This window comes from Sapajus apella, unplaced genomic scaffold, assembly GCF_009761245.1.
Source record: "Sapajus apella isolate SASKATOON/1434 unplaced genomic scaffold, GSC_monkey_1.0 scaffold49, whole genome shotgun sequence".
Taxonomy (NCBI): Eukaryota; Metazoa; Chordata; class Mammalia; order Primates; family Cebidae; genus Sapajus; species Sapajus apella.
The window spans coordinates 127,941-193,402 of record NW_022436989.1 but is presented as its reverse complement, the minus strand read 5'-3'; the positions used below and the strand labels follow the sequence as shown (position 1 = coordinate 193,402).

The 65,462-nt window shown below is 46.3% G+C and overlaps 2 protein-coding genes across 10 annotated transcripts in view; one reads left to right on the top strand and one right to left on the bottom strand.

Moving 5' to 3' along the window:
* Positions 1-31,040: 31,040 nt before the first annotated feature.
* SH3BP5L (SH3 binding domain protein 5 like) lies at positions 31,041-46,746 on the bottom strand. Of its 3 annotated transcripts, XM_032242050.1 has the most exons (7): positions 46,299-46,746; positions 45,238-45,850; positions 37,238-37,300; positions 36,952-37,080; positions 34,856-35,017; positions 33,449-33,622; positions 31,041-32,884 (listed from the first exon to the last, which is right to left on the bottom strand). In XM_032242050.1, the coding sequence occupies exons 2-7, from the start codon at positions 45,418-45,420 to the stop codon at positions 32,414-32,416; spliced, it is 1,182 nt and encodes a 393-aa protein (XP_032097941.1). In that variant the 5' UTR covers positions 45,421-45,850; positions 46,299-46,746; the 3' UTR covers positions 31,041-32,413. The 3 variants fall into 3 exon arrangements, with proteins under 3 accessions (XP_032097941.1, XP_032097944.1, XP_032097943.1); XM_032242053.1 differs by lacking the exons at positions 37,238-37,300; positions 45,238-45,850; positions 46,299-46,746 and adding an exon at positions 35,117-35,283 and having other exon boundaries at positions 36,952-37,017; XM_032242052.1 differs by lacking the exons at positions 36,952-37,080; positions 37,238-37,300; positions 45,238-45,850; positions 46,299-46,746 and adding an exon at positions 35,117-35,629.
* Positions 46,747-55,221: 8,475 nt separating this feature from the next.
* Positions 55,222-65,462, top strand: part of ZNF672 (zinc finger protein 672) — a 12,903-nt gene continuing 2,662 nt past the window's right edge. The window contains exons 1-3 of one of the 7 annotated variants that reach the window (XM_032242043.1): positions 55,222-55,271; positions 63,165-63,320; positions 64,236-64,340. The gene's annotated coding sequence lies outside the window, so the exon portion shown is untranslated. Of the gene's footprint in view, positions 55,272-57,905; positions 58,042-60,526; positions 63,321-63,921; positions 64,091-64,235; positions 64,341-65,462 lie in introns of those variants that run through there. The other 6 variants (XM_032242042.1, XM_032242041.1, XM_032242047.1 and 3 more) reach the window with 6 other exon arrangements.

Here is a 65,462-nt window from a genome sequence, read left to right as displayed (position 1 = left end):
CCACACACCACACATGTCATACACACCACACACACACAACACACACAACATACATCACATGACACACATCACATATCACGTCACAAACACCACACACACAGCACACCACACACCACACACATATACCACATACACAAGCACTACACTACACACCACACATACACCATACCACACACACAGCACACACAGCACACATCACATGTCACACATATTACATACATGCTGAACACACACAACACACCTTACATGTCACATACAACACACACATCACACGCCACATACACAAGCTTCACACTACACACCACACACACACCACACACATCACATGTCACACACACATCATCTCAATCACATCGGGGTCACCACCTGCGATGTGGGTCATCACCTACCGAGGTCTGTCCTGCAGACTGCGACTCAACAACGGATGAATAAATGCACTCTCACACCTGGTTCAGTGATTCTCATGGGCTAGGGATGGTCATCGGCTGCTTTCAGAGGGCGAAATGCAGCCAATCAACCAAGACCACCCTGCTCCATCCTCACATTTATTCAGTAAAGATTTCATAACAGAAGTTCTAAGTTAACATGCTTGTGGATAGTTAACATGATTAAAAGAGTGGTTTTATGAATGATAAAAGCTTTAAGTTCAGAGGCCCAGAGTAAACACGGTTAATGGGTGATTCCCCTTTGATCTCCCCCTGAGAGGGACATCCAGCACAAAGTTTACATGAGTAAATAGAGTAGAGACAAAGGGATGAGGGGTAAATAGACTGAACCGGAGGCCTTTTATCATCCCTATCTTTTCCTAACGTAACAGACCGGCTGTCTTCAGCCTGTCCCAATAAAACTTTTTGGCCTTCCAAAAGGTTTGAGACCATAACCTATAACTTTCTGTAATATTTCCCTAATATTTTGCCAGCCACTCCAAGTGAATTCCAACAATTAGGCACAACTAATCAGCATTAACAGTAAAATCAAGATAATAAGAATGACAAAACAGACTCTGTAATAGTAAAATGCCTAGTTATAAACAGGACCTAAAAACATGTTAGGCAAAGGTTAAGTCACATACTCCTACACTTAAAGAGTAAACTATGCTAGGCCGGGCGCGGTGGCTCAAGCCTGTAATCCCAGCACTTTGGGAGGCCGAGGCGGGTGGATCACAAGATCAAGAGATCGAGACCATCCTGGTCAACATGGTGAAACCCCGTCTCTACTAAAAATACAAAAAATTAGCTGGGCATGGTGGTGCGTGCCTGTAATCCCAGCTACTCAGGAGGCTGAGGCAGGAGAATTGCCTGAACCCAGGAGGCAGAGGTTGCGGTGAGCCGAGATCGTGCCATTGCACTCCAGCCTGGGTAATGTTGTATTTGACCGGAGCGTAGAAAGTTATCACAAGACAAAAGTATGCCAGATTGCAGGGTCATTTATTATGCCGGCGACCACAGAGGACTCACGTCTCTCCAACCTGTGGTGGCAAAAGGAGGGTGCCACGATTTTTTATACCCGAAAAACCACCTTGGGAGTGGGGGTGAGGGGCAGGGATGGGGATGAAAAGGCTTCAGACATTCCGAGGGCTAGTGGATTCTGTAAATTACCTCCTGGGCAGAGATGAGGGTGGGGGTCTCCGGACATTCCAAGGGCCAGGGGACTTTTGTCATTCCGTTTGTTACTTAAGTGGTTTACAGAAGTCAAGATAAACATTTGTTTACACATTATCTGGTTAAGGTGGAAATCACAGACCTTAGTTACTTATTACAAGCCACAGGAGCCAGGATGGAACTAGCTTGGGCTGCTTAGTCAGGCAATTGCTGGTAAGCAAAGGCTAGCAATTCTGGCAGTTACTGATAAGAAAAGGTGAGCAGCTTTACATAGTTTTGAAGAACAAACTAGCAGTTCTATTTACAGAGGCCAAGGACAGTAGTTATTGTAAGGAGAATGGGGCAGCCATTTCAACTTATCTAAAAACAGTTTCGCATTTTATAAAATAGTTTTGCTCCGGTTCTGGCTCTAGGCCAGCACAATATCACAGTAACAAGAGCAAAACTCCGTCTCAAAAAAAAAAAAAAAAAAAGAGTAAACTATGCTCTAACTGCCGCAAGATTTTTCTTTTTCTCCAGCACCCAAACAAGAACTGGCCTTGAGATAAGCTGACTGACTCCTAGCCCCTACCCCACCAGCTATAACTACAGCTTTAGTTAGACAAGAGACCAATTTCAGTAACTTTCTCCTTATAAGAGACCACCAACCATGGGCCAGGTCTGACTAGCTTATAGAAAACACACGCTTGCATACCTTTATGTCCTAAAAAAAACCTTTTGACTTATAAGGCCTAAATATAATACATTTAAATGTTAATCCTTTACCTCAAAATAAACATGGCTCACACATGTATGTTTGTTCAATATACACTTGTCAGGACTATCTTCATAAGTTTGTGTTATCTATATATAAGGCTGAGTGTTACCTATATACCAGATTATTCTCACAATATAACGCAAGCTATGCAGGCCTGAGATACTCATATTTCTACTATATATGCTCTCTCAAGACCCTGGGACAGCATGGTTTATTCAACTCCCTAATACATGGAAGACTCTCATATACAATATAATTGTCATTCTGCTCATTGTTTGCTTTTGTTGCTATGGATTTTATTGCTGTTGTACAGTTTGCACGGAAATGTAGGACAAGCTTTCTCAAAAACCACTAGGTCCTTGCACCATAATGCTCCAACAAACCCCTACTATAAGTCCAGGAATTCAAGAATTTTTCTGAGTCCAGATCAACATATTTCGTTCCAATACCACTTTACTGTGCCCTTTCTCAGCGGGAAACAGCCAGATTGACTACATTGCCCACTTTCCATAAAAATGTAATGGAATTTGACATGGGGACTTTTAAATGAGCAGCTTTGAGATATTGGTGAGAAATCACAAGCTTGTTGAGGTTGGCCCTGTAAGAGGAACCATGACAGGCTAATTTTTGTATTTTAGTAGAGATGGTGTTTCCACATATTGGCCAGGATGGTTTCGATCTCCTGGCTTCATGATCTGTCTGCTTCAGCCTCCCAAAGGGCTGAGATTATAGGCAAAAGCCACCATGCCTGGGCAATAATTACTATTTTCCAAAGCTAGTCAATACTTGTGATATGGTTTGGATGTTTCTCTCTGTCTCAATGATTGGCTTTCTGTGTAGTGAGCAGCAGAACCTAGGCAGAATCCCTGGTGTTTCAGTAACAACTTTAGCTCAAAATAATTATCATGGCATATTTGGGGTGGCATGTCATGAACTCCCTCATAATCTTGCATCTTATGATGAACAAACCAACAAGATCACAGCACCTTAAAGAGATGCACGTTTCCCATGTTTGAAACTGCTCAAAGTAGCCTTTTGACTCCTGCAGCAGTGCTTGTCACCCCCCCAACTCACACCCCCTTTCCCAGTGCCCAGGCATTGGAATCTAATGATGGCTCAAACCAGAGGAAGCAGAATTCCTTAGAGGGTAGCTATGTTAGTCCATTTTCACACTGCTATAAAGAATTACCCAAGACTGGGTAATTTATAGAGGTTTAATTGACTCACAGTTCCACATAGCTGGGGAGGCCTCAGGAAATTTACAATTATTGTGGAAGATGAAAGGGAAGTGAGGCACATCTGAAATGGTGGCAGGAGAGAGACAATGAGGGCAAGGTGGAGGGCAAGGTGGAAAGTGCCACACTTTAAAACTATCAGCTCTCAAGAGAATTTATTCACTATCACAAGAACAGTAGGGGGGAAACTGCCTCCATGATTCAATCACCTCCCAGCAAGCCCCTCCTCGAACATATGAGAATTATAATTCGAGATGAGATTTTGGGTGACACAGAGCCAAACCACATCATTCTGCAACTGACCCTCCCAAATTTCATGTTCTTTTCACATTTCAAAACCAATCATGACATTCCAACAGTCCCCAAAGTCTTACCTCATTCCAGCATTAACTCAAAAGTCCAAGTCCAAACTCTTATCTGAGACAAGGCAGCTTCCTTCCACTTATGAGTCTGTAAAATAAAAAACAAGTTAGTTACTTCCAAAAAACAATGGGAATATAGGCATTTGGTAAATGCTCCCATGCCAAATGGGCGAAATTGGCCAAAATAAATGGGCTACAGGCCCCATGGAAGTCAAAAACCCAACAGGGCAATCATTAAATCTTAAAGCTCCAAAATAATATATTTTGACTCCATGTCTCACATCCAGGGCACACTAATGCAAGGGGTGGGCTCCCAAGGCATTGGGCAGCCTCTGTGGCTCCGCAGGGTATGGCTCCTGCTCTAGGTTCTGGAGGATGGTGGCCCTGTCCTCACAGCTCCACTAGGCAGTGCCACAGTAGGAACTCCATGTGGGTTCTCTGACCCCATTCCTTTCCACACTGTCCTAGGAGAGTTTGTCCATGAGGGCTGTGAATTTTCCATGTCTTTATGCTTTGCTTCCCTTTTAAACATAAGTTTCAATTTCAGACCAATCTATTTGTGAATGCATATAAGTATGCACTTTTAGAAAGAGCCAGGTTACATCTTGAATGTTTTGCTACTTAGAAATTTGTTCTGCCAGATACCCTAAATCATCTCCCTCAAATTCAAAGTTTCACAGATCCCTAGGGCAGTGGCAAAATGCCACCAGTCTCTTTGCTGAAGCACAGCAAGGAACTGAGCCTTTACTCCAGTTCCCAAGTTTTACCCATCTCCATATAAAACTTCCTCAGCCTGGACTTCATTGTCCATATCACTTTCAGCATTTTGGTCACAGCCATTCAACAAATTTCTAGGAAGTTCCAAAATTTTTAATATCTTCCTGTTGTCTGAGTTCTCCAAAATGCTTCAGCCTCTGCCCATTATGCAGTTCCAAAGTTGCGTCCACATTTTTAGGTATCTTGACAGCAGTGCCCCACTGTCCTAGTACCAATTTTCTGTTTTAGTCTTTTTTCACACTGCTATAAAGAACTATCTGAGACTGGTTATTTATTTATTTATATTTATTTATGTATTTGAGACACAGTCTTCCTCTGTCGCCCGGGCTGGAGTCAGTGGCGCAATCTCGGCTCACTGCACCCTCTGCCTGCCATGTTCAAGCAATTCTCCTGCCTCAGTCTCCCAAGTAGCTGGACCCACAGGCACACGCCATCATGCCTGGCTAATTTTTTGCACTTTTAGTAGAGATGGGATTTCACCATGCTGGCCAAGCTGGTCTCAAACTCCTGACTTCATGACCCCCCCACCTCAGCCTCCCAAAGTGCTGGGATTACAAATGTAAGCCACCGCTCCCAGCTGAGACTGGTAATTTCTAAAGAAAAGAGGTTTAATTGACTCACAGCTTCACGTGGCTGAGGAGGCCTTAGGAAACTTATAATCATGACAGAAGGCAAAGGGGAAGGAAGGCATGTCCTACATGGTAGCAGCAGAGAGTGAAAAACAAGGGGGAAATCATCAGCTCTCATGAGAACTCACTATCATGAGAACAGCATGGGGGAAACTGCCCTCCATGATCCAGTCAGTTCCCACCAGTCCCCACCTATGACACATGGGGATTATAATGCAAGATGAGATTTGAGTGCGGACAGAGCCAAGGGCCGAACCATATCAGTAGCTGATTCCATGGGTTGAGGCAAGAAAATTCAGGAAGGCTTTAAAATCACCTATGCCCTGGAGAGCAGGAATTTTCAATGCAAATGTCAGGGACAACATAGAAAGGACAAAGGAACCAATCTACAGTGCCCACTGGCCATGATGTGGCAATCTGAACATCAAACATTTTATTTTAGCAAGACTTTGAAAGATAGCATGTTAATAATGAGCTTAAAAGAAAAAAATGTAATATAAACATACTTAAAGCCAACTTGGGCAAGGTGTTAATACAATTAAATAGGCTTTATTTTTATTGATTTTATCAGTTGGGAAATAGGGTAGCCTGGATAATAACCCCCAAATATATCAGTTTCTAATCCCTGGAACTTGTGAATGGTACTTTATATGGCAAAGGCTTCACAGCATGATTACATTAAGAATTTTGTGTTGAGGAGATTATCCTGGATCATGCTGTTGGAACCTAAATGCCATCACATGTATTCCTATAACAAAGAATCAGGCGGGGAGATTTGAGATAGACGATGAGGATAAGTCAGTGTAATCACAGAGACAAAGATTAGAGTGATGTGGCCACAAAGCAAGGAATGCTGGCAGCCACCAGAGGCTGGAAGAGGCAAGGGACGGATTCTCCTGAGAGCATCCAGGTAAAGTGTGGCCCTGATGACACCTGGATTTCAGCCCAGTGAAGCAGATTTAAGACTGCTGACCTCCAGAGCTGTGAGGGAAAAAAATGTATGTTTTTTCAAGCTACCAATAGTTTGTATGGTAATTTATTATAGTAGTCACAGGAAGCTAATTCAAGAAGTATTTATACAAAATAGATGTTTTGTTACTACACCAGTGCCTGTTTATAAAGTATACAACTTTTTCTGTGTAAGTAAAAGGAAGGGAGTACTAATATTAGGAGCTAATGTTAAATGTACCGAATAATAGCTGATAAAACAAGACTGTGAGGCCAGGAAGAGTGGCTATTTTTGTAATCCCAGCCGTTTGGGAGGCCAAGGCAGGAGGATCACTAGAGCCCAGCTGGGCAACATGGCGAGACCTCATCTATACAAAAAATAAAAATAACAATAAAATTAGCTAGGCACGGTGGCATGTGCCTGTAGCCCCAGCTACTCAGGAGGCTGAGGTGGGAAGATTGCTTGAGCCCAGGAAGTCAAGGCTATAGAGAGCCATAATCACACCACTGAATTCCAGCCTGTATGAAAGAGAGAGACCTTGTCTTAAAAAACAAAACAAAACAAAAAACAAAAACACCCAAAAAAAAAAAGTGAACCAAGAGGAGTACAAGGGTTTAGGAGTATGTTCAACAGAGATGAATAAGCCAAGTCCTTAAAGAAGGAGAGCCTACTAACCAGACTCAACAGTCCTGACAAAGATTCTCCCCTTGACCAAACTAACCAGGCTAGTTTGGAGCCCTCTTCTCCACTAGACCTCAACCCTGACCTGTAATGACTTGAACAAAACACTTACATAGTTTCTAAGAGCTCAAGTCTACATCCCTAGGACAACCCCAGCATTCCTTAAAGTTCTGTCTGAAAAAAACTCAAGACTACCAAAAGAATTTGCTGTTTGTTCTAGCTGACACCTGAAAACAGGGCCCCTGTCTCCCAGCCTCTGTGGGAAGCTAGGAGCCTAACTTCAGTAAACACCAGTTAACAAACCCAGCTGGGTTTCACAAGGACCAACTCCTTCTTCTTCTTCTTTTTCTTTTTTTTTTTTTTTTTTTTAGACAGGACTTTTGGTCTTTCTCCCAGGCTAAAATACAGTGGCGTGAACTCAGTTCACTGCAACCTCCACCTTCCTGGTTCAAGCAATTCTCCTGCCTCAGCCTCCCGAGTAGCTGGGATTACAGGTGCCTGCCACCACGCCCAGCTAGTTTTTGTATTTTTTAGTAGAGACGGGGTTTCACTATGTTGGCCAGGCTAGTCTCGAACTCCTGACCTCGTGACCTGCTGGCCTTGGCCCCCCAAAGTGCTGGAATTACAGGCATGAGCCACCACGCCCAGCCCAAATCCTTCTTCGTTTTGTAATTTTTCACTTCTCTACTCTATGGAGCCCCTGCTCACTCCCCTCCCTAGTCCTGTATTATCCCTTTTAAACGGCCAGTCACCTTTGTGCAAAGAGAAGTTATGTTCAGTTCACAATCTACTCTTTCCCTATTGCAATCATATGTTACTAATTAAAATTTGGGCTGACCCTGGCACAGTGGTGCAAGCACATGGTCCCAGCTACTCAGAGGGCTAAGGTGGGAAGATCACTTAAGCCTAGGAGTCCAAGATGGTCCCAGGAAACATAGCAATACACACTTCCCATCCCCATCTCTATATTAAACAAACAAATAAATAAATATTAACTGGTGTCCAGCTTTTTTTTTTTTTTTGAGACGAGTTTTGCTCTTGTTGCCCAGGCTGGAGTGCAATGGTGCAATCTCGCAATCTCAGCTCACTGCAACCTCAGTCTCCTGGGTTCAAATGACTCTCCTGCCTCAGCACACCCAGCTAAGTTTGTGTTTTTAGTAGAGACAGGGTTTGTCCATGTTGGTCAGGCTGGTCTCGAACTCCCGACCTCAGGTGATCCAACCGCCTCAGCCTCCCAAAGTGCTAGGATTACAGGCATGAGCCACTGTGCCCGACCAGCTTTGTTTATCTTTGAAACCCCCACCCCTCCTGGGAATCAGATCTTCCAAGGCCCTTACTGATTATTACAAAATACTCAGGAGAGTTCCAGGGCTTTTAACACTGCTAACAGATCAGGGTGTGAGCTACACCATGCTGACCTAGGGAGATGCCAAATTAGGGAGAAACAATATGTTATAAACGACAAGAAAAAAAACCACTATGAAAAACTAAAACCTCATTGACGTGTCTGGTGGAGATTTTTAAGAAAAGGGAGCAATGGGGTAGCTACAAGTCACCTGGAACCACATACCTATGTCAGGGTCCAACATGAGCTACCTTCTCAGTCGCCCAAACCCCAAGGCCATGGCTGCTGGCAGGGTACTGTTTCTACTTTAAAAGTTCTCATAAGATTTACAGAATTATGAAGAGTAGAAGGAGTAAAATTCCTGAGACCTGACAGAGGCAAGCCCTAAGAAAAAGTGGGGCTAACAGGAAGACGAGAGAAGTGTAAGGTAACGGATGTGCTTTGGTCAAGGACAGGCCGAGATGGAACGCAGAGTGACTCAGTGAGTTTAGAGTGCGGGTGTATAACTCCACTCGTATGACAGCTAGGCAGTCGTAACACAGGAAGGCCATCCCTTGGCTCTCACAGGTGTGATTGCCCTGCTGACACTGTACAAGCTCACTCGCACTCATGCCCCAAGAAAGAGAAAGAGAGTCAGAGTGGTCTGTCTTTGCAGACGGATGGGAGACCCAAAGCCCAGACAGAGAAAGAGTTCAGCTGCTGACCCTGACAGGAGAGCCGGCCCGTAGCTGTGTGTGGGAGCTGCCGGACTGAGCGGCCGAGACAGGGCGAACAGTGAGAGGAAGCTAGTGTGAGTGAGAGAGCTGCTGAATAAAACTACCTTTCACCTGCTGATGGGCCCCCCGAGTGTTCCTTCAGCTGTCTGCTCATCCACCCACTCCCTTCAGACTCAGAGCGAGCTCGAACCTGACCCCAAGCACAACATTTGGCGTAGTCATGAACCTGACAAGAAAGGAAACGATGATCAGTCGGTAGCATTGGAGCTGCTAGAAGTTGTACTTGTGTCCGTAATACCGATAAACTTGGTAGCCCAATAAGATGGGATCTTTCCCTGTTGGGTGTCAGAGTGAATACATGAAACTGCAGTGTCAAGCAGAGCAAGCTTTATCCGATGGCCAAAGAGCAGAGAATCAAAAGCATGGCTTGCAAATTAACTTCTCAAGTAGTGAAGGGTGAGGGGGTTAAAACACAGGGTTTCACTAATGAAGGGGTTAGTCATTAAAAGCAACGGGGGAAACAGTCATGTCTTTTCTGGAAACAGGCAGTGAACTTCTCGGAGCTGTGTGTCCTTTATGGTTTCTTCTGGTCATTGTCATGGCAGTTCTCAAGTATCATGTCTCTGGTGAGCGTGTCATTTAGATTATAAGGAAGCCTGAGATCTTTTTGAGGTTTTTATTTGACTGTCTTGGTTCTAACCAGTCTCAGCTGGTCTGGTTACAAAGGGAAATTTTCACCTCAAGCATCTCATTTCTTAAACATAAGCAGAGTTAGGGAATGGTAGAAATTCAGCTATGGCACGTAGGCATGACACCAGGTAACAACACAGGCTTGGCTTTGGAATCATGTAAAACTGTGTGTGTCTTTTCTGTGTGCAAAGGGAGTTAAAGTATTTAACTAGAAATGAATACATTTGTCTTTGGATTCTAATGAAATATTTAGAGGTGTGTATACATTTGGGGAACTGTAATTTGTTAAATTCATATGCAGATACTTAGAGGATCATTGATGGCTTTCTAAGATTAGTGAAATGGCATGAAATAACATGTGTGGGGTCCCATTAAATACAGAATCATCACCACTGATAAATTCTAGGTGGTATAAGATGTGATACACAACTCTACTTCCTTCTCAGAAAGAGACAGAGGCCAGGTGGAAGGGAGATTCCAGAGCCCTGTGGGGAACAGATGGAAACGGGAGGTGTGTCCATTCTCAGCACCGTGCCAAGCAGTGGTTCTCGTGGCTGCGTGAAGAGGTCTCAGAACCAGAATCAGACTTTCCCTGGGTGGGCAGGAGGAGTGGAACACTTGTTTTATTTCTGTTTCAGGGCAAAGCAAGTGGGGAGAGATTCACAGGCCCCAGGTGCTGTCCCTCCTTCTTGCCACTGACTTCCATCTCCTCTCGGCAACTTCTCAGAGACGTGTTCTTTCCAGGGCGGGAAAAGGAAAAGCACCACATCAGCGTCCACAGGGCAAGCGGTGGAGTGGGGAAGGGCCAGGGGTTCTGGGCAGCACTGAGTGAGCGGGGGGCGGCAATGACACCAGAGAGCCTGCCTAACTCTATGCTTGGTAGCAGTGAGCTCAGCCTCTGACATGCCCCTTTATCGCTCTAGGTTTGGCTGTAATTCCTGGAAGCAGAGGTAATTCCTGGAAGCAGAGGTGATTCCTGCCCACCTGCAGCCCTTTACTAAGGACAATTAGGACAGTCCTGTGCCTCTCTCACAAAGAGGTGGTCTAACCCAACATGTGTATTGTCCACCTTTGGTGTAGGTCCCAGGCGGCGCTGAAGCACTAAAGAAGAGCGCTACTTCTCACCTCTCCCCCACTTTTCCATGTGGGTGTCACCTGCGTACAATGAGTGCCAAGGGCCGGCAGACAAGTAGGTTAATCGTTAGTAGCATTTCTCCGTACATTTATAATGGAGATCCATTGTACAACATGAAGACTATACTGCATAATAATGTACTGCATGTCTGAAAATTGCTAAAAGTAGATTTTCAATGTTCTCACCACAAAGAATGACACATGCGTGTGGCAAAGGATATGTTAATTAGCTTGATTTAGTCTTTTCACAATATCTACATATATCAATCCATTGTACTTGGAGAGACTTTCTCATGTGATGCTTCACCTGTCACTGTGGACTTCCAGCTTGAGGGTTTCCTGGGGGGAGGGGCTCCCTCTTCTACCTCCAGGTAAGACTGATTTGGGCCAGCAGCACTCCATAAGGTGGACACACCAGAGGCACACACGGATGGCCCTGGACCCTGGAAGCAGAGGGTATCAGTTCTCAACCCACGCCCCTGACCACTGTCTGGGACAGACTCCTCACCCTGCCAGGCGACTGCACCTGCAGCTGCATTAGGCCCCATTTCCTGGCAGCTTGTGCAGAGCAAGCAAGAGAAAAAAAAGGCAATCCTCTCTGCATGTATGTGATAGCTGCATTCTTGGAAAATTCAGTCCAAAAGTTATGCTACCAAATGCTTTGCATTCATATGTAAAACTGATTTAGGTTCTAAGCCCCAATAATTACAACTTCTGTCAATGTAGACATTCTACAGTCATGAGAGATTGGGACAATCTTTCGTTGTTCAGGACCATCCCCAATGTTACAAGACGTCCAGCAACCCTATTTCCTGCCCATAAAATGGCATGAACCACCACTGCCACTAAGAATAACTAACCATTCTAAAACACCTCCGTAAGTCACCAAAACACTTCCCAGGGAATTTCACCTCCCTGTTGAGAATGACTAACCGATCATTAAAGGGTTTAGTTAATGAAAAGATCAGTATTGGCAGAAACAAAAGAGAACGCATGCATCAGCTCTTATTGGTGGATGAGAGGGGAGTTAATATCCACAGATCTCCAAAAGACCATGTCGATAATTGTATAATCATGTCTTGGTGTATCTGTCACATGGGTTAGATTATGCTGCAGGAGAAACCTCCACACCCCAAGTTCCAGCGGCCAAACAATTTCTCCCCCACACTCCATGTCTGGTAGGCATTGAAAGAAGCACTCTACTCATCCTCAGCCTGGTAGGAGGAGGATGAGGTGAACCTCCTAGAATAGCTCCTAAAGCTTCCCTTGAAAAGTGTCAAATGTCACTTCTTGCCAAAGCTGGTGTCAAAGTCATTCTGCGACACACAGAGGGTGGGGAAGTGCAATCCAGCATGCATCCAGGAAGGGAAAGAAATAAATGTGTAGTGACTAGCTCTAATGACTGCTCTTATGGATTCAAACTCAGTGCCCATGCACTAACGGCAGCATGAGCATGTTGCTTGGCTTCTGCAAATGTTTCCTCATCAGTAATACTAACAAAAATTATAGAAGACTTTGCTTATTGGTCACTTATTGTGTGTACTAAACATTTGATATTTCACTGGCTTGACAGAAAAGTTACAAGGTAAATGAGGAAAATCATATACTTTAGTGGTAATATTATGAAAACTCGACAAGATAATGTATGCAAACAATAGTTTGTGCTTTAATAATTGCAACTGAGTTCAGCTCTGTGAAAGGTATGGTAAGGGGTGGGGAAGAACAGGCTAGGAGGCTCAAGAGAAGTCAAAGATGTGGACATAACCTCCAGGAAGGACATGGGCATTTGGGAAGGTAAGACACGAGTGTAGAAAAGTGTAAGATATTCTTGCTGTGGCAACTCTGAGGAAGAATAAAAACAGGTTTTGAGGAAGCAGAAAAGGAAGAATGGGGACACCAAGCTAGTGTGAAGAATCAGCTGAGGTATAAAGACAGATTGAGATTCCAGGGTCTAGGGGGAGGGATCCCAAGTCATGTGCTGGTCAGGGCATGGAGAAGAGTTTCCAGTATTCCTCAGTTATGCTCTGCTGTCTTCAGTTATCCTCCTAATGGATCTAGGTTTTCCACATACTTGTAATCAACTCCAGCTGACACCAGCATTAACACTTGTCTAATCTAATCCCCTCTTTTTCAGATAAGAAATCTGAGGCTCAGCAAAAATACAAAATTTGGCTAAAGCTGAATGGCAATAGATCTGGATTTCCTAATTCTCTCTAATGCCTGTTGCCCCCACCCCACCCCCACCAACTGCCACCCCTGGCCACTGTCCCATCTCCTCAGTCCTGGGAAGAATACCCAGGAGTTTGCTCTTGCATCCAAGCAGGATCTGGGAGAATACATTAATATATCCAGAGATTCATTGACCCTTCCTGGGGAAGATTATACTCTCCTGCCTCACTGATGTCAGACTTGGTCAAATGACTTGCTTCAATCAATGCAACGGTGAGCAGAAGCGTTGTGTGTCGCTTTGCAGCAGAAGCTTTAAGGAACAGTGTGTGGTTTGCTATGCTCCCTTTTTACTCCGCATGACCGCTAGTGATTCTTCATACAGAGTCTTCTCTATCCGTTGGGTTCCAGGTTAAGATGACACAGAGCAGAAATGCAGCTTACTAAGATAACATAAACAAGGATTAAATATTTAATGTTTTAGCTTCTGACACCTTGGGGTCACTTGTGACAGCAGCATTACCTAGCCTATCTCAACTGATATATATGACACAGCTATTGTCTCTCACTTGTTCTATGCTAAAGCATGTACCTTACACAAAAGTAAAAGGTATGTTCCTACCCTCTAAATCCTCAAGATATGGGACACAGACCAGGAGTGGAAACAGTTGAAACACAAAGGCAGAATACAACTGAACAGGTACATTCATCGATGTGGGCACGCTCAAATGGCCTCATCCTCTGGGCTGTTCATGGATAATTTTCTTCAGAAGGGCCTTTTGAGAAAGGTTGGAATAGTGAAGTTTTCCCATTCTAAAGAAAATGGCAGGAAGGAAGAGAAGCCTGGCAGGGCCAAAGCTGTTCCTTAATCACTATCGTCCCAGGCGAGGAGTTTTACTGCTACCTACCCTGAGTAACATGTGGATAGACACAGGTCAGAGAGATGAAGAGATGTGAGGGTGTTAAGTCATCCAGTCCCCAGCCTGAGATCACCCACCACTTTCCAAACCCCCCGCAGCCACCCAGGATAACAGGGCCTCTTGGAGAGTCTGAGGGTTCTTGCCATGTTGATGAGGGACAGATGGTGTTTGCATCTCTTTCAAGGACAGACCTGTGTCATGCAAAGGTGAAGGACTACATAAAGACTCTGCAAACATACTCAATCCCCATTTATGACACCCATTTATAGAGCTGGCACCTGACCAATTCATCAAAATTCTGCCCTTCCTGGACATGTAAAATGGGTGCACGATAGCAGGGCAAAGCTCAAGCAGCCAGGAGAGAACCTGGATGGGAGAGAATCAGGCTGAGCAGGGAGTGGTGCCCACGGCAGAGCCCGTCCTAGAGGAAGGTACCAGTTGTGCAGCTCCCCATCACACTTCAGGTTCCTCACGAACCCATCAATATCTGCTATGCTCCTTGTAAGAACTTGTGCGTAAGGGAAGTATGAACGCTTACAATTTTCTTATGCAGATTCTAAAGCCAAAGTGCCTGGGAGCTGCTGCTGCGACGATGCTCCCACCCGTCACTTCCGTGGAGCTTGTAACCAGAAAGCACTGACATGTTAGGGGCAGTCCAAACCTGAGACTTGAAAAATGAGTGAGATTAAGATGGGGCTACAGGCCCCTTGTCTACGGAACTCCCACTTCCAGGAGGCTAGAGGGAAATGGAAGAGGGAGTTGTTGTGTGTGGAGAAGCCACCAGGCCAAGCATGAGGATCTCAAACCTGAGTCCCAGCTTTTTTTGGCTTAGCTCAAGAGATAGGAACTGAACAGCTACAACCTGGAGGACCAGGGATGAGGTCTCATGCTGAGGCCTACATTTGCTTAGCCAGAAATGAGAGTGTCAAAAAATTATAACACATTTAGTTTGAAGATCTCAATTGGCTATTAATTACAATTCTAATTTTATTTTATTTTATTGAGACAGAGTCTCACGCTGTGGCCCAGGATGGGGTGCAGTGGAGCAATTACGGCTCACTGCAGCCTTGAACTCCTTGGGCTCAAGCAATTCTCCCACCCAAGTCTCCTGAGTAGCTGGGACTACAGGAGTGTACCACCACACCTGGTTAATTTTTATTGTTGTTGTTGTACAGACAGGTTCTTGCTATGTTGCCCAGGCTGGTCTCAAACTCCTGGCCTTAAGCAGTTCTCCCCCATGACCTTCCCAAAGTCCTAGAATTATAGGCATGAGCTTCTCTCTGCAACCTATTTGCAATTCTAAAATAGGCAGTACCTCATCCTATAAAATAGAATGAATGTTCCCATGAGCTGCACCAAGGGGACTGGCTTTGTTGATGAAAAGAGCTAAATTCTGTAAAATATCTGCAAAGATTTATTCTGAGCCAAATATGAGGAATATAACCCATGACACAGACCCAGGGGGTCAATGTGTTTGGGCTATAACTTAGTCTTAAATGTTTTAGGAATATATAAGACACCAATCAATACATGTAAGATGTACATTGTTTTAGTCCAGAAAGGTGGAACAACTCGAAGTAGGGTGGGAGCAAGGGCTGGGGGAGAGGCATTTATAGATCATAGATAGATTCAAAGATTTTCTGATTGGAAATTGGTTGAAAGAGTTATTATTTAAAGATCTGAAATCAGTAGGAAGGCATGTCTGGGTTAAGATAAGAGGTTATGAACCAGGTGCAATGGCTCACGCCTGTAATTTCAGCACTTTAGGAGGCTAAGGCAGGCAGATCACAAGGTCAGGAGTTCAAGACCAGCCTGGCCAACAGGGTGAAACCCCATCTCTACTAAGGATACAAAACATTAGTTGGGTGTGGTGGTGGGCGCCTATAATCCCAGCTACTTGGGAAGTTGACGCAGGAGAATCACTTGAACCCGGTAGGTGGAGGTTGCAGTGAGCCAAGATTGCAGCACTGCACTCCAGCCTGGGCAACAGGGCAAGACTCCATCTCAAAAACAAAAATTAAGGAGTTACAAAGACTAAGATTTTTATTATGCAGATGAAATCTCCATGTAGGAGATTCTCGACAGAACGTAGATTTTCCCTACAAAAAATAGCTTTACAGGGCCATTTCAAAATATGCCAAAGAAATATATTTTGGGGTAAAATAATTTTATTTCTTTCAGAGCCTATTATCTGTTATGTTGGTATGTTATTGCTATAAAGAGCTACCTTGTCAGCCTTAAGGTCTCTGTTTTAATGTTAATGCTGGTCAGTTGTGCCTTAATTCCAAAAGGAGTATTTTATGAAGCATGTCCAACCCCTGCTTCCTATAATGGCCTGAACTAGTTTTTTGGGTTAGCTTTGGAATGCCCTTGTCCAAGAGGAGGGGTCCATTCAGTTGGTGGGGGGCTTAGAATTTTATTTTTGGCTTACAGCTTTATAAACAGAAAAGGGCTCAGGAAAGCAGAAGAGAGAACTAAAAGAGCATTGATCATTTCAAAGTTACTTTCCTTGCAAAGGTTAAAGCAAAGGGTATTTTCTTATAATGTTAGCTAAAATTGACCTGTTTGAGGATCTAGCTGTTTTCTCTCTCTCTCTTGATTTCTTGGCAAGTCAGATAAACAGCTTAGTTTGAGTTTGGTATTGTAGATTTTCAGCATAAATTACTCCACTTTGGTTTGGTCTATTGGGCCCAGTGGCAGATTAGTCTAAACCAGTGGCCTCCTATAAATTTTATTTAATGGGAATTAAATAAACTCCAGTATCTCTGTCAACCCCAAGGCCTAGATAGCAGCAGGACCTTACACTGAGCAAGGCCGGAGGTCAATAAAGGGTATTCACACTGGATAGGCTTCTTCTGGTTAAAGAATGGCCCAGGGCAAAGGCTTCCGTTGGGCCCTGAAACGGAAAGAGAGGTATAGATAAAGTTTTCCAAACAACCTGCACTCCCTCTTATCTTATAATAATTAATTTATTGGTGTGATGTGTTTAGAAGGACACAAATGGCTCCAAGACATATCCTTGGTAGGTGATTTACACAGGAGTTATTGGGAATTCATTGTCTGGAGCTATAGCTGTAAGTATCAGCCCTCACTATGAATTAAAATCATCTGTAGATCTTTAAACATATATTCATGTCCAGTTTATCCTCGGAGATTCTGATCTAAGCTGCCAGGAGAGGGGCCTTAGCAACTTTATTTAAGATGGGCCTGGAATGGTGAAGCATCAGTAAAATGGCAGTTGTCTAAGAAGTGCTCAGAAGCATGCCCAGCATTCTGTGGTCCACCAGGGTACCCTGAAGGTGACTCTGCTCTTCCAGGACAGTCGTCATCCTCGCAAGCTGCTGGGAAATGGCTCATCAGGGCAACCAAGATCCATGCCCTGCACCCCACCCAACTCAGAGAGATGGAAACTCTACTCTGGACTGTCACAGCCAAGAACACAGGGCTTCCTCTCCCCGCTGCTCCCAGTGAAAGAACAAACTTCTGTCGACCTACATTAACAGAGAAGGAGACTCTCTAACAAAAATGATGCTTATTTAGGAATAGGTATTGCAATGGGAATATATGTGCCATAGAAAACTATGTGTGTATTCAGAGAGGTAAAGAAAGACATTGGTTTTTAAAGGAAAAATAAGGATTACATAATTAGTTTGAGGTAACTATCCTTGCCTACAAGAATCAAAGAATAAGGGTGGTTCCAGTCTGAGGCTGGACAAGCAGTTGCTGGGCAGAGGTCCTCACAGAATTACATTTTTGTGTAAGGCTGTGATGGCCTTTGTGCGAGGTTGTGGTTTTTGCAGAGCCTTTTGTGATGGTTCTTGCTATCAGGCATCTGTGCATTAGAACCCCCTGTTTATGGCCTTTTCTGACTCTTTTTGTCAGAGCTTTTAACACAAGTGGCTTGTTTTGATTCTGATAACTTTCATACTTTCTGGAGCAGGAAGTCAGCATGTCTCATCCTATTCCCAGCTTCTTTCTACTGAGGATAATAAATTCCCGGTGGGTATGGCTGACAGGTGAAGACTCCCTTCTTCCTCACAGCTCCTAGTCATGGGATAGAGACTGTACCTTGAGATTACTGCACATACCGCAAATAATGAGGCCCCCAATCACCATTGGCCTAGTTCACTGGCAGCAGTTCCATGCCAATAAAGGCCAAACTGAGAAATTCTAGGGCTTCTGCATACCATTCTACTAAGTGCAGAAAGTAGAGGCATCACTCAGGAGAAGCGTGCCATTGTCTCCAGAGCCATGGCTCAGAGATTTTACCCAGGAGCAGAAGCAGGCTATAGAAGAGAGAGCTCCAATTTTCTACTCAAAGAAACAGACTTCATTTATAACTGGATGTGAAGTTCAAGTCTAAGAGTCCTCTCAATATAGGACAGAATAAAGCAGTGGAGGTTGTGGTGAAAGGAAATTGGGAAGCAATCATTAGATTCATTGAAGGCTGCTATGGACTGAATGCTTGTGTTTGCCCAAAATTCATATGTTGAAATTCTAACCCCTAACCTAATGATATTAGGAGATGGGATCTTTGGGCTTTGGGGGGTCATTAGGTCATGAGCATGGAGCTCTCATAAATGGGATTAGTGACCTTATAAAAGGGACCCTAGAGAGCTCTCTCACCTACTTTCTATCATGTGAAGACAGAATAAGAAGTCAATAGTCTGCAACCCAAAGGGGGTCCTCAGCAGACCCTGACCATGCTGGCATCCTGGTCTTGGACTTTCAGTGTCCAGAACTGTGATCAACAAATTTCTTTTGTCTATAAGCCACCTAGTTTATGATCTTTTGTTATAGCACACGAATCTGACTAAGACAGAAATATAGGCTAAACTGAAGGCCAGCTAGTTTGCCAGAGAAAAACAAGAGACAAGACAGCTACAAAGAGCTTCTGGAGTCAGAACATATTTCAATGACTTTGGTAACTGTCCCTTCAAAGGAGCCTGAATTTGATTAGTTAAGTCTATAAGGCAATGTATGCCCAGAGTATTGTTTAAAACAGTTGAGTAATCAGCCTCCAATGAGGGAGCTTAACAGATGAATAAAGTCAGGAATAGACAGTCAAAAAGAAATATACGAAAACCACTATCATCCCACAATGACTGTGGGCATACCAAAGTTTGTGTCCTGTGAGGACCAACATTACAGGCTTTCCACTGCAGGGGGTGGGGAAGAATGAGAGTGGTGGTGGGAGAATAGACTTCATAAAAATAATCCAGCTAACCACTACACAAGTAAGCAGGCAAATAACAATAACAAGCCCACCAGAGGTGGCAGACATGCCCAGAGTTTCTTCAATACGTGATCTAAAATGTCCAGTTTCCAACAAAAGTTATGAAACATGAAAAGAAATAGGAAAATATGGTCCATAACCTAAAGAAAAATCAGGAAACAGAAACTGCCTATATCAATGATGTATTAGTCAGGATTGTCCAGGAAAACAGAATCAACAGCATGTTTACAGATAGAGAGAGAGAGAGAGAAATTTATCTTAAAGGATTTATTCATGCAGTTATGGAGACTTGGCAAGTTCAAATGTGCAGAGTAGGCTGGCAGGGCTGAAAACCCAGGGAAGACTTGTAATCTGAGGCCAAAGACAGTCTTCTGGCAAAATTCTTTCTTCTTCCAAGGTTAGTCTTTTTCTATAAAGGCTTTCAACTGATTTGATGAGGCCCACCCATATCATAATGGGTAATCTGCTATACTCAGTCTACAGATTTAAATATTAATCTCATCTAATATATAACTTCACAGAAATTTCTTTTTTTTTCTTCACTGAAATTTCTAGAATAATATTTGACAAAATATTTGGATACGGTGGCCTACCTAAGTTGACACATAAAACTCACTTTCACAAGTAACCAGATGTCAGATTTAACAAAGTCTTCAAAGTAGTTCAAAGAACTAAAGGAAACTTGATTAAACAACTAAAGGAAGGTATGATGATAATGTCACATCAGATAGAAAATATCAATAGATAGAAATTATTTTTAAGTATAAATTCTGGAGTTGAAAAGTACAATAACTGAAATAAAAAATTTAGCAGAGGAGTTCAACAGCAGACTTGAACTTGCAGGAGAAAGAACAAACTTGAAGATTGATTTACAGAGATTTTACAATCTTAATAACCGGTAGAATAAAGAATAAAAACAGAGCAACGGTGGGGGGGGGAAGTACTAGAAAAAAAAAAAAGAGAGAGAGAGGGAAGAAAAAGAAGCAGCAAAAAATATTCAAAGAAATAATGACTAAAAGTTTCCTAAATTCATTGAGAAACATTACATATGCAGGAAACTCAACAAACTGTCTCTTCCTTGGGTTTCCAGTCTGCTGGTCTACCCTACATATATTGGACTTTGGAACGTGACTTACAAATTTTTAAAAAATCAATAGTTTGGAGCTCTTTGCAGAATGTTTATGATGGGTAGCCAGCAAAACCTTCACCCTAATATTTTCTCTAACCTTAATTGGTAGACGTTAGAAAATGTTACTTAAATACCATGAGAATTTTTCTGCCTCAGCAGACCTGAGACTTCTAAGTTCTTTGTTATGTGACAGCTGCTGTAATGGTTGCTTCAGCTAAAATGAGTAAAGAAACTCTCATTGAGTAGTCCCCTCCTCCTATTGAGTTGGCACTGTGTGAGTTGGTGAGAGGACCTTTCTCACCACCTTTTTCAAGAATTTCTCTGTAAGGTAATGATCAGGTATCTAAGCAGAAGTTTCCCTTGTAAAGCAATGGACCTAGAAGTTGACTACATGTGACTGGCTTTGACTTTGCTCTGAGGGCAGAGAGCTTGCTGGGGAAGATGGGGAAGAAAACAGGATGTGACAAGGAGTCTTCTGTGGGGGTATATGTTAAGTTCTACCTCCTATACCCCAAGAGTAGCCAGTGTATCAGAAGCTGCATTCCCACTACCTATGATTGTGTTTATTTTGCTCTGCATACTTTCCAGCAGTCATTATTATCAGCTATTTGCATCTTGAATATTCTAATAAGTGTGTAGAGGTATCTCACTGCCATTTTAATTTGCAATTCTCTAATTACATATCATGTTGAGCACCTCTTCATATTTTTATTCACCATCTGGATATCTTTTTTGGAGGTGTCTGTTCAAATCTTTTGCCCATTTTTAACTGGGTTGTTTTCTTGTTGAGTTGTAAGAGTTCTTTGTATATTTTAAATACTAGTTCTTTGTATATTTTTATATTATCAGATATCTTTCTTTTCCTTTTTTCTTTTGAGATGGAGTCTCACTCTGTCACCAGGCTGGAGTGCAGTGGCATGATCTCAGCTCACTGCACCTCCACCTCTCAGATTCAAGCCATTCTCCTGTCTCAGCCTTCTGAGTAGCTGTGACTACAGGTACATGCCACCAGAGCCCAGCTAATTTTTGTATTTTTAGTAAAGATGGGGTTTCACCATGTTGGCCAGGATGGTCTCAATCTCTTGACCTTGAGATCCACCTGCCTTGGCCTCCCAAAGTGCTGGGATTACAGGCGTGAGCCATGGCGCCCAGGCTGAGATAAATATTTTTCAATTTTTTCTCACAGTCTGTGGTTTATATTTTCACCCTTTGAATCATGTCTTCAGCAGATCAGAGGTTTTCAATTTTAACAAGTCTAACATTAATTTTTTATTCCATGGATAGTGCTATTGGTATTGTATTGAAAAACACATCATCAAACCCAAACTCATGTAAATTTTCTTCTATTTTTTTTTCAAGAAGCTTTACAGTTTTGCATTTTACATGTATGCCTATTTTAAGTTAACTTTTGTATAAAGTATAATATCTCTGTCTAGGTTCATTTTTTTGCATATAGATGTTCAATTTATCCAGCACTTTTTACTGAAGACTATCTTCTCTTCATTGAATTGTCTTTGCCCCTTCATCAAACTTCAGTTGACTATATTTACGTGGATCTATTTCTCTTCTCTATATTCTATTTCACTGAGCCGCGTGACTATCTTCAATTAATTGTCTTGATTACTGTAGCTGTATAGTAAGATTTGAAATTGGGTAGTGTCAGTCCTCCAAATTTGTCCTTCTTCTTTAACATTGTGTTGGCTTCTGTCTTTTCTTCTTCTTAGATCTTCTGTCTTTTCATATAAAGTTTAGAATTAGTTTGTTGCTATCTACAATAACCTTCTGGGATTTTGATTGGCACTGCATTGAAATAAGTCAGGGAAATTCTGTATTCCATTTTTAAAATTATTTTTAATTGTGGTAAAATAACATTACACGAAATTTACCATCTTAGCTATTTTTAAGTGTTTGGTAAGTGGTGTTAAATATATTTTCATTATCATGCAACCAAGCTACAGAACTTTGTTATTTTGTGAAACTGAAATTTTATACCCACTAAACAAGATTTTCCCATTTCACGTTTTTCCCCTGGTAACCAGCATTCTACTTTCTGCCCTATGAATTTGTCTTCTAGTTATCTCATGTAAGTTGAATCATACATTTGTTTTTTTGTGACTGGCACATTTCACTTAGCACAATTTCTCAGGTTAGTCATTGACTTTTTATGTTAGTCTTGTAACCCATGATCTTGCAAACTTACTTTCATAAGTTGGTTTCTTTTGTTTTGTCAACTCTTTAAGATTTTCTACGTAGACAATTGTATCTTCTGCAAATAGTTTTTTTTTTTTTCCTTTCTAATCTGTAGCTTTTTTCTCTTCCTTGTGTTATTGCACTAGCTAAGATTTCCAATACAGTGTTGAATAGGAATGGTAAGAGAGGACAAACGTACTTTGTTTCCAAGTTCAGAAGGCATGCAGTTTTCATCATTCTGTGTGATGTTAGCTGTAAGTTTTCTGCAGCATTTCTGCATTAAACCAAATAAGTTTTACTAATTCATAATTTGCTGAGAATTTTTATAATAAATGGGTGTTTGATCTGGTCAAACTTTCTTTTCTGAATCGATATAATCATATAGTTCTTCTTCTTTAGTCTGCTGATGTAGTAAATTATATTGCTCAATTTAGAAAGTTGAATCAGTCTTACATACCTGAAATAAATTCCACTTGGTCATGGTGTATAATTTTTACACATAATTTGCTAATATTTTATTGATGATTTTTACATTTAGGCTCATGAAAAATACTGGTCCATTGTTTTCTTTTCTTGTGGTGTATTTATCTGGTTTTGGTGAGGATAATGCTGGCCTCATAGAATATGCTAGGAAGTGTTCTCACTGCTTCTATGTTATGGAAGAAATTGTGGAAAACTAGTATCAGCTATTCCTTTAATGTTTGGTATTCACCAGTGACACCACCTGGAGCTGATGTTTTCTTTTTTGGAAGGTTGATAATTAATGATTTAATTTATTTAGTATGTAGAACTGTCAGGTGATCTATTTCTTCTTTGTGAATTCTGGCAATTTGTATTTTTCAAGGAATCAGTCCTTTCTTAAAATCATCCCATTTGTAAGCATGGATTTACTCATATTATCTTTTTATTATTGTATTATTTACATTGCTATGCAACCAATCTCCAAAACGTTTTTATCTTGCAAAACTGGAAATTTTTACCCATTAAACAACACCCCATTTTCCTCTCCCCAAATTCCCTAGTTACCACTATTCTACTTTCTGCTTTTATAAGTTTGACTATTTTAGATACCTTATATAAGTGTAATCAGACAGTATTTGTTCTTTTGTGACTGGCTTGTTTCACTTAGCAAAATGTCCTCAAGGATAGTCCATGTTGTAGCATATGTCAGAATTTCTTTCCAAGGTTAAATAATATTTAATTGTATATATATACTATATTTTGTTTGTCCATTTATCTGTCAATTGACATTTGGGTTGCTTTTACCTCTTAACTATTGTGAATAGTACTGCTTCAATATGGGTATCCAAATATTTCAAGCACCTGCTTTCAATTTTTTTGTATATTATACCAGTCTGTTCTCACATTGCTATAAAGAAATACCTGAGACTGGGTCATTTACAAAGAAAGAGGTTTAACTGGCCCACAGGTCTGCAAGCTGTACAGGAAGCATAGTGGTTTCTGCTTCTGGGGAGGCCTCAGAAGGTTTCCAATCATGACAGAAGGCAATGGGGGAGCAAGGCCAGGTGACTTGCTTTGGCCAGTGAAAGGTGAGTGAAGTGACAAGCCTTAGGAGCCCTGTTCACTGTTTGCCATATCCCTTCTACCTGCCTGGAAGGCATGGTTCTCAAACTCCAGGGTACACTAGAATCACTCTAAGGGTTTGTTAAACAGATGCTGGGGTCCACTCCCCGAATTTCTAATGCTGTAGTGCTGTGGGCAAAGGAGTGGAGGTAGGGGGCTGAGAATTTGCATTTCTAACAAGTTCCAGGTGATGTTTGTATTGCTGATCTAGAGAACACTTTTTAGGAACTAGAGTCATAGAAGGATCCTCTCGGGGCCAGGGTCTCTGAGTGATACCTCCATATTGAACCATGTTTAAGGCGATGTTTGGGTGGGAAATAAATATTTTTTCTGTCGCCATTTCACTGTAGGATTTTGATGTTTATAGTTGGAAGAACATATCCCACACAGAAACATAAATCTCTCACAACCAACAGGTCCTCAAGAAAGCAACCCTATTTTGATTAGGGTGGCTTTAGTTTTGCCTGGGTTCCAGGCACACATATCCCCATGGAATTAATGGTACAGAGCTGTAGAGAGGCTCTCGGCCATGTCCTAAGGCACATTCTCCTCGGTTCTCTTCCGCCTGGTACATCGGACAACTACTTCGAAAAGAAATTCGATGACTTCCTAGGAAGGCAACTCTTTTCCCTGGGCTTTCCATGAGACCATCCTGAGGCCCATGAGACCACCCTCATCCCCTTTTCTGTTAACAGTCCCTTCCAGTGGGCAGCCACGGTCCCTACTGCTAAATGCAACTGTCTGAATGAAGGGAGAGGACTATGATCTGAGGTTTCTGGAATTCTACCCAAAGTGAAAGAGGGGATCTGGTAAAAGGGGCATAGATCAGCTGAAGGAAGGTCAGATGTGAGTACAGCAGGAAGTGTTATATTCCCACGCTGGGCTGCAGAGACAGGTGGGCTCCTGGCCACTCTCTCTAAGTTGAATGGGAGGTGCAAACCATAGCAACACTGAGGTTAGCACACAAGGGAGGTGACATTCAGCAGCATCCTCTCCTTCTTCCCTAAACCACAGCAGCCCCTGAGAACCTGCACAGCTCCATGAGCCTCCCCCAGCCTTCATTCCTGCCGCAGGCCCCTAGCCCCTGTAAGAATTCCTGCTGGACAAAAGCTGGCCCTGGCACAACTGAGATTCCCTTGTGTTGATGTGAAGAGGACCTGGCCCTACTGCATGTTACTGCAGAAATCAAAAGGAGAGAGGAAACAGGATGGGGTGGCCTAGGAGCATGTCAGCAGCAGCTGAGGAGGGAGGCAGCCCTCCTCTATCCTAGACCACTCTATCCTAAACCAAGAAGTTCCTCTTTTCTAAATGGGGAAGAAACTCATTTTGACACTCCCTTCCTCCTATGTTTGAATAAATCAACTAGTCTATCTGCACTGTGCGGTGAAAGCCGCCTGCCTGCCTGGAGAAAGAGCAGCTACTGCCCAGCACTCTGAGTTCTTCAACCTTAGTGGACGGTCATCATCTCACACCCAAGCAGAAACATCCAACAGCCCTCTGCTGCTTCCGGGCTAGGTCCTAACCAACCCTGGACTTGCTCAGATTTCTCATGCTCCAACCCCAACCCTTTCTGCAAACACATGTGCCATTATTTCACATCATCCATCAAAACTCCTCGCATGGCCCAGCCTCCGCTGCCAGCTGCACAATTTTAGTGCTTTAGATAACCTTAGAGGTTACCTACTGAGTCTGCCAGACTTCCAGCACATTGGAACACTGAGTGAACTGTCCCTGTGCATATAACCCCTTCTGGCAGGGGCAAGCTCAAGGACAACCCTCTCTGGATAGTGTGGTCAATGTTTTTAACACCTAAGCTCTCAAACGAACTAATGGTTACTGAGTACCAAAAATGAGGGTGATCGTATGTCCTAGATCACCCAAGCCAACCCCAGGTTACACCTGCCCCCTTTCACACTCTGCTGTTCCAATTTAGACTATACCTCATGTATGGCGCCTGTACATATGTCTATTGTATTATGTTTTCAGTGAGACGGAGTCCTTCTTCTGAGGACTTTGGACTAACAAGAGACATGTCTACACTGTGTCCATTCTTCAATAAGTCAAGAGAGCCATGAGGAGTTTGGGAGTGACAGGGATTAATTCAGACTGGGCTAGAGAGCTGCCTGGGGGTGAAGCTCAGCTCATGTGGACTTTCCACCACCTGATCTGGTCCTTTGACAGGTTGGGAAGGGAGGAAACTTGTGCCAAGGGTAGCACAAGCAGAAGCAAGCCAGTGGGCAGATGTTTGGTGAAAATTTCCAATTCCAGGTCCTGAGAACACCAAGACAGGTGAGTCACAGGCCCTGGCTGTAGGAGCTCAAGACAGATTTGGGAAGAGTGAGGACTGGGAGACAGAGCCACCTCTCCAGACTGAGACCACAGAGTTGGCTCAGAGCTTCAGAGAGCAGTGCCCAGCTGTAACCTCCCAGATTTCTCCTTGACTGCAGCCCTTATTAGTTTTTTCATTTATTTGCTTATTTTTAGAGATTGGTTCTCCCCTGTCACCTAGGCTGAAATAGTGATGTGATCTTAGCTCATCACAGCCTCAAACTCCTGGGGTCAGGAATCCTCCCATCAGCCTCGGGAGTAGTTAGGACTGCGGGTGTATGCCACTATGCCTGTTTGTTTGTTTTTTTTTCTCTTTTTTTAGAGTCGGGTTCTCACTATGATGCCAAGGCTGGTCTCAAACTTGGGCCTCAAGTGATCTGCCCACCTTGGCCTTCCAAAGTGGTGTGAGCTATAATCATACCACTATTCAGCCTGGATGACAGAGGGAGAACCTATTTTTTAAAATAAGTAAACAGCTGGGCGCAGTGGCTCACACCTGTTATCCCAGCACTTTTGGAGTCCAAAGCGGGGGGATCATGAGGCCAGGGAGACCAGTCTGGCCAACATGATGAAAGCCCATCTCTACTAAAAATATGAAAATTAGTCAGGCATGGTGGCGGTCTCCTGTAACCCCAGCTACTCCAGAGGCTGAGACAGGAGAATCATTTGAAACCAGAGGTTGGAAGGCAGAGGTTGCAGTGAGCTGAGATCACACCACTGCACTCCAGCCTGGGTGAAAGAGCTAAACTCTGTCTCAAAAAATAAAAATTAAAAAAAAGTAGCCAGGCGCAGTGGCTCACACCCGTAATCCCAGCACTTTGGGAGGCCGAGGCAGGCGGATCACGAGGTCAAGAGATCGAGACCATCCTGGCCAACACGGTGAAACCTGTCTCTACTAAAATACAAAAATTAGCTGAGTGTGGTGGCACATGCCTGTAGTCGCAGCTACTCGGGAGACTGAGGCAGGAGAACTGCTGAACCCGGGAGGCAGAGGTTGCAGTGAGCCGAGATTGCACCACTGCACTCCAGCCTGGTGCCTGGCGACACAAGACGGTCTCAAAAAAAAAAAAAAGTAAACAAATTAGTAACAGCTGTGAGCCATCACTCCTGGCCTGGTTATCTGTTTTTCACTGCCCTGCAGCACCTGTGCATACCTGAATTCCTCATCTGGAAGACTCACCCGCAGCACTGGAGTTTGTAGTGTTCCTAACAAGGCTGCCACAGCGTTTGCACACTGAGCAATCCTGGAGAACATTTCTTAGTAAACTACCCACATCCATTTGCGGGAAAAGGCACTAGGGAGGCCAAGGAAGGAGGTGAGCTATGAGAACAGGGCGCCATCTTCAGATATCCAACATCATACCTCAAAAGACCAGCTGCACCGCAGACTTGAGCCAGCTCTCACACATGGCAGCTGATTCCGAGGACACAGAAGTACAGATAGGGCTCCATTCTGACGTATAAACACCCCCACCCTTCTACGTGCAGTTTTCCAGGCCCTTCTGCAAAGTGTCCATGAGGCTGACCACGCAGTGCCCGCAGGGAAACTCAGGCCACAGGCTCTGCCCACTTTCTGGCAGCTGCTGCCCCCTGCTGACGTAGCAAGACCTTGACAGCCCAAGAAGGCCATTTCCCCCGCTTTCCACCAGGCAGTGTAAGAGCATCTGCAGGTGGGATGATTCCACACCCCATAAATACGTACAATTACAATATGTCAATTTAAAAAGATGTTTAAAGACTGGGAGTATAACCAGGCATGGTGGCTCATGCCTGTAATCCCAGCAATTTGGCAGGCTGAGGTAGCTGGATCGTTTACGCCCAGGAGTTCCAGACCACCTGTGGACAACACAGGGAAACCCCATCTCCAAAAGAATACAAAAATTAGTCGGGCATGGTGGGACACACCTGTAGTCCCAGCTACATGGTAGGCTGAGCTGGGAGGATCTCTTGAGCCAGAAAGGCCGAGTTTTCAGTGAGCCGAGATCACGTCACTGCACTCCAGTCTGGGCTAGAGCAAGTGCCACAAAAAAAAAAATAAAGGGGTGGGGGGAGGGGCAAAGAGCAGAGGTTCAAGCCGTAATCCCAGCATTTTAGGAGGTCAAGGTGAGAGGACTGCTTAAGTCCAAGAGTTCTGGACAACATTGCAATACGTCTCTATAGAAAAAAAATGTTAAGTTAAAAATTAGCAGGGTGTGGTGGTATGCATCTGTGGTCCTAGCTACAAGGGAGGGTAAGGCAGAAAGATTGCTTGAGCCCAGGAGTCCCAGGCTGCAATGAGTTATGACTGCACCACTGCACCCCAATCTGGGCAACAGAGTAAAAACCCTGTCTGATAATAAAATGAAAATTTAAAAATATAAATTTTTAAAAGGCAGTGGGGTTGCCATGCTTGTCAAAAATCACATCCAGACAAGTAGGGAAATACAACCCTTTTACAGTCTCCTTTTCTATCACACCATGGGAGGAAGCCTCCGTGGGTTAAGCACCCTGAAGCTGCTGCAAAGACGTGCTAACAAGACTCGCTGTAGCTCAGATGCTCCCATTTTATAGGTGATAAAATTGAAGCGTAATGAAGCTTGAGAATTCCCATAGAGATGTGACCCTGGGATCGTGCATCACCAGGTCCTGACCTCCTACTTTCTAAACTGATAAAGCCACCTGATATAGGTGTGGGCTGAGACGGGGCAAGAAGCAAAAGCACATTTCCTGAGCATCTGTTGGTGCAGGGCGTGTCAGGTGTTGGGTAGACTAAGGCCCCAGCCCCACACTTGAGGAAGATGAAGATCAGAACAATTCATTGCCAACAAGCCAGTGTAACATATTAACACGACTCGGTACAGAAATGGGGGACAAGGCCCTATGTCCCTCACAGCTTGACCATCTTGCTCACCTTAAAATTTCTTGACCCTCTTTGCTGGCAAAGAAAGCTGAGAAACAGTATTCCCACTTCTCAGTTCTTCTTCCCAGCAAAACTGCCTTGGAGATGACTGCCTCCCTTCCTCATCTCCTGTGAGCTCCAGGACACAATAGTGGGAGCTGCCGCCGTTACCTTCTGGAACGCTGAGTGCCCCCACTGTGCCTTATCTTCTCACTGTGGAAAGGAAATCATAGCGTCGCATATGCCATATTTTCTCACTGTGGAAAAGAAATCATAGCATTGTTGTGAAGATCCATTAGGGGTGTTCCTGGCATGTGGAATGCATTGGGTGAGTAAGCTGCTGTGTCTAGGTGGGAGAGATTGAGTGCTGTGGCTTGTTTTATTCTTAGAAGTACCATTGGCTCTAACCCTCCTGGTCTCTCTTCCTGCCTGCCTTATCTTGCAGGTGACTTTGCAAGGAGAAACAGCATGTGCATGGCACGGTCCTTTTCTGGGGCTCTTCTGTACCAGCAGCCTCACAGGTCCTGCCTGCCAGTGACTGGGTAGGGAAGTCCAACACTGTATCATCTCAGAAAGCCCACTCATTAGGACTATAATACTGTATTATAGACTAAAAATTTGCTGAGAGTAGATTTTAGGTGGTGGGGTGGAGGTAACTATGCAAAATGATTGATATGCCAACTTGGTAGCTATTTCATTATGTACATCAAAATAGCATGTTGTATACCTCCTATATATATGTATATAATTAAAAAAATTTAAAGCCCACTCACCCAAAAACATCAGCCATGCATTTTCACAGCAGCTTTTCTAGTAACAAAATATTTTGACACCCATCTGCCAAGTCAGGAGGGCAATCTGAAAATCCTGGACAGCAGCTGTCCAAATGACTGCTTGGTACAAAGTGGCCTAGATGGCCCCTCAGATGGCATCCATAGCCACCAGGGTCACTGCTGTGTGTGTGCCTCCAATTCTTGGCCTTCACCCTGCCCCTTGACCTCCAAGGTTTCCAGTCTTCCTCCCTGCCAGCACCTTCTTCCCTTGGCTGACATCTTCTCAACTCCAAACACAGGCACACCACAAGTGTAGCTCAGGCTAAACAAGGCCTTTGTTCTTCTTCAAAGCTCCTGAAGTTCACATCCCTATCCGATCTCCCAACTGTGAGTCCAAGTGCCCCCAAGCCCCTCCCATCACCCAGCCAGTTAAGCCCCGACTTGGGAATCACCTTTTACCTAGGTTTTACTTTCAGAGATATGATGAATAATTCATAATATATGTCTTAAACTCTGCAGTGGCCAGAAATTTACCTGAAATTTAAGTGGGCACACTGTACTATCTGATAAATCTGGCATCACTACTTTTGTCCCTTCTCTACCTTCATGTTCACATCTAAACACATCTAGGGTCCCACCCCTCTGGGACTCTCATCTCTTAGCTCAGACCTAGAGCCCACTCCACCCTGCAGGCCCCTATGTACCAAACCCTCTCCTGGCACCCATCACCTCACACACTCCTCCCCTGCTTCTCTGCACTTGCCCTATGCATGTCCGCCCCGGCCCTGTGGCCTTGCACACCCCACGAGCATGCACAGCGCGGCTCGCCCCAGCTGGTCCTTCACCTCCCTTCCCTGACCACACCATCTAAAGAGTCTGCCGCCTCACCCTGCTCTTCCCTCCCCCAACCCCTGCCTCATCTTTGCCCTTCTGCTCTTCCACCAGCAGGGACAGCAGATGTTAACTGTTACATAAACTACTTTATTTAAATAAAAGCAGGAAAGATCCTTTCCCCCTTACACACCAGCACATGCACGCTCACACACCCACACCCTCCCTCCCTTCCTGCTCTCTGCCCAGGCCACCTCAAACGCCGAGGTTCTCATTGTGACCAACCACCCTCAACCTGGAGACACCTGTGCAGGGTGCAGATGCCCACTCATCCCCGTCGCTGGCAGAACACGGGCCTAGACGAGGGCTCTCCACTCTCCTGGGGACCAAAGTAAGGACCCATCCTCCCAAGGCACCCAGGCCTGGTGTGGCTTCCCTATAGTCTGGGAGCACTGCCAGGCAGCTGGAGCTGCTCCCTGCCGAGGGCAGGACTTTTCACCCCAGGCCAACTCCTCCTGTAACAAAGGAAGTAAGAGTGTTGGCAGACAAGCTTGAGCATGCCCCAAGGGATCCTGCAGTAGGTATTGTTTAGTCTGGGAAAGAGCAAGGGAGAGCAATTGAGCACCAAATTCCCTAACCCCACCCTGCAGGAGGGTGCTGAGTCAGTTCAGCATCCTCTACCCAGAAAAAGTAAACGCAGCTGTGCAGCGAGTGTGAGGGTGGGAATGACACGGACCTGCACCTTCAGGACCTCACTATGACTTCACCCCAACACCAGGCCTGTGAGGCACCCACTAGCACCTTGACAATGTGAAGAACCCAGCCCAGCTGGGGAAACCCCATACCCACAGGAGTCAGTCTGGAGTTGGTGACGTTCCCTATGTTGACAGTGGGGTTGGGTTTCTCTCCCTGCAGATCTTGTAACTTCTGCTTCGGGGCACACATGGCAAAGTAGTCAGGTCTCGAAAGGGAATGCTGAAGGGAAGGGTGGTGTCTTCCAGAGGCACACAGTACACCTTACAGGTTACACACGGGCCGGCTGGAACAAGACGGGGGTACCGGGTTCAGCAGTGTACCTAGGGTGCCCTCCAGAGTCGCCTTGGGAAGGGGGCAGGGCTGGAAACCAACGGAGGGACACCTGTCCATCCCCTCCGGCCAGGGTATTCAGCCGGCACCCATTTTCTCCTGATGAGCTTCCTAGGCCTTCTAGACCAAGTTCCCTGAGGGAAAAAGCCAGATGGAAGCAGGAGAAGGGAGAGCAAAGGGTCAACGCTCTGCAGACTGTGATGAGCCAGCAGAGCCCGAGAGCAAGCCTTCTGAATGCGTAAGGCCAAGAGAGCTGCCTGCTGTGGGGCAGGGGAGGCTGTGAGAAAGCCACGGCAGACACAGAGGACTCAAACACAGCTGGCCTCTCCCAGGGAAGCACTGGAGAAGGGACCTCGGGGAGATGGCCCCGATTGGCCGATGGCAGCAGATCCAAGCCAGTCACCCTGGCCCCTCGGCTACAGGCTGACGCTGCGCTGGTGCCGACCCCCACGGACCCCGCTGTCGCTGCCCCGACGCCCTCCACTCCGGGTTCCCAGCTCTTGGCCATCCAGGCTGACGTGGTCCGAGAGGCCTCGCAAGTGCTCCACGGAGTCGCACTTCTGCAGATCTGAGGCCACGGTGCGCAGGCTCAGCAGACTCAGGGTGTCGGTGTCGGGGGCGGGCCCAGGCTCCAGGCTGCTGCCTTCCTCCAGCCCTGCACCCTCGGCCCCCTCAATCCCGCTGTCTGCATCCTCTAAGTCCTCAGGTCCTGCTTCAGCCCCCACAGGGGAGGAGCGCCGAGTGCCCAGGGCATGGGAAGGCAGACCCCCGCGGCGCCGAGCATGAATCTGCTCGCTGATCTGCTCCAGGTTGCGGAGGGCCACGGAGTAGCGTGTCTTGGCCTGAGCCACCTGCTGCTCCAGTTCTGTCACCTTGGCCTTGTGCTCCTGCCGAGGGCAGAACAGAGTGAGATGACCTGTGGAGCCCCTCTCCACCCTACTCAGCACGCGGCGCTGAGGCCTCATCTCCAGACAGAGGACCTGCGCAGCTTGCTCAGTACCCACCACAGACCCGCGACACTCTTCCCAGCTCCACTCTCTCCTCAGGCTGTTCTTCCCCAGCAATCCTGCTCCTGACCTGAGCCCCACCTTCTAGAGCCTTCCTCTCGGCCAGTGCCTGCCCTTCATCCTCTCTGCACTACTCCCTTTCCCACGTGCCTGGTTATTCCCCATCCCTGGGCTCCCACCAGTTTTTTTCTTGTTTACCTCCCTTCCTCCAACTACATTCTCTAACATCAGTAGCCCCCCTGTCCCTGCCTCCCACTCCTGCAAGGTCATTTTGAGCATGTGAGCCACCGCCCTTCCCCAGCAGGGCTGGAGGCCTCCTGGCCACTCACCAAGATGGCCCAGAGAGGCCGACCAGCATCCCCTCCAGCTGCCCTCACCTTCCATGCCTGACCCCAGCCTGCACCCCCACCTGCCCGCTTTTCCTCCCCCTCGCCCCTCAGCTACCTCCAGGATCTGGCTGAACTGGGCCTTGAGCTCAAAGTAGGGGCGGCTCTTGCCAATGGCCCTCCGGAGGGTCTTCTGCAGGGCTTGGACCCGAGCCTCCGCCTGCTGGCACAGCCGCGTCACCCGCTGGTGCTCCCGCTCACCACGAAGCCGCTCTTCCTCCGCCTCGTTCACCTGACCCAGGGGACACATCAAGTGGGGACCCATGTTCAGTCTCTGGCATCTGCCCCAGGCCACCTATCTCAACACTGCCCTGGGGGCGACCCAAACAGGAACATCATCTGCAGACCCCTGACTGCGTACAGAGCCCGAGACACGCCGGGGAACAGAGGATCTGTGAGACTCCAGAGAGCTTCCTTCCGTCTCTTCTGGGTCTGCTGCCTGACCGTCGAGGCCAACATCGCAGGCACCAGCCTCTGAGCCACCTCTGTCACCCGTGCCACTGGCCACTCAGCTTTGCTGCCGCCAGGAACGGGATGCTGGCACCCACTCAACCACTGGGGAGCGTCGAGGGAACGTGTGTCAGCACATCACACCTCTGCAGCAGCCATTCTCTTCAGGGAGCCCTCAGTGCCAATGGCTAGGCATCAGGGAATGAGAAAAGCCATGTGGGGAGCCACAGCTGTGCACTGGTTCTCCAGGTTGCCAAACCCCACACACACACAGTCCAGGACAAATGGGCTCCGGTGTGCTTCTGCCCAGGGCGTTGTACAGTCGGTCCATTTGTGCTGGCAGACATGGTGGCTGCGGCCCTCACCTGCTCCCTGCTCAGATGTCGCTCTAGACTGTGCACCATCCCCCACCCTGCCCCCAATGCTGTGTACTTGCATTTGCATAAGCTCTAGAGTACAAGTGAGGTGCCCGTTCTGTGCCAGGGGCAGATGAAGAATCACAAGACACAACCACTCCCTGAGGAGCTGACACTTGCCCTGTGCGAGCTGCAGGTGGCAGACTGGGCCAATGCCAGAGACCCTTCCACTCCCCAGTCCCTTTCAGGAGCTTGGAAATGATACACAAATTACACTTCAAAACTCAAGGTGTATTGTCAGAGCTCAAAAGAAGGAAAGGGAGCATATTCTGAAAACAGACGCAAGGAGTCACACAGCTAAACATAACAAAACATGAACGCTGAATCCAGAGTATCCACCAGACAAGGACTGGGTTACTCCCACACCTGGAGGCAAACGTTCCAGAAGAGCCAAGGACAACATTCTCAGAGGGAAAGGGAATATGGGAAGCATTGGAGGCCAAACAGGACAGAAAGCTAGGAACAGGTTTTACCTGAAACAGAATCGAAGTTGAAAGAAGACAAGAATGGGGGAGAGAGTGAGGAGGTGAGGTGACAAAGGCACAGCAAAGGATGGAGAAGAACCAAGGAAGGGGACCTGCCGGCACTGCCCGGCTCACCTTGCAGGTGGCATGGTTCAGCATCTCCTGCCACGTGGGGTCCAGTCGGTTCTTGTCAGCCATGACGCCCTGCTCAGCCACAAACACCATCTCCCGAGCAGCGTTGTGCATGCTCACGGCCCGCTCGTAGCGCAGCGCCGCCTTCTGTGTCTCCTGCTGAGCCTAGGGGGAGAGGGGCATTAGGATGGGGAACGCTGAGGGACCCCAGCTGCCCGTGGAGACCCATTACGGACGTGAGGACAGAGAAGGAGGAAGGCCTACTAGCAGTGCCGGCTGCACTTCCCAAACTATGCTGAGGATAAATGCCAAGGAGGCAACATTCTGTAAAGAGTATTCCATAAGGATATGGACTAGAAGAAATAAAACCGTTGCCAGTGGAGGGTAGGTGTATGAAATCCAGTACTCCCAAAGGCTGTTAGCCTTTTGCCCTAGGGAAAACAAAAGGAAAATACCAACCATTTTAGTTGTAAGGTGGTTAGCAACATGGACAGGGTCTTATAGAAAATATGACATTGAGACCATCAATTCTATGTCCAGCAGGAAAGCTGAAGGAAACAAACAGACAAGTCCTCAGAGATATTCATCACAGCCATACTAACCAAGTGAAGAATGAAACAAACCTTACTTTTCAGTTATAGAACATTGGCTAAATAAAAGCACATCTAATGTAAGAAGACAAGCTGGGCGCAGTGGCTTCTGCCTTGAGCCCATCTACTTGTGAGGCTGAGGGAGGAGGATTATTTGAGCCTAGGAGTTTGAGGTTGCAGTCAGCTATAATCACACCATTGCACGGCAGCCTGGGCAACAAAGCAAGACCCCATCTCTTAAAAAAACAAAATATTAATTAAGCAGTCCTTTAAAATGACGGCATGGATGTATGTTTATTGACATGGAACTATGTCATAATGCTAAGCAAAATAAAAGAACAAAATAACACATACTGTGTAATCCCATTTTGGCAGAACATATACACACATAAAAAAAATGTGATTAAGACAGCAAACAGAGTTATCTGTGCTGTCTTCATCATATTTTTTATTTTCTATACTTTATGACATTTTGATGTCTTGGGGGACCTTGCTGGCCAAGGAGAAACTGCCCCTTCCAGGGCTAATTCCTAGAGACAGTGAACTCCCCTGTAAATGTGCTTTCCATATGCAAACCAACCAACCAGTCCAAAGCCCGGATTCCCAACTACCTCCTGTACCTACCTCTTACCCACCAAACCAGTATCTCCTTTGCCCTAAGTCCTCCCAGGACCAGGTACTAGATAATTAGAGTCCACCCCTATAGACCAGGGCCTAGCAAAATTTTTCACACTATCCAATCCTAAACTGACTCAAACTTGCCTACCCTGTCTCAGCTACTCCTTTCCACAAAAACCGCAACAGGGTTCTGTGCCATGCTTTCTCCTTCACTTCTTCCACCTCCTGACAGACCCTGGTTGCTTCCCAATATGGCCCTGCATAGCATGGTATGTCCCCTCCTCTTGGGAATAAACTGTTCTTCCAAGGCAGTTATCTCTGTATCTATCACCAAATCCCCAGGAACAAAATGCATGAAATGTGCATGGTAGGATTTGGGGTGATTTTGGTTTTCTTCTTGTTTTATTATGTTTTTCCAATGGTGAACACATATTATCGGTTAAAAATTATTTGTTAAAGAATAAAAAGGTGGGGGATGGGGAAAGTTGTGGGATGCTTACAGTGAGGAGTAAGCAAAGAAAAGATTCAGAAGAGAGACATTAACCAAAGGGAAGAGGAAATGGGGGAAGAGGAAAACAGGGGGATGTTAGAACTGGTATATCTGTGATAGCCTAAAGCCTGGTTCCTTATACTCAGAAGGCACTTAAACATAAGCAGGGCTGAACTGCTGTTCTCCCACACCTACCCTCACCATTTTATACGCCATGAGCCCAGGGCCCACGGTGGTAAAGGAACCTCCTCGGCCCACAGAGCTGGTTCAGACCAGCCAGGTCTCGCCCAGGGCTCTGCCCTCAGGTCTGGTGTTTTGTCTCTCGCTCCACACAGAGACAGAAGAATCCAGGGCCAGGCTCAGCATGTAGCCTTCCTCAAACATGGGTCAGCCAGCCCTACCTCCTTAGCTAGCCGCCGAGCCTCATAGTAGGGTCGCGCTTTCTCGATGCAGCTCCCCAAGTGGGAGCCCTGCGTATTCAGCTTCCTTGCCGACTCCTGCAGGATCCTCCGATAGGTGGTCCTGGCCTCCTGGAAAGGAAGGAAGCAGAGGAAAGCACATGTTTGGGTCCCAGCCCCTCCTGTTTCTCAGACACACCCCTCCCACTGCCACTGCCTCAAGCTAGGAAAGAGACAGATGAAGACACTTCCAAGGACCAGCCCAGAACAGGAGGAAAAGGACACTCACATCCAGCTGTAGCTCCACCTGGTTGATCTCCTCGCTGGCCTGGTTCAGGTGCTCCAGCTCTTCCTGTCACAGAGAGAAGTGGCAAATTAGTGCAGTGCAAGGAAGTAGCCTTGAGTGAACCGTGCAAGGCAGGAGCAAGGGGCAGAAAGAGAAAGCCTCACTCGCCCAGGGAAAGGAGGTGAAACACTCAGGAAAGAAAAGAGAAGATTCGGAGGAGAAGACTGCCAAATGCTTCCTTGTCCATCAGGGACCTGCCATATACAATCCTCACAACCTGACTTTGTGCTGGGTAGTAAACCTCAGTTTTAAGGATGAAGAAATTGAGGTTTGGAGGATGCAACACTAGTACGTGCAAAGTGAAGTTGTGGTGAGCCCTCACTCTCTCCATCACATTGCACCACTTCCTCAAACTAAGGGAGTCTCCTTGGACCTGAGGGCTCTCTCCCTGCGAGAGGATGGCCACCTGGGCCAGGGCAGGGCCACTCAGTCAGCACATGTTTACTACACACTTATCACCTCTCGGGACCATGAGACCTGAGAATTCAGGACACAGAGATGGCAGCTTACAGGCTGGTGACGAAACCCAGCAAGTCAGAATAGGCCCTGGGCAGTATGTGCAGCCCTGTGAGTGGTGGGCGTGGGTGCCCCCTGGGCAGCAAGGTCACCTGCCTGGGCAGCAGAAGGTCAGGGCAGGATGCCTAGAACACTTGCTCCACAGCTGGGAGGACTTCATAGACCCAAAAGTGCCAGTAAATGGCCAGGCACAGTGGCTCATGCCTGTAATCCCAGCATTTTGGGTGGCCGAGGCAGGCAGATCACCTGAGGTCAGGAGTTTGAGACCAGTCTGGGCAAACATGGTGAAACCCTGTCTCTTCTAGAAATACAAAAATTAAGCTGGGCATGGCAGCATGCACCTGTAATCCCAACTACTCGGGAGGCTGAGGGAGGAGAATCCCTTGAACCTGGGAGGTAGAGGCTGCAGTGAGCTGAGACCACACCAGGGTACTCCAGTCTGGGTGACAGAGAGAGACTCTGTCTTAAGAAGAAAAAAAAGTGCCAGTGAAGAAGGAGCCAAGGAACCAACGGTACCCTGGGCAGACAAGTTAGCAGGTGAGAAGGTCAGTAAGGCCTGGTGCTCCCTCCCCAGGAGTACCAGGCCTTTTTACAATGGCAAATGGGACTCTGAGAGCCTGGTGCCAATGTAAGGAAAGCCTAGAGGGGCCAGAGAGATAAAAGTGGAGGGTGGGAGGGGTGCAGTGGCTCACGCCTATAATCCTTGCACTTTGGAAAGCCGAGGTAGATGGACCACTTGAGGCCAGGAATTCAAGATTAGCCTGGCCAACATGGTGAAGCCCTGTCTCTACCAAAAATATAAAAATTAGCTGGGTGTGGAAGCGCATGCCTGTAATACCAGCAACTTGGGAGGCTAAGGCGCGAGACTCACTTGAACCTGGAGGGCAGAAGTTGCAGTGAGCTACGATGGCACCACTGCACTCCAGCAGAGGCGACACAGCGAGACTCAAAAAAAAAAAAAAAAAAAAGGTGGAGGCTGTCTATAGTATTCCTGGTGGCAAAGGAGAGAGCAGACCGCAAGGAAACACAGGACACAGAATCACAGGGGCCTGGTGGGTGACCAAGGTTAAGATCAGGAAAGTGTAGACAGCCCAAGAAGCCTTTTGGCCTCCTTGGGCAATGGGTGACTATGACCCCAGGTCCCTGTACAGCAGCTCCTGTTGGAGAGAGGGAGAGTCCTGGGGAGAAGCTGCCAGACAAGCTGGTTTGAGTGCCTTCCTGGTCCCTGGAAGGACTGCAGAGAAAAGCAATAGAACCATCCTGGGCTTTCTACGAAGTGGCAGAGAGCTGAGAGGGGTGCTGGCCTCAAGCATCCTCCCCTGCCCGAGAAAATACAAGCGTTCCCAGAGACCCTGGTGAGCTAAGGACACTACTGAGGAGCAGTGCTGGTCTGTGCCAAGGGCCTTACGCCAGGAAATATCTGGTGCCTCGCTGTAGGATTTGCCTTCACCAGCCCCTGCTGTCTCCGGAGAGGAAGCTGGACAGGCTGGAGCGACCCAGCCCAGCATCTGCCTGCTGCCCAGATCCATGACTTGCACTTGGCAGCGAAACACAGTCACTTCGCATGGCCATGATGTCGGTTCCCATTCACCTCGTTCAGGCCTCGGCAAGCCAGTGAGGGAGTCAGGCTGAAAAGCATGATCTCCCTTTTAGTCCCTTCCATACTCCTCCCGCCCCCTGCCTTGATCCTGAAAAGATTCGGGTCAGCAAGTAAGAATATAGGAAGCCAGTTAGACATGTTAATTACAGTAAAAGGAAGAACACAAAGGTGGAAACCTGTAAAGGAACGAGGAATGAGGATATGAAAATGTGCACACTTACAACCGCGTAGATCCTGCCTCAAGGAGGCCACAAATCTGGCTCTAAACTAGGGGTGTCCAATCTTCTGGCTTCCCTGGACCACACTGGAAGAACTGTCTTGGGCCACACATAAAACATACTAACTATAGCTGATGAGCAAAATAAAAAAAAAAATTGCAGCCGGGAGCAGTGGCTCATGCCTGTAATCCCAGCACTTTGGGAGGCTGATGCGGGAGGATCACCTGAGGTTAGGAGTACGAGACGCCAGCCTGACCAACAAGGTGAAACCCCATCTCTTCTAAAAATACAAAAATTAGCCAGGCATAGCGACAGGCGCCTGTAAGTCCCATCTACTCAGAAGACAGAGACAGAAGAATTACTTGAACTGAGAGGCAGAGGTTTCAGTGAGCCAAGATTGCGCCACTGCACTCCAGCCTGGGCAATGGAGTGAGACTCCATCTCAAAAAAAATAAAATAAAATTAATAAAAAAAAAATAGCCAGGTGTGGTGGCACACACCTATAGTCTCAGCTACTGAGGAGGCTGAGGCAGGAGACTTGCTTAAACCTGGAAGGTGGAGGTTGCAGTGAGCCGAGATCACGCCACTGCACTGCAGCTTGGGTGAGAGAGCAAAACTCTGTCTCAAAAAAAAAAACTGCAAAAAAATCTCATGTTTTAAGACAGTTTACAAATTTGCATTGGGCCACATTCAAAGCCATCCTGGGCTGCATGTGGCCATAGGCCACAGGTTGAACAAGCCTGCTCTAAACTTTCTTGAAGAGATCTATTCAACAGAAATGTACAGGGGCTGCACATGGAATTTTTAATTCTAAAAGCCACATGTTTTTTAAAGTAAAAAAAAAAAGTGGTTGAAATTATAATCCATTTAACTCAATATATCCAAAATATCATTTCAATATGCAATCAGCATAAAATAATATTATCCATACTTTAACATTTTTAAACTAAGTCTTCAAAATCCATATGCACTTGATTCTTAGGACACATCTCAACCTAGACAGAGGCATGTGGCCCATGTGTTGGATGGCGAAGGTCTAGAAGTTGTTGTATTAGGTAGATGTATCTACAGCGTCACACAACCCAGTGTCCATAAAATAACAAAGCATTCTGGAACTACAGGCAGCCAACACAGGTCAGGACCCCAGAGGAGGCACAGGGTCAGCACCCACACTATCAGACACATAGAACTCCAAGTTTCACAGTGTCTTCCTAACAGGGACATCACCATCAACTGACAGGATCACCCTAACAGACCCTAAAAAGGCAATGTCTGTCAAGGTGAAGGGCAACCTATCTCCCTGTGGCTGAACTTGGCTTACAGGGGCTTTTAGGCTATCTGGGAGGGGAGTGACCAGCTCTTTCCGCACCTCCTGCTGGAATATTCTCTCTCAGCTCCTTTGCATTTGATAGATGAGAAACAACGATGTGGGAAACTAATGACAGACTTGGGTCTGAATGCAGAACCAACCTTTGATTTCACTTTCTTTCCACTGTGCCCACCCTACTGGGATTGAGGACGTCATTGGAAGGACATCTCAGCAAAGAAATAAGCGCTGTAATTTAAGAAAACCATAGCCCAGCTAGGAAAAGGACAGGGCTTGGAAATACAACCAACACTGATTGCAGGGAAAAGAGAAGGGGGTTGACTGGTAAAGGCCACCCTGCAATGTTCACAAAGGCAAACCAAAGGCCAAGACTGAATCCCCGCTGGATTCCATGGCCCAAAATGCTCCAGTCACCAACTTCCAGCCCCTAACAAGATAATCAAAGGGTTGAATGGCTCAACGTAAGTTGTTCCTACTGTAAAATGGACCAGAAGAGATGTAGCTATTGGCAAGTGGCAGGAGGGGGCATTATCTTTCTAAATGGGAACTGGCATCCCAATAGCACCTCCAGCCATTTACAGATAGCCATCTGCTGGTGGGATCTGTCCCCTCAGGGTCACAAAGCTCTCTCTAACAGGACAGGAAGATGCCTGGGGAGCAAAGCAGCCTGGAGAGCAAGGTCAGCACGGGAGGGAGCCGGATAGCCCGCCTGGGGCATACCCAGGGAGAGGCTCAGCGGAAAGCCACTGAGGACCTGGGATGGTTCTGGGCAGTCAGTAACACATTCCATTTGGCCTGCTTCACCAGGAACTCCTGGCGCTGGGCTGAAATGGAATTCGGAGACAACAAAGTCTGAGTCAGCGTGCATCATCCACCAGTGAGCCAGCAGCCAGCAAGGAGGGTGCCCCTCCCGGGGCACAGCAGTCAAATTCCCAGGATGCCAGGACACTGAATCCAAGGCATGGGGACTCAGGCTACAGATGCTCCCACTGCACCTAGTGCAGACCATCAAAAGACTCAAGTAATGGTAACTGAGGCCAGGGTGATGACCGTCCTGTGAAAGCTAAACCCATACTTCCAGATGAGGTCACAGAGGTTGCAAACTCACCCTAGAGAGTTTAGAAAGGAGCAGGTAAACGAGTGCATTCACATCTGAGGAAGAATGTAACCACTAAAAGGAGGCTGGTAAAGTCACAGAATAAATGCAGGTCCATCCTAAATCCACACTCCTTTCCTCTTTCCCTCTACTGGAACCCTCTCAGAAAGCTGAGGATGAGCCTGGAGGACTCAAAAGAACTCCACTAAGATCATGACCCGGAGACACAGCCAGCAGCCTTCCCTGGAGGGACAGCACACTCCAGGCAGGTAGGCACCAGCCGACTTCCTTCCGACTTCCAGAGGAATCAATCCCACCACAAATGGCCATGAGCTGCCTGCCTGCGAAGGAATCCCAGCCCCAGGTCACAGAGGGCCACATCCTAAGGACAGCTATTTCTGGGAGCTTCAGAAAATACCAAAACAGGGGCCCTACCTTTAGGATATACTGGGCTCAATGGATTTGGCCCTGACTGCAACATTAGAATCCCTTCTCACCCCACCCAGACTAAGAGTATCCACAAGTCTGCAAGGCTCAGGTAAGGGTATTTGTGAAACTCCTTGGCGGGTTTTAATGAATCTGTGGATGGAAACCCGGCAAATACACTGAGAATCCAGAGAAACGAACACCCAGTGAAAGCACTGAAACACGTGATCAGAGCAATGTGTTCTGTGCACTGTCAACATGAGAAGGGACCTCGAAAGACAAACACTCCAATGTCCTCCTCATCACAGAAGGGCAAAATGCCACTGGCCTCCTCCATGAAGGGTGCCCCTCAAGCCAGGCAGCCTCTCCCAGAGAGCAAGAAGATATTAACTCCCTGCTGGGGTCAGAGCACTGACCTAGCCACACCTGTGTCATCAAATGAGGGAAGCTATTACTAGACCTTTCCTCCCTATACAACCCACAACATTCTATAACATGCTGTGCAGTTTAGCAAGAGAGGCCAGAGTCTGGTTTACCCTTTTTGCACCAGTAACACTACAAGTTCACTGTAGGCAAAGTAAATCTTACACTACCTCAGTCTATTCCAACTCTTACAGAGCTTGTCTGATAGAAGTGTCCGTGATGACGGAATGTTCTATTTCCACACAGTCAGTATAGCATTGAAAAACTGCTTTTCTTTTTTTTGGAGATGGAGTTTCACTCGTCACCCAGGTTGGAGTGCAGTGGCACGATCTCAGCTCACTGCAACCTCTGCCTCCCGGGTTCAAGCAATTCTCCTGCCTCAGCCTCCCAAGTAGCTGGGACTACAGACACCCACCACCACGCCCAGCTAATTTTTGTATTTTTAGTAGAGATGGGGTTTTACCATGTTGGCCAGGCTGGTCTCAAACTCCTGACCTCAGGTGATCCTCCCGCCTCAGCCTCCCAAAGTGCTGGGATTACAGGTGTGAGCCACCACGTCCGGCCGAGAAACTGCATTTTCACATGTTAATTTTAATTGATTGTGTTTAAGTAGCCACAAGCAGCTAGTCCACCCTATTGGACAGCACAGTGCAAGTATGACTCTTCCTACTACCACCATTTGCCTATGTGGACACTGGAAAAATACACAGGAGCAGGAGAGGCCGAGTAAGGAGACCACAATAGATTCTCCTCTGGAGCAACCTCCTCTGGAACAGGGCAAGGCATGCTGCAGGGAGGCCTGTGATACACATTACACAGCCCTCCTCCGCAGGCAACAGAGAGAGAGCTCTTTCCCAAAGTGCTATCTACAAACTATCACCAAGGAACAAGCAAAAAGAGTTTGTGAAGGAAAAGAACTATAGATATGTGTCAGAGCAGAGCAAGAACAACTTGCGCAAATCACCTAAACCAACTGCTCACTTTACAGATGAAGAAACTGAGGCTCAGAAACGTAAAGAAATTTCCATAAAAATCATAAATCATGGGGTTGGAGGTAGCATGAAACTCAGCCCATGGCTTTTTTCACTACAACTGATTCCCTCAGAGGATGATAAATCTGCAGAATTAGCAAGAGATATTGGCTGTTTTCAATGCAATGTCTGTGAGGCACAGCAGAAATAAATTACTGACTCATGCCAGAAACGAATGGTTCACCGCTGCTCCATTATAAGCATGGACACAGTAGAAGAGGAACCCCCACATACACACACATATCCCAGGAACCCACACGGAGAGAGAAGGAAGAATGCCAGGATTGCCTTTGATTTCTTCCCAACTCACTGGAGTAATCCAATAAAGGTTTGCTGACAGAGAAGCCTAGGAATTTGAGCCCTCCTATGCTCTTGCTCACCTATAGAAGAGTCACATCCTCAACATCAGAGTCTTGGAGATGTGACCAGACCAAATGGCAGACTCAGGCCCCAAACATGCAGAAGCATCCTGGTGGTCACCTGCCCAAGCAGCTTCCTCAGGAAGTCCTTCCCAGTCAATCTCTGAAGCACCGCAACCCAGCTTTGACTGGCCAGGCATCTCTTCCACGTGGTCTTCCTCACTGACTACCCCCAGGTCTCCTACACAAAGATCTGCCTGTCCTACCAACTAGACTGTAGACACTCCAAGGCAATAAACTGCTCTTCCATTCCTTCAGGAGACCCACCATCCTGAAGACTAAGGACTGGCCACAACAAAGGTTACAATTCCTTGAACATATGGGATTTCTTTATAGGTCTAAAGTTCTATGCTACCTTTGTAACACCGGGAAGGTCTCACTGTTTTTACAAGAGTGAAACACATTATCAGAGCAATGTGGTCTGCACATCCCTGGAAGGTACTGCTGACAAGGTGAGAAACGGGAAAAGTTTCCCTCACTCAGTTTAAAACTGTCTCCCAATATCGAAGTCATCTCCTCTCACACAGCATCCCTAAGGTGGCAGCCCCTCTGCTTATCTAGAAATAAGTACCACAGTCCTCCCCTCCACTGACCTAAAGTGTGCCTCCTCCAGCTACTGTCAAGTGACGCTTTGCTCCTTCAGTGAAGCTTTCAGCAGTGCCTCCCAAGCACTCAGGCCGGGCCTTTCTCTGCACTCCATCAGCACATTAGATACACAACTCTTGGAACTTGTCACATTACCTGGCAATGATTTGCTAACAAACTTGTTCTCCTTTCCTGCCCCAGCAGACTGGGGACACAATAAGTCTAAGCCCTCATTCATCCCACACTTTTCAGGAAGGCTGGAATCTGGGCTCTCCTTCTCTCCCCACTCTTCATCTTCTCACCTGTATTCTAGGATCTAGTTCTTCCTCTTCTCTTGGGGACAATTTGGCTTCACCACTGCTGCTTCCACCTCCTCCTGGCTCTTCCATGACTGGGCTCCTAGGGACTTCATCTTCTACAACTTCAGGCCGCAGCTCCCCCTGTGGCGTCTCCCGCCCCCCTGGAACCTGTTTGAGCTCAGCCATGCTGACAGGGAGAGAGCAGAGCCCTATGCACAAGAGAGGACTGACATGCTGGGCCCAGGGCCCCAGCCTGGGGCTTCCTGGGCTCTAGACGGCCAGGAGAAGGGTTTCTCTTCTCAAAAGGCAGAAAAGGTGGGCACGGGAAGAACCTCAAACTAGGTTAGAGGCTGAGATTCCAGTTGTCAGTGGGTTCCTGGAGCTGAAGCCTTGCCTGTGCAAAAGTTCTTCCCTTCCCGCCACAGGGAGTCCACTATGAGAAACCCGGAGCAATAGCTCCAAGGCAGGGGGCAAAGGGGGCTTGGATCCTGGGCCGAGGCCTGCTAGGAGGAGCACCATTCGGAAGGGTGGAGGCAGGCGCCTCCAGGCTGTGGTGGCAGCTGGAGAGAGAAGGCTAGGCCCCAGCTGAGGCTGTGGGATGAGCGTCTCTGGGGAGCTGCAGAGAAACAAAGGCCAAGTATATGGTCACGTTAGCATCAAAACCGCAGCCACCAGCCCCTTCCAACCCTATAGCCTCCCAAAAAGTGCACTCGCACCACGCCCCCACCCATGGATTCCGACCAGCCCCTACCCCAACTTCTTTCCTTAGCCTCCAAGGACTTTAGATTCTTCTCTTCCCCGGTCCCAGCTCCTTCGACCCAGCCCCTCCCCAGTCAGCGCCTTCGAGGCTTTCCTCTGCACGCCTGGCTCTCCTTCACCTCCTGGGGTCTCCCGCTCTGCCCGCACCCCCGCCTGGCTCTGCAATTCACCCTGTAACCCCCAGCCCCACCCCACCTTCTCTCTCCAACCTCTCGTCTCCAACTCCACACTCCTCCGCTGTCCCAAGTACCCTACTCCCGGCCATCCTACACAGCCATGCGCAAAAGCCCCCTTCACAGCCTTACCTCAGTTTACCTTCCCGTCCGCGGAGATTCTAGGCTGCAAACAATCTTCCCCCTCCCTCCCCGCAACAAGCCGATCCAACCAAAAACGACCGGGCAGACCAGAAGCGGAAATACATCACCGGTGAACAACGCCCTCCCTCCCACGCTCTGTCTCCAACCAGGCCTCCTCTGGAGGCCTCCACACGCCCCCGCCCTGCCTTCAGTTTCCGTACAAAATGGTGCCCGGCTTTGCTCAGGCTAGGCGCAAGTTGTCTCCATCCCATCCTCCACCAAGGCTGAATGAAAGAAAAGCATGAGAATTTCGTGCTGAAGAAAATTAGGGTGCGTGATGGAAATCGGGAGTAAATCTGTGAGAAGAGGAACACTAGAAATAAAACGGAGATAACTGACTCAGAGAGAGTAGAGCCATGTTGCTTTACGGAGCTGCGGCAGCGGCGGCCGGAAGCCACTTCCGGCCTGGTTACGCAGGCGGACGCGACGCCGGAAGTGAGTGGTAAACTTCCGGCCGTGGCGGCGGGGACGACTCCGGCCCGGGCGCTGGCCGACTTCTCCCGCGAAGGAAAAGTCGGTTTCCAAAAGTGACTTTCCTCACTCTAGGGAAGTCGGCGGAGCCTTTAGGGACGGCGGACGGCTCCGATGGGCAAATCCCAGTCCTCAAGGCTTCTGTACTTCGCACCTTGAACGACATTTGGTGGGGTCACCAGTTACTCGTGAATACTGTGGACGCGGTTAATTCACTGGTGCGCCCAGGCTCAGATGCCCTCGATGAGCAGGAGTTTGATACTCGGCAGTGTGTGTCGTTACCTAGGTCCGTGAACCAGCGGCCTGGTTGTCACCGGGAGGTGTTGCTTGGTGAGGCAAGGGCCCAGGCCTAAGGGGAAGGGCCTCGGGGTTGGATGTTTCGTTTTTACGAAAGGCATAACTTCCTCAAAGCCAACTCAAAGTTTGCCCTGCCGACGGAAAAGGCAAATGGACTGAATTCCCCTTCCTTTTCGATCCTGTCAAAGATAACCCAGCTAGACATGAAAGCAGTGGAAAAAACTTGTTTCAGTAACTACTTACAGGCAGGGAAAGAACTGACCTCTGTTCCGATGTGTACAGAACTGAGTGGGCATTTCAGAGGGAGAATGGGGGAAGGAAGGTGATCAGGGCTCGGTAGTGTCAGAGAAGTGAAACGTGACAGGTTGATTAGGATAAATGCGATTAGGCCAGATGTGTTTGCTACCTTGAGACGGAGTTTCTCTCTTGCTGCCCAGGCTGGAGTGCAATGGTGCGATCTTGGCTCACAGCAACCTCTGCCCACCCTCCCTCCCCCGCGGTTTGAGCGATTCCCCTGCCTCAGCTTCTCGAGTAGCTGGGATTACAGGCGCGCACCAACACGTCTGGCTAATTTTTGTATTTTTAGTAGAGACGGGGTTTTGCCAGTAGGCCAGGCTGGTCTCAAACTCCTGACCTCAGGTGATCCATCCGTCTAGGCCTCCCAAAATGCTGGGATTACAGGCGTGAGCCACTGCGCATGGCCTAGAGTGTTATTCTTGCGCCGAGATTGGGAGGTAGAGGCTCTGCCCTTCCTGACGATACCATTTCAGAGGAATGGCTCTCAGGTCCTTGAGAAGGACCTCTTGAGTTGTGGGAGACACATAAACACCCTAAAGAGAAGAAGGAAGGATTTGTAATTGTAAGCCCTTAATAAATGCTCTGAGAAAGGGAGGTCAGGAGCCTGTCATCAGGTGTTGGCTAGAACAAACAGTAAATTCTCCTAGTAGCATTGAGCTTTCTCAGGCAGGCATTTTAATGGGGAGCTGAGGTTAATCTAGAGACATGCTCTTATATGCTAGAAGCCATGTAAAGTTTGTCTCTTACTAATTAAGAGGTTTGGATGGAGTCATGTGCCAAGAGTTCTACAGTTCTCAGTCCATTTCTTCTAGCCCTTCACCCCATGAATAACTTTTTTTTTTTAATTGAGCAGAGCAAAATACATTCCTTTAAAAGAGGTGATTGTGATTCAAAACAGATTTTTCCATTAAATTGGAGGGGTTTTTTTTTTAATTACAAAAGTGATTTCTCTAATTTCAGTAAGTCAGGATCTTCAGTAACATTGTCTAAGTGGACGCTCTGATGGATGATACAGCTAGTGCTCGACTTAACGACCACGATTGGTTCTGACAGACCGGTCATAACACGATTTGATCGTAAGTTGAGTAGGCTGTATGCACGCAGAGATGGTAGTGCTGCCGGAAGCTGGTCCGCACCGTCGTACGCCCAGCTGGGTAACGTTTGCGCTGCCAGACACGGAGCAGTCGTAGCTAGCGATTGTGGTCGTAAAATCGAATGGTCGTAAGTTGCATAGGTCGTAAGTCGATCAATACCTGTATGCCTTAGTCTTCTACCACAGTCGTTTTTGTTATTAAGGTGCCATACAAAAACCATAAAATTTAAATATAAGGTGATAAACATGATTTATTTGTTCTCTACCAGTCACGTTAATTTTGTAGAACTATAATTTCACTACAGTAACCTCATTTTACCCAAGATGTCTGTCCACCCTAGCCTGAATTCTCCAGGCTTTCTTATTCAGCAATGCTCCAATACCTGTCATTCTTATGCCCCATCCCATAGCCCCTTTTCTCTGTGTACTGCTTAGCAATCACAAACTGCTGCTACTTGTCACAGATCTTTGATGGGAAAATATTATGAATACTTAAAATGTCCAGACCCCTAGATCACATCGTGAGCTTTAGCAGCCCCTTTAAAGTCTCTATTGGCCTCTTCCAAGGTTAACTCTCCTACTGAGACCAAATGTGATTCTGTCATGTATGGATTGTAATATAATCCTGCAGTAGTTTTTTCTGCTGGGTTTGAATAATGTTTGGGTAGAGATTGGGGAATGCTGTGCATTGATTTAACCTACACTTCTTTATTGAAGCCAGCACAAACATGATGAAATTAAAACTTTTGTCTAGAGCAGCACTGTCCGAAAGACCTTTCTGCAAAGAAGGCAATGTTACTCAGCTCTCACAGCATGGTAGTCTGTAGACACATGTGGCCATTTAGAACCTGAAATGGAGCTAGTGTGATAAAGGAATTGCATTTTTTATTTTATTTTAAATAGTTCTGGCCGGGCGCAGTGGCTCACACCTGTAATCCCAGCACTTTGGGAGGCCGAGGCAGTGGATCACCTGATGTTGGGAGTTTGAGACCAGCCTGGCCAACATGGAGAAACCCCGTTTCTACTAAAAATAAAAAATTAGCCAGGTGTGGTGGCGCATGCCTACAGTCCCAGCTACTCGGGAGACTGAGGTAGGAGAATCACTTGAACCTGAGAGGCAGAGGTTGTGGTGAGCTGAGATCATGTCATTGCACTCCAGCATGGTCAACAAGAGTGAAACTCCAACTCAAAAAAAAAAAAAAAAAAAAAAGCTCTGTGTAGCTAGTGGTTCCTTTCCTGGACAGCACATTTTTAGAACCTGCCTTTTCTATGTAACTTCTGAATACATACTGAACTTTCACATCTTCAATACAAAACAAACAGATGCCTCTTAGTCTCCACTATCATTTATCTTTTCTTCACTTCCCGTCTTCCCATTTACTTCTATAATCTGGCTTCAGGTACTGCCACTTCATAGGAATTACAAAGATAAGGTCATCCATGCTCTCAGTATTGCCACATCACTGACATCTGACACCGGGTTATTTCTCTCTTTTTTTCTTATCCGTTAGTTTCTGAGTAACCCTAGTGCAGGGTTTCCTCTTCTCTTGCTTGTTGATTCATTTCTTTATGCTGTATGTCTTTACTGACTGCCTGTTATGTGCCAGAATTTCAGGCAATGATGAGAAAAAGGGCACTATCCTAGTCCCCATTTAGCTGCTGGTCTATGGTGCTCGATTGATTGATTGATTGATTGATTGTAGAGTCTCACTCTGTTGCCCAGGCTGGAGTGCAATGGTATGATCTCGGTTCATTGTAACCTCCGCCTCCCAGGTTCAAGTGATTCTCCTGCCTCAGCCTACCGAGCAGCTGAGACTACAGGCGCATGCCACCACGCCCAGCTAATTTTTTTGTAATTTTAGTAGGGACAGGGTTTCACCATGTTGGCGAGGCTGGTCTCCCAACTCCTGACCTCAAGTGATCTGCCTGCCTCAGCCTCCCAAAGTGCTGGGATTACAAGTGTGAGCCACCATGCCTGGCCAGTGGTGCTCATTTTATAAACTGGTGAGATTCAAACTAATTGGAAGACAACCCAGATACATGTTTTACCTTGCAACCCAGTACACATATATGTGTCTAAATATATTCATTAAAAAGGTATAGGAAAAGATCTTTACCCGAATTATATATAAAGCACATTAATGTTTGTATACTATTTTTAAATTCTGGTGGAGATATCTTTTGTTGATTTCATGACAAAAGATACTCACAGTTTGAAAACCCTGTCCTAAATGTTACTGTGCTCCAGGCCCTGATGCTAGCCTCTGACCATCTCAAGCTGCCTACTTTCCCTGAGTTCCCTTACCCTAGTGCATGGCTACAGTCCTTACCCATGGCTACTGTTCCTTCCTTGGAGCTCTGTCTCCACAGACTTGCCACAGATCACATTCTGAGATCCATTAGCCTTTGAGATACCACTGGCCTGTCCCAGAGTTGCCTCTCTCTCAGTGGATCCAACTCTGATTTCATCCCCTTTCCCAAATCCTGCTCTTTTGACATTTGATGTTGGTAAATGGTTCTATGGTCCATCTCTTTACGCTAGGGAAAAACCTAAAAGGCACCCCTCCACATTGCTTTTCATCACACTAAGTATCTCAAAGAGATACCTTCTGTTCATCTCCTTGCCATAGCTTCAGCTTAGAGTCTCCTCATTTTCATCATAGATCACATACCTCAAAAGTCTTCTCAATCAGCGCTTAAAGTAGCAATGATGGAAATTACTGTATTTGCACTGTCCAATATGGTAGCTACTAGTCATGTGTAGCTCTTGAACGAGTTTAAATAGTCACATACACATCCTGCCACAAGGATCCCTCCTAGTTCCTGGCCTTAATAAACCACTAACAACCCCTTGGACTGAAGCCATATAAAGATGTTAGCAACACTGTCAATTACTATGTAATATCACGAATCAACTTTACTTCTTAAATATTTTTTTTTTTCTTGGAGACGGAGTTTCGCTCTTGTTACCCAGGCTGGAGTGCAATGGCGCGATCTCGGCTCACCGCAACCTCCGCCTCCTGGGTTCAGGCAATTCTCCTGCCTCAGCCTCCTGAGTAGCTGGGACTACAGGCACGCGCCACCATGCCCAGCTAATTTTTTGTAGTTTTAATAGAGACGGGGTTTCACCATATTGACCAGGATGGTCTCCATCTCTTGACCTCGTGATCCACCCGCCTCGGCCTCCCAAAGTGCTGGGACTACAGGCTTGAGCCACCGCGCCCGGCCTTAAATATTTTTTTCATAAATTTTTACTTGTAACTTTTAATTTTCTCACATAAGTACCCTAAATTCCTGCCATCATTAAAAATTACCTTTTTTAGTTTTTTCTACCAACATAAGCTACCTTTTTATAGTTCTTAACTTTTTTCTACTATCAGTTACGTATTTAATAAATACCATCATTAACTGCTGATTAAACATATTAGTCGACAAAGGTATAGTAACAGAAAACAGATCAGTGGTTGCCTGGTGGGGGAAGTGGTAAAGATTACAAAGTGGCATGAAGCAACTTGTGGGTAATGGATATGTTCCCTATCTCGATTGTAGTGAGACTTTCTTGAGGGCGTATATATGTCAGAACTTCTCAAACCGTACTTTCAGTGTTTAATTTGTGTATCAATTATACCTCCCTAAAACTTTGTTTAAAATCCAGTTGAAAACTTGCTCCCAGAAATATATAAAATCTACTAATAAATGTTAATGAAAGGGGCAGCCTGTATTACATTTATTTGTTTATTTAATTTTTTTAGAGACAGGGTGCTGTTCGGTCACCCAGGCTGGAGTGCAGTGGCCTGATAATAGCCCACTGCAGCCTCAAACTCTGGGGCTCAAGCAATCCTTTTGCCTCAGCCTCCCAAGTAGCTAAGACTACAGGCCTGCACCACCATGCCTGGATAATGTTTTATTTGTGTTTCTGTGAGGATTGGGTCTTACTATGTTGCTCAGGCTGGTTATGAACTCTTGGCCTCAAACAGTCCTCCTGCCTCAGCCTTCCAAACCATTGGGATTACAGACATGAACCCCCATGCTTGACTTAAACCTATATTACTAAAAATGTTTATTTTTACCCTTGTTAAATCTGCTAAGTTTTCCAGAGGTAAATTACTTCCCCAAGTTGCTCAACACATTTCATAATAAAAACAGTAAACGCTTATGCAGTGTTTGCCTTGTGCCAGACACTGTTCTGGTTTACTCATTTGACACAAAAACTGCAATAAATTGTACCTTTGTTTTACAGTTGAGGAAATTGACATACAAGGAGATTAAATAACTTGTCCAAGGTCATACTGCTGCTAAGTGGTGGAACCAGGCTTTAAACACAGACCAAAGTATTTAAGGTTTTTAAAAATAATTTATAGCAACATATAATATCATATGTTAAGTGTAAATGTATCTACTTACATTTTAAATGCTCTAGTTTGTGAAAATAACCAAAATCAAAATACTTTCTAAAGATCCTACAGGTTTGCATGTGATATCATTATTATTTATACTACTGTTCTTAACCTTTAAAGTGGTTTCAGTTATAAAAACTGATTTTATCTTACCTTGCATTTTCTTTGAAACTGATTTTTTCCCTTGAAAGTTCTGCTTTGTGATTTTTAAGCTCATTTTCTGTCTATTTTGTGAACCACTGAGCCTAGATGTGAATTTTGAACATAATTTTTATATAACATAACAAAAAATTGTCATTAAGGACTAGGAATTTGTATTTTAAAGGAAGTTGATCTTCAAATATCCTCTCAACAAATATTCTACTTTTGTGCTATTCCAATTTTATCTAGATTACTGTAGTTCTTCACAATTAGTTTACCTGTACAAATATAAAAATAAGTAGCATTCTCTCCGATGGAATCAATGTTTGTGTCCTTGAAGTTGACCTCAGACTGTAAGTAGCACAAACTCCAATCATTTTCTGTTAAGGTTACTGTTTAACTTAAAAGACATGAAATCCTCTGTGTCAAGCCATTAAGATTAATATGTCTGTTATTGATTCAATTTATATTTTCACTTATTTTCTTGTTTCCTGAAAACCATTTTGATATGGTGTTACAATATGTTTGCAACTTGAAATAAATACAAACCCTTATTCCTTAAACATATATATAAAATCTACATTTCAGGACTTAGTCAGCCCAGTCTTTCCAGTTCTCATTATTCTAAATTGTTAGATTTCACCTTTCTGTACTTGGTTCTTTCCTCTATTTGAAAACTGTGTCAGTTGACATCTGTGGAGTTATTTGGGGAAGAACTGGAAGCTGCCCTGCTCTTGAAGCCAATATTTTTATTGTAACTGAAATTAGAATGTTTGAAGAATAGAAACCATTGTATTTAGCAATATAGGAACAAGATGAATTAAATTGAAACAATTTTCTCGGTGCTTCTACCACTAGCAACACAGTAAGCCTTCAACATCTGATATTTGGCATGATGAATATCCATTGCGCTCACATTTCAGACAGGGATTTGAAATAGTGATCTATACTTTTGCCCTACTTACTTGCCTTTCAGTTGCCCCCAACAGCAATGTAAGCCATGTACTATGTGCCTGCTCTGCATGCCTATAACTTTTACTTCCCTTCCTTTCTGTCTCACTTCATAAACCACTGACAGTGCCCTCTAGCCAAACCCAACTGTCTTGATGCTATTTGACTTACTTCAGCATTGGACACTGTCCACCATTTCCTGACATAGGAATAAAATCTGACCATGTCCTGCTCCTCTTCCTCCCCAAGGCTTTACTGGCTTCTGCTGCAGCTGCCTCCTTTTGGATACTGGTGCTCTAGGGTGCCTTCAGCCCCTACTAATCCACCTATAGCCTCTGACAAATGTCATCCACTTTAGAAATGGCTTCACTTATTCACCTCTAAATTCCTAGTCTTTACAAATCCTGATACACCGTGGCTCCTCCTCTTCTCACTGAGGGAAGCCTACACCCTTGGGTATGGAATAGATTCCATACTGTAAAGGAACATATTTTATTCATCTGTATATTTCTATTACCGAGACAGCTGTAGACTTAGTAGGTCTTCAAAAGCTTGTGGAAAGGAGGGATTCCTTGATTTAGCACAATACTTATTTGTGGTTCCTCTTCCAATACCTCCACCCACTCTACTTTCTTGAATTCCTGTCCCACCCCACTCAGCATCTTCCACAGAGATTCTGAATCTCCTTTACTCATTCTGTCAGGCTGGATTGAGTTCATGCTCACTCCTTTCCTATTCATCCAATCCCTCTGCCTGACCCAGTCCCACTACATTGGCAGAAATCTCTCAGTGTGGGTCTGTTGAGGGGAGGTGAAAATAATGGTCACCTCCATTCACAGACCCCATACAAACTCTTGGTTACAAGCTGAGTCAATGAAGCTTACTGATGACCTATTGCAGAATTACCCTACTCTTCCTGTTCTACCTCTATACCACTTTGTACTTTGCACATGATGGGATGGCAAGGTCTGGGGGCGAGGTGGGTGATAGGGATCTGCCTGCTTTCAGCATGTCCTGAAAGGACTCAGTCTCCATTTTGTCGCCAATACTTAGCCCATTTCTTTGCACATAGCAGGTGTTCAGAAATGTGCACCTAGACACTGACTGACTCTGTCCTTAAGCTTATACTTTAGTAGAAGAAATAAAGTATGCACATTATTCTAAAGTACATGGTGGCCAGGTATGGTGGCTCATTCCTGTAATCCCAGCACTTTTGGAGGCTGAAGCCAACAGATCACTTGAGGCCAGGAGTTCAAGACTAGCCTGGTCAACATGGTGAAACCCCATGTCTACTAAAAATACAAAAATTAGCTGGGCATGGTGGTGTGTGCCTGTAGTCCCAACTACTTGGGAGGCTGACACACGAGAATCACTTGAACCTGGGAAGTGGAGTGAGCCAAGATCACACCACTGCACTCTTGCCTTGAGTGACAGATCAAGACTGTTTTAAATTAAAGTACATGGTAAAGGATGTAAATAGAGAAAGTACCTTACGCATCTTGTGGCTTGCAAAGACAACAGGTTTTAATAAATACTTAAGGAATTGCTGGATGAACAATACTAGTGGTCTTCAGAAGAAGATATGGTTTTCACTTTGAGAGTGGATTGGCATTTGAACAGAAGCCTGAAGGATAAGTAAGTCTTTGGCAGACAAGAAAAAATGGAGGAATAGAAGTGTATGTCAAGCTGAGAGAAATGTAGAAGGTAGATGGGGAGTGATCCAGTTTAATAGAGTTTAAGAGAATAGCCTGGAAAGACAGGCTGGAATAGGTGGAAGAGGGTCTTGACTATTATGCCAGAAGAGTAAACTTCATTTGGTGGTTAATATAAACGTTTGACTGTTGTTGAGCAGGAATGCGCTGCAATCAGAACTTTAGGGAGATTCATCTAGTAGATTCACAGCTGTTATCGCCAACATCTAGAACACTACCTGGCATATAGTAGCTCATAAATATTTTGAATATTTACAGAACCACATTAAGAGTTGTCATTTATTGATATAGATGTGCAGAGAAAACCATTTGCATGTGATATATTTAGTTGACAAATATACACATAACTTCATCCTTGACCTTTCTTTCACTACACTCAGCATTTCTGTTACAATTATCATCCCCCACTGTGATGACTCCCATAGCACAGGAAACCCAAATCCAGCTTCCTGTTCTTTCCCCCCATTGTTCGAGTTTTTCCCTCCAAAGCTACACAAAAGAAAGTCATCTAACCCAGTCCTCATATGAAAGTTTGTTAGAATTTGTGTACGGTCATTATGTACACACAAAAAAGGTTTCTAGGTTAAATATATCCTGCCCCTTCAATTATATGACCATCCTAGTTACCATCCTAAGCCAAGTGTGTCAGTGCCCTTAAAAACATGATATCAATAATGATCAATGAGTCCAGAAATGTCTAAATTAGTCCATTTCTCTGGCTAAAAGACTCTGAAATTATCCTCAACTAGTCACTCTCTACATAATACTACCTTATCTGTGTATGATTCTTTACAATAAAAATATGTGTACCTCAAGCACATTTTCCATGTCTCTCAATTTTATCCCTTCCTGGTTCAGGACCTCATCACTCCAGACCTGCATCCTGTGTCTTGGTTTTCAGCTTTCTTGCCTGCCGCTACCATATCTGTCTTCCTTAGTCTGTGTTGTCATATGCAGGTCAGCAAACACTCATTGATCATCTGTGGTGTGCTGGCCTTGTGCTTATGCTTCAAGGGATCAATCGTTCATGAGTAGGACAAGGCCTGTCCCTTAAGCTAGGGGGGAACAGTGTTCATCTGACTATAACGACAGTAACAACATGCAGGAGGTTGCACTGCCACATGGATGTATCTCCAGGACTGAGGACGGAGAGGGGCATTCTAGCATAGGTTTATGGAGATGGCGTTTGACTAAACTTTTAGAAATTAAAACAGAGAAGAAGGTGAGAGTTTTCCAGGCCAAGCGTGCCAGATCTGAGTGTACACTAATTTAGGGGATCCCCCCAGCAGAGCTCAAGATGTGTAACACGAAGAGTGGTACTAAGTGACCTCGAAAGGAAGATTAGAGCAGTAAAGAAGGGCCTTGAGGGCCATCCCTGGGCGTCTGTTCTGATATAGGCACACTAAAAAAAGGATGGTCAGGCTCTCAAAATGCGTTTCCGTAAAACAACACTAGTAGCACTGCCTAGTAGACATTAGGGGCAACATTTGGACAGGCAGCTCAACCAGGAAAGTCATGGAGAGACAGCTGGCAAGCCGACCAGCAGCAACCCCTATACCTAGCATTGCGACTTTGGGCGCCTCATTAACTTGTGGGGTCCTCACCTAAAATATAGGGAAAATGCCCAGATTTCCCCTGGCAGGGCTGTGGTGAGGATTGAGAGATAATAGTTATCAGTCTGGCCTCACTTATAAGGAGGCGCTAACCTAACTTCGGGGATGGCTGCCGCGGCCCTGTCCGCGCCAGGCACTGGCTACCGCGCCGGCAGCACCCTAGGGTACCCCTGTCCGGGTCCGTCACTCCCGCCGGAAGAGCGCAGCTGACCGCCCGGCTCCCAGGACTCCGTAAGGCGGGGCTGAGGCGCGCGCAGGCTCAGCGCCCTTTCCTCTGATTGGGAGGGACGAGGCGCAGGGGCGGGCCGACAGGCAAAGGGGGAGGCAGGGATTGGTCAAGTCCAGAGGGAGGGCGGGACCTTGGCCCGCGCGGGGGCGGGACTGGAGTCCCTAGGCTTTCTCTCCTAGTCCCGCCTCCTTCCAGGCCTCAGCTGGGGCCGGAGGGGCTCTGTGGCTGCTGTGCAGCTTGCTGGCCTCTCAGTCCTCCCGGCAACCGCTGACACTGCTAGGGCGAGACGGACCACTAGCCGGCGTGGGCGAGAGGGACTGGAGTTTGCGCTCCCTGACGCCCGGTCGCCTTCTCGCTCCCCTCACTCGGAGGCCGCGCGCGCGCAGTCATCCCCTTCGTCGTTCCCTCGCCCAGTCGCGCAGTCCGGAAGGCTGGGGTCGGCCGCCGGCCGAGGGGAACCACGCGGTGTCAGAGGAGCCAGTCGGCGACCGGTGAGGGGACAGAAGGGCAGGGAGGGCGCGGGTGGCGCGGGCCAGCGGTCCTCAGCTGCGGCTCGTGTTCGCCCATCCGCCCCGGGCGACTCGTGTCTGTGGCGGTCGGGAGCGCCTCCCGGGCTAGGAGTGAGGCGGAGACACTGGAGCGACAGACTGGCCGGACAGGTCCGCGGGCAGCCGCGCGGCCTGCTCCTCCCAAGCCTTCCCCGCCGCCTGTCCTCGCTGGGCCCCCCGGGTGACCTTCGGGTTGGCGTCACCACCACCGGCATCGTCAGGCTGAGCCGGCTGAAGGGGGCACCCACCGCCACCGGGTGCTGGCAGCGGTCAACGCTCCCCTCTCCCCGCTCCGTTGTTGGTGTCCGGTCTCGCCCTCCAGGTCGGCTGCGCCACGGGCACGGGCCAGGGTAGGCCCGGGGGTGGGAAGGCGCTAGCCTAAGGAAAGTTTGCCCAGCAACTCGTGACGCGCACTGACTGAGGCGGCCCGGGGTTGGCTGCGCTGCTGTGGGTCACGGAGAGCGACCTGTTAAGGTGCCATGTTCCTCATTCGGCGGACAGCTGTGCTCGGCTCTTAAGTACCAGGCACCGAACCCCAAAATGAATAACTAGCTTCCCTTGTTTAATCTTGGGGGCCACAGGTCGCGCAAGTGGAGCTATGAGAGGCCCATGCGGTGCTGCTCTAATCGTGTGAGGGATTCTTAGGGGTCGAGTGGGGAGGGCTGAAAAGGGCTGCAGACCGTTTAGCATGCCTGGAGTAGACACGGGAGTTAAGCCCCTTCTTACTCAGAGTTCCTCTTAAGAACTGTCCAGGGCTGGGCACAGTGGCTCACACCTGTAATCCTAGGGGAGGCTCTCGAGCTCGGGAGTTCAAGACCAGGCTGGGCAACATGATGAGAACACTCATCTTTACAAAATAATAATAATTAGCCTGGTGTGGTAGCACGAGCCCATAGTCCCAGCTCCTCAGGAGGCTGAGGGTCGCTTGAGTCCAGGAGGTCGAGGCTGCAGTGAGCCAGTGATCAAATCACTGCACTCCAGCCTGGGTGACAGCAAGACTCTGTCTCAAAAAACAAACAACAAAAAAAGACTGTTCTAGGGACAGTAAATCCTAAGTACTGGACAACCGCAGTTCTCAGTCTTAGCAATTTTTTTTTTTGAGATGGATTCTCACTATGTGGCCCAGGCTGGAGTGCAGTGGTGTGATCTTGGCTCACTGCAACCTCCACCTTCTGGGTTCAAGTGATCCTCCCACCTCAGCCTCCCCAGTAGCTGAGACTACAGATGGGCGCCACTACACCTGGCTGATTTTTGTATTTTTAGTAGAGACGGGGTTTCAGTACGTTGGCCAGGCTAGTCTCGAACTCCTGACCTCAAGTGATCCACCTGCCTCAGCCTCTCAAAGTGCTGGGATTATAGGTGCGAGCCACCATGCCCAGCAAGACTTAGCTTTTTTTTTTTTTTTTGGTGGGGGGGGGGGATGGAGTTTCACTCTGCCATCCAGGCTGGAGTGCAGTGGCACAATCTCAGCTCACTGCAACTTCTACCTCCTGGGTTCCAGCAATTCTCCTGTCTCAACCTCCCAAGTAGCCAGGACTACAGGCACACACCATCACGCCCAGCTAATTTTGTGTTTTTAGTAAAGATGGGGTTTCACCGTGTTGGCCAGGCTGATCTCCAGCTCCTGACCTCAGGTGATCTGCCCGCCTTGGCCTCCCAAAGTGCTGGGATTACAGACATGAGCCACCACACTTTCTTTACTAAAGTTTTCCCAGGCAGGAGGATCAGACACTCCAAGTCTACTGTCCAAGATCAGACAGCTAGTAGTGGGAAAAACCAGAATTTGGACTTCTGCCTCTCTTGTTCTACTACACAGGTTGCAGGCTCAACTCGGTAAATCAAAGCAGAGTATTTGCAGTATATGCAGCAGGTAGTGCTATGGCAGATACGATGACTGTAGTCAGGCTCTTTCATCCAGGAACCTAACATTTGGGAAAACTGGATTCCAGACTAATAAGTCAACTTATAAAAAGCGCTGAGTGCCTTCTGTGTGCCCAGGTCCTTGCTAGGCCCAGGAAAGGTGCAAAATACCTTATAATCCCTTCTCCCTGATCTGGGATGCTCTGGCCACTCTAGGCTTCAGTGTTGCCTATGTCTCAAAGGGACAGGACAAACTCTCACTATGTGTCTTCTTTCCCTGTCTACACCCATACCTTCTCTGCGGCTCCCAGATTTCACAGGAAAATCTTTGTGAAATCAAAACTTTCAAAAGAATGTATTTGGGCCGGGCCTGGTGGCTTGCACCTGTAATCCCAGCACTTTGGGAGGCTGAAGCAGGAGGATCACTTGAGGCCCAGAGTTCGAGACCAGCCTGGGTAATATGGCAAAACCCTGCCTCTACTAAAAATATAAAAATTAGCTGTGGTAGCCCAAGCTTGTAATTCCAGCTACTCAGGAGGCTGAGGCACGAGAATCGCTTGAAACTCTGAGGTAGAGGTTGCGGTAAGCTGAGATCGCACTGAGATGGTGCCACTGAACTTTTTCCTGGGCGACAGAGTGAGACTCCATCTCCAAAATAAAAAGAACGTATTGGCTCACCGTCAGACTTGAACACTTGCATGAGAGCGAACTGTCATTCCTATTTCCACCAGCTCCTTAGACATAGACTGAATCTGAAGCTGGAAGGAGCAACATCTTTTGAAGTACTGGATTTTCTTTCTTTATGGGGAGAAGGAAGCAAGGAGTGGCAATTCTGGTGCTCTGAATTCCATACCCTATCAGCACCTCCTAGAACAGGGCTTAAATCTTTCCAGAGTGGATAGTAATCCCTGTTTCCTGTTAAATTCACTGATTAATATATTCTCCTTCCAGCTTCAGAATCAGTCTGACATGTCTAAGGTGCTGGTGGAAACAGGAATAACAGTTCACTCCTACCCCACGTGCTCAAGTCTGATCATGGTCCACATACATTCTTTTGAAAGTTTTGGTTTCACAAAGATTTTCTTGTGAAATCTGGGAAGCCTAGAGAAGGTATGGATGTAGACAGTGAGAGAACATATAGTGAGAGTTTATCCTGTTCCTTTGAGACACAAGCAATGCTGAAGGCCAAAGTGGCCAGAGCATCCCAGATAAAGAAGAATAAAGCTGAGCAATGAGTGTGAGGCAGGTATGGAGGCAGGAGGAGCCTCTCTGGGAAAGGGTTAAGTAGAGAGTCCTGAATGAGAGAGTGAGAGAGCTTTGCTGGTAGAAGGAACTGTAAGTGGCAAGGCCCCAGAGCTGCCTTCTGAAGGCCAGGGAAAATTCTCCATACCCTTTCTAGAGTGGGGAATGGGTAATTTGCTTCTATCTCATCTGGATTTCAGGGCATTCTAGGGGTATCACAGAATCCTAGAGATAGCAGCATCACTCAGATCCTGAGGGGTAAGAATACAAGGAGAAGCCAGCAGAAGAATCATCTCTCCTGATGCAGCTAAAACTCCCACACTCCCACTGCCAGTTCCTGCCCCTCATGTCATGGGGACCGTTCCATTTCTGGACCAGAGCTTCAAGGTTAACACAGCGCACACAGCAATCCCAGGGCCCAAAGTGGTGGTTCTTGGGGTTGGCATTTTACCCTCTTGTTCCCGGGCTGCCTTGTGCTTCTCTGTGAACTTCACAGCCAGGTCTGTCCCTGGTGTTGAGTGAGCTGCTACAAGCCTCCTGCGGCCTCTAGGAAGGGGCGGGGGCTGACCCAGGCAGAGTGAGAGATAGGCTACCTGGCCTGCTGCCTTACTCCTGTCCCCAGACCCAGCTGTGCACTTGTGCTGGATGACTGGACAAGCCTGCATAGGAAGCCCACGTCACATGCGGGTTACTGGTAACAGCCACCCAAAGGACTACTGGGAGGACGAAAGGGAAACATGTATAAACAGGTGATTGTGTGTTACCAGTAACAACTGGTATGCTTTCACCTTCTGAGAGTCGCAGTGAGAGAAGGTTTTTCATAAGTCATAACACCAATTCCCTACCAGGTCTAGATGTCCAGTTTCCAAAACAGCAGGTGGACTTTTCTGTAGAGGGTGGCTAGGAACTAGGGTCTTGGAAAATGAGAGGAACTCTATGCTTACTGAAGCTCTGAAGGTCAGGCAGGGTGGCTGAACTTTTCCCAACTAAAGCCCTCCAAGGACTGAGGTGGGCCAGCCTCCATTTGTATGTTCAAGGATTTGGAAAGGCCATTTGGACAAGCACTATCCAACAGAAATAAAATATAAGCCACTTTTGTAATCTTAAATTTTCCTTAAAAATGGGCAAAATGTATTCTGATATATTTCATTTAACCCAATATATTAAAAAAATATCATTTCAACATATAATCAATACTAAACATTAATGAGGTATTTTGCATTCTTTTTTAATAGTAACTCTTGGAAATGAGGAGAGTATTTGGCTCTTACCACTCATCTCAGTTTGAACCAGTCATGTTTCAAGTGCTCAGTCACCACATGTGGCTCTGGGCTGCTGTAGTAGACAGCACAGCATTGGAGAGTTCCCCTCAGCCCTAATCCTTGCTGCCCAGACCAGGTTTACCAACTCTGACTTCAAGGTGACCACTTGTTTCTTGTGAATCATGACTTTTTGAGGTCTTTTGTCCCACCCCAGAAATACTGGCATGGCAGAACAGATAACCAGGGAAGAAAAATCTTTATTCTGATTGAAGGATGCAACTCAAGAAAAATCTGTCACAGTAGATTGTTAATAAATGTTCTAAATCCTGGTTAAATCTAACACTCTGGATTTGCAATTTGTGATTAATTTAGATATGGTATGAAATACTTGCAATATCTATTAAGAAACACATGACATATAAAACTCAGAAGTTCATCTTGACCATGTTGTAAATATTAGTTTTTCTATTAGCTTATCTTCCTTATTAATACTTGGGTTTTTTTTTTTTAGTTATATATATAGTATTTGTATTAAATGCTTGAAAGGTACTTACATATGTATTCAACAATGAGAATTTTCACCAATTCACATGTAATTTTCCCCTTCCCTCTTTCCAAAAACTCACGTTCAATCAGAAGAGTAGGAATTAGGATGGTCTAGGAGTCATTCTTTTTTTGGCACAGTAATATTTTTTCTTTCAGGTTTCTACTCCAAACACAGACCCCTTTGCCTGTAGGATGAGCTCCAGCATGGGGTGAGATACAGAAGAGAGACTTGAAGAGCCTGCCTTGGCACTCAAGCTCCAAATCCTGCATACTAGCGAGTGTCTTATTCTGCATCCATAATGGAAGGAAATGGTATTATTATTTATATGCCATTTATGTGTGCATGTTGGCATTTGTGCATTTGTCTTCCTTGGGCATGTGCCCTGGGAGGCAGTGGCCTGGGCAAGGGCGGGCTCCCAGAAACATGCTTTGAGAGGTACCATGGTCTCCAGATACCGAAGGAGGAGGCAGAGCACTCAGTGGGGCATGAGCATTACTTTCCTTGGCATTTGGGATCAGCCACTGAGTCTCCAGGGAAGTTTTTATTTTCAGAAGGGCAAACATTCCTCTGAACTGACGTCTAACTAGAATTAGCAGCTCATGTGTCTGGGTTGAAAGTCCCTCTGGAGGAACCAAGGGACTCTCTCTGAAGTCTACTTCAGCCTGGGTGTGATAGCTCACGCCTGTAATCCCAGTGCTTTGGGAGGCCAAAGCGGGGAGATCACTTTAGTTCAGAAGTTCAAAACCATCCTGGCCAATATGGCAGAACGCCAGCTCTACCAAAAATACAAAAATTAGCCAGGCACAGTGTTACTTGCCTATAATCGCAGCTACTTGAATCCAGGAGGTGGAAGTTGCAGTGAGCTGAGATCCAGCAACTGCACTCCAGCCTGAGTGACAGAGAGAGGCTGTCAAAAAAAAAAAAATCTATTCTAGAGTTCCTGCTTGCATTTTTTGATTAAAAATCATACTAATCATGCTGTTTGTATAAGATGTCTGGGATTTAAAATGTTCTAGAACCTTCCCTACCCCCCAAAAAAAAAGCAGAGTGGTGGCGTGAATGAAACAAGAATGATAAAATGGTGAGTGATTTGTGATACTGTTCTCCCTAGTTTTTTATATTTTAAAATGTCCATTAAATACATACGCTTCTCCAGAAAATATTTCCCTCCCTTTTTCCCCCTCTCAGTTGTAATTCACATTTTCTCTTTTACTTCACCTCTGCAGGGCACAGCACATCTTACTCCAGAGGCACAAGAGGAGGACATCCCATGCTGGCTACTCCTGCCCAGCCTGGTGGGGGAGCAGAAGCTCCAGAGCCTGGCCTTGCAGGTTTGCTATTTTTAAGGCTTTTTTCACTTTACCCCATTTGCATACAAAACATAAGGACCCTGTCTGTGAGGGTATTTTTAACCAAAGTTTTGAGTATCTATGATGAACTTTCATCTGCTAAGAGGAAAGTGACAGCAGACCATTTTGTGTACCTCCTCTCCCTGATCTATTGAGCGACAAGGGGCTATCCTGTACTAACTGCTGTCCAGTTGCTGGAGATTGACCTGTGGGCCTTGTGAGCAGTGGTCAGTGGTAAGGCTAGCCAGGTGAGGAGAGCAGCCACGTTTGTGCTCTTGACTAGACGGCATGTGCAGTTCTGTGCACGTACTACAAAGGCTGACCCTGTTCCCAGACAGCTGCCTGGACCAGCTTGTCAGAATAATTCAGGGATATCATATGAGACAAACAGGATAATAGAGCAGATTTGGTCTCCATAAAGGAGTTTTTCTGTACTCCCGATTCTTAGATCCCTGAAGCTGGGACAGTGAAGAAATACAGCAGAATGTTTATAAACAATATGGCTTTCTTCATCAAATTCATCATACTCAAACCTTCACAAACAACTTGGATATCCTGACAATTACTATAGAAAGGATGCCCCTTCCTTCTCCCCAGCCTTTCCTGAAAATGTGAAAAGTATTTCTTGGATAATGCCACCAACTTTTAATAATTTTTTTGTGAATTACCTGTGCTCCCTTTTTACCCCTTGTCTGGGTCCTGAGTTGCTTTCTCAATTTTGGGGCTGTATACTGGCATGGGATAGTGTGTTTATCAAGTGCTGTCCAAATCCATGGAACAGTATTTTGGGGTTTCTCAAATGCCTTCCCTTGGCCAGGCCCTAGCCTCTTCAGTAGCTTTGGGGTCCGAGCCCTTTACCTGGCTCTTGCTGCTGGACCTGTTTGTGCTTCATCACATTACCTGCTTTGTCCCTCCCACCCAAGCCTGGCTGGGTTCATGTCAGTGACCCAGGAAACCTGGGTCTTGGAGGAAGGCATTGGTATAGCCTAAACCCAGGGAACCTCTCACTGCCCATTCCGCCTTGGTCCTTTCCTAATGTATCTCCAGACAAGGATCCCCATCTAAGGCCAGAAAACAGGCTTGGCTTTCCCTTCCCTCAGAGCA

What these genes read in the sequence shown, in the direction of transcription:
- SH3BP5L (XM_032242050.1), bottom strand. Translation starts at nt 45,420, where the DNA reads ATGGCTGAGCTCAAACAGGTTCCAGGGGGGCGGGAGACGCCACAGGGG. An exon ending in AACTAGATCCTAGAATACAG is followed by an intron (nt 37,301 to 45,237) that starts GTGAGAAGATGA and finishes TCTCTGTGACAG; the next exon opens with GAAGAGCTGGAGCACCTGAA. An exon ending in TGAACCATGCCACCTGCAAG is followed by an intron (nt 33,623 to 34,855) that starts GTGAGCCGGGCA and finishes CCCCTGGGTCAG; the next exon opens with GTGAACGAGGCGGAGGAAGA.